Genomic DNA, 59,470 nt, shown 5'->3' on the forward strand with positions numbered 1-59,470 from the left:
GTAATGGTTGAAAATTGGTAGCCCGAAAAATAAATTAATCCAAAGTACATGCAAATGATAAAGCAAATAATTGATTGACAATTGTTTTATTTTAAATAATAAATGCATCTTTGCAATTATAGTATAAATATATATATGTAAAAATTCACATGCTTATCAAGTTAACAGAGTTGGCACACTAACACATATCACGGTATAAAAAGCTTCACTAAGTATATGTTCTAGCATTTAAGTTTCTTATTAAAGCTTCTTTTTTTATAACTTAGCATGATTACAAAACAAAGAATAAGCAACATTTAATATAAATTTACACCATTTTTTTCAGATATATTGGAAAAGTTGGTGCAATTTTTGAAAGATTAAATAATTCAACAATAATCCTCAGTGCATACATTATTATTTGATACAAAAAGCCATACAACATTTTTGATAATTAAAATATGAGGAAAAACTATCCAAAAAAAAGAAGAAAGTAAGCAGATATAAGGACACAATGCCATTATGTAAAATATAACATAAATAATTTAAACCATCAGAATCCTGATGAGGTGTAGACTCCAAATAATAATAAAATGCTTGTTAACTATCATCATAGGAATAGCAAATATTTTGTAGGTTGTTTCAAAACAATAGACAACTTTCGAGTTCATCCGTCACCTGAAAAAACTCGTCAATTATACGCGCCTTTATCGCAGTCATCTGTGCGTTTAGGGGCGTCGTCACTTCCTTACAAGGTTGAGCGAGTGGTTGGAAAATTATAATTCTATATTGTACGAATTATTCGGCAAATTGAATTCTAAAAATAGACAATCAACACTGCTGTCATTAGGGAATTGTCAGTAAGTACCTACAGAGCAACCATTATTTCTAGTTTATCCTGCACAAAAACGATCACTAAGACGCTTGATGAACGTAAATAGTGCAGGGATACAGGCGAGCCCCTCTATCTGGTAAATGACGTCATAAAGGCGTGCGTAATTGACGAGTTTTTGCCGGTGACGGATGAACTCGAAAGTGGTCTATTCATTCACATGAAACTGTCATTAGGGTTATTTCTTGGTTGTACAAAGAATCATCAACTATAAAATGAGCGGATAGATTCACATAAATTTAAAAAAAAAAAAAGAAGGTTGTATAATGATTGCAATAGCTGCCACTGCTCCTTTGAGCTAATGATAAGCCAACTGGCATATCACAGAGTAGTCCAAGTGGATATCCAAAAAAAACTACATAAACATACAATGTATAATAAAACCTTTAAAATCTTGCAGTCTACTAAAAATCATAAATGAAATAGCTGATTCCAAATTACGTTTTATATTAAATTCTAAAAACAAAACACTAAAAAGCTGAAACCAAACAATTTTATTAATGGCATGATTTAACTGATGAATTTTGTCCTTAAATTATCTACAACTATCAACCATTTACACTGACAGCGGTGTCAACATTTTAAAAAGCCTGAAATTTGGAAGATTTTTACAAGATGTTTACATCAATGGTCAGTGTTGTTAAAAAATGTTATTTACTTTAAATGTCCCCAATCTGAAATCATATATAATGTTAAGCCATTGTTACAGCTGTAAATCCATGTCTGCTTTATACAACAAGATGACTTGATGTAAAAGTGAAAGATGAAACTGGTCTACAGGCTGTAAAATTTCTCAAAGTTGTACTTTTGCACTATTCAAAGATGTCATAGTACAACATATTCATGCACACCATGCTTCAATGAAAATTAGAAAAATAATAACAAAGCTATTATGATTGCAGAAAAACAGTGTTAAGTACATTTTATGCTTAAAACATGTGGAAAAAATGTAACTACAACAAAGTTTCAGGTACATGTATAACTTGTAAGCTTTTTAAATATGCAATCCTTTTACGCAAAACTCCAAGTACAAATTGTCCAGCAGCCAATCTAAAGAAGCTATAAATTTTGTCTGACACATCAATTTTGATGATACACAATGATATGTTGGTAAATGAGTAAAAACATAACTATATGACTAAACAAAAACAGAGCTAAAATTTACAACAGCAAAATTCTTTTTTCTTTTACAGCTTTTACATTAATGCTAGCAAGACAGATCTTTGTTTGGCTTGCTTGCTTTGTTTGTATCAATGTTTGCTCAAGCATGGCAATAAAGATAGGCGGGGCTTCAGCTTGTATACATCATGTTTCCTTACCTGTAAATATACAATACAGGCAGGATTCTACTTCTACTTCGTCAAAATTATATCCCCAGTTAATTTTCACAATGATTTTTTTCTCGAAGATATGCATTTTCATTATCCAACTTAAAAAGCTGTCGTCAAATATTTTTAGTAAAAAAAAATAGCTATTCGAACACACCTTCTCTGATTTTGTGATTCATTAGATAGGTATTTCATTTGACCTATATACTTCATCTTTTAGTACTGTGATTTTTTTTATGTTATAAACTCAACCTGTAGCTTTGTTTTATAAAAATGATAGAATATGAAGCGAGATGATGTATCAAATACTCTTGCTTTGTACGTTTTCAAAACAAAATATTCATCTCAAACACACCCTAACATAAAAAGGTGCACTTGATTTTCTCTTTTCGATACAATTGTTACCCATTTTTTGAATTTTTTTCTTGAGTCACATAATTGAAGGGCACACATGGAAATAACTGAACTTATAGATTTATATCTTCTCCGTCCGTGGTAATTTTTTTGTTTAAATCGGAGTTTATGCAGGTCAATGTCATAAAAATATTAAGTTTAAATATGATGTATACAAACCGAAGCCCCACCTATCTTAATTGCCATGCTTGAGCAAACAATCATACAAACAAAGCAAGCAAACCAAAGAAAGATTTGTCTTGCTAGCATTAATGTAAAAGCTGTAAACAATATTTAATTGTTGCTTAAATCTCTGAGACTCACAACCATGAATGTTTATATATTGCAATGAGAGTTAGTAAATAAATGTTTAATAATATTCTGATAAATTGCACTATCACATTGGTCTAATTTTAAAAAAAATTACATAGGAGTGAAAAGGAATGTGTTTCTTCATAATTGTTGTTGGTTAAGGGGAGTGAATACCGTTTCAGGGGGAGATAACTGTTAGTATAATATTAAACATGCAATGTCCAGAACTGTTTTGTTCATTCTAATAGTGTGAAAAACAAAATCTTCTACAATAAATAAAAAGTAGAAAAATAAACAAAAGTAGAAAAATTCTTAATGAATTAGTTTTAAAAAGCAAGTGTTAATAATAATTTCTTTTTTGTTGGAATTTTGCAAAATTTTGCAGTATGGTTGGAATTTGCCTAGAGTAATTGCAATCTGATCACCTGCAAAACATAAGGTAACAATTAAGGAATCATATTTCATTGATGACTTAAATTTATTTTAAAATCTTTAATATTACAAATGAAACTGTAAAGACTTCCTTTTAACTATACATTTTCTACATGTCTATAATTCTTTAAAATATATTTCTTATCTTAGGATTTTAACCCTATGGTACTTTATGCGGTGTAGCCTATTTAAAATATCAAAATGCATGCATGTAATATTTAATCATTTCACCATTTCTTACTAACATATTTTTATTGAACATTAGGCCATAAATAAATTTAAATCTTTGCAAGAACGCAATGCTCAAGATAAAAATTTTTACACTGTTATGTCAAGTCAGATTTGATTAGAAATACATGTTTCGTTGTACATCAACATAATCCTAGGTTAAAAGTATACACATTATCATGAGTAACAAAAGGTCAAAAATAATTTTGTGTTGTTTTGAAGCATGAATGAATGTTTAAAGAGGTCACACATAGACAAAATAACTAAGAAAACTTCATTGTGCTGATACATCCTCAAAGTTAAATACTGTTAAAGATCCTCATTCAGTCAGTTTGTTCACTAAGCACATGCAATGAAGATGGTTAAAATCTCTTGATTAGATTGGTCCCGAGATTGACCTTCCAACTACTGCTTGCGCAGTTCAGTTCTCATAATAGGAGGCTTGATAGATTTTCACTTCTTCTTTTTCTGAAAAGTACATTAACACAACATTAATTAAGTTAGAATATATATATTTTAAAGATAATTTTAAAAGACTAAATAAGAGAAAATAACATTATCATTCTCAAAGAATGTTGTGCAAATTTTAGTGTGAATTTTACCTTCATAAAAAATTAACATGCATATATTCCCTCAGATATTAAAAATCAATCTCTCTTTCTACTTCTCTACTAATCTCTCTTTCTTTCAAACCCATTTGATTGATGATTTGAAGACTACTTTTCCATTTTTTCAAATAGTATCCTCATAATGAGAGCCAAAATTAAAAAAGCTTGTGTGGCAGTGATTGAAAATGTACATTACAGGGCCTTTTATAGCTGACTAAGCAGTATAGGCTTTGTCATTGTTGAAGACTGTGACCTGTAGTTGTTAACTTCTATGCTATTGTGTCTCTGATGGAAAGTCCTCTCATTCACTCGGCAATAAATACCACATCTTCTTATTTTCATTAATAGGACAGTACCTAGCTGCACAAACAAGCTAGTTTCTTAATAATCAAACACATTTTCATCTTGGTATTTTTATGTACATTAAACAGTGTAATAAGTAATGCATAACACAAAGCCTCTCATAATCTAATTATAAAATGATTTAAAACTTTAAATCTGTTTTGTACAATACCTTTTTCCCGCCTTTCTTTTTCTTCTTTTTTAATCCAGATCCTAATTTTATAATACTATTAAATGTATCTGTCTTCATTCTGTGTGTAGTTAATACTTTTACTCCTCCTAGTTTTGTCTCTGTTTAACAATATGAATGATTATATGTTTAAGTTATGATTATCGCAGATATTTGCAATGGGGAGAATAAAATTAACTTTATGTTTATGTGATTAATATGTAGGGCCTATGCAATATAAAAACTATTTCACATTTCTATTAAAAAATTACCGGAATGTCATTTCTAATCGTGATAAAAAAATGTCTTTCAATTTATAAAGCTATCCCTATTAATGATAACAAAATTTATAGAACAATACAAAATAAGGTATAATATGAATCATAGATATTCCTGCCCTGCAAAAAACAGTAAATGCCATACCGAAATTCAAATTGAATGTGACCTGTATTTTTTGTTTCAGAACAATGTGTTAAAATATAAAGAGTTGCTAATTTCTGTGTCATTTGGTCTCTTGTAAAGAGTTGTCTCATTGGAAATCATATCACATCTTCTTTTTTTTTACATTCATCAAATGCTTCTCAGGTAATTCATTACCATCTAGAAACCAGGAAAACAAATTTTTTAATGTTCTGACATGTAGCACTCGCCGAACCGCTTAAAAAACAAGAACTGGCTGAAAATAAAACCCTGGCTTAACCCTTAACTTAAACTGATGTCTGATACAGATTCCCCCAAAGTAAACAATTACTTATTAATTAAAGATTTTAGAAGTTAAAAAAAAATATTTTTTCTATAAGAACCTTCTTTTCTGTATTCTAATCCTTCTAGAATCTCTTTTCCTCCTAGATCTCCAATCAAGTTATCATCTAAATCTAACTCTTCAAAGCACTCTGAATGCATGAGTAATCTGAAAGTATAGGTTATTCATAATTCATCATTTCTGGACTATGGAGATGGATGATTTAAAAGCCAAAATAAATTTTATGACAATTCAAAAACTGTTTAACATCTGAATTTTTGTTGATATGAAAAAGTTCAATGATTAAAAGATTGTAAATTACTTTCCTTAAAACTCAGTGACTAGTTCTATATGTTCTTCACAATTAAAACCTTGGATTCATTCTGTATAATACAGTCATCATGTAAAAGTTATTCCAAGAATTGAGAAGTAATTTGCAATTATTAAACAATATAACTGCAAATCATTATTCCTAATATACAAACATTTTTTTGTGTTATACTTAAAAAAAATGAACTGTTTGAAAGATACGAAAAAATAATCTTGTTTTAAAAATCATGTTGAAAGCAATATTCAACACATGAAGCTAACTATATATACTTTTTCAATTCTCTAATGAATATCAATGGAGCAAACTCTTTTCCAAATGCAAGTCCATCTATTCCATTGTCATTGATGTGTAACTTGTATATCCAGGGGCCTACAGGGGGTGGTGGTGGTGGTTCTTTCTTTTTCTTCTTTTTGCCTGAAAATTAAACATGAGGTATCAAAAATTGTAAGGGTTCCGCGGAACCCAGTGTCTCGCCTACTTTTGCTGTTAATCGCAGGCTCAACAAAAAATGAGGAAAAAATCAATAAAAAAATTCCTCTTGATACTATCTTTTGATTGTAAGAAGCTTCTGTCCAAGTTTGGTAAAAATCTAGTATAGTTAATGAATCTAACTAATGTTTTGAAAACTTAAACTGCAGACTGTATGTAATATTAACTGAAAGAAAATCTAAGTCCATTTAAAAGTAAAATACAGAAAAAATGGAGTTATCTTTTTACAATATTTACTTCTGGATACTTTCTTATGATCATAAACAAGCTTCTGTCAAAATTTGGTTCAAACCCAGGATAGTTTAAGAAGGTTATTAAAATTCTAAAAACTTTAACCACAGAGTGAATGTAATATTTCCCCGCAGAAAAAAACTAAGTCCATTTTTAAGTAAACTACGGAAAAAATGGAATTTTTTTTTAACAAAATTTACTTCTGGATACTATCTTATGATCATAAACAAGCTTCTGTCCAAGTTTGGTAGAAATCCAGTATAGTTTAAGAAAGTTATTCAAATTTCAAAAACTTTAACCACAGAGTGAATATTTGTGGACGCCGCCGACGAAGCCGCCGACGCCGACGGAAAGTAGGATCGCTTAGTCTCGCTTTTTCGACTAAAGTCGAAGGCTCGACAAAAATACTACATTGACACCATTCTCTCAATTTTCACATAACATATCATACAGATATGTTAAAAAATAACAATGAAAGTTCCCAAAAATTTATACTCTTTTTCATTCAAATAATATTTTGATGATTCAGATCATAAGAAGTTATAAATTTAATACTATGTAAAATCCAACTACTATTATTTTGAGAATTTTTGAAGAAAAAAGATTTGAAATCTTGTGGACATAAAATTGAGAATGGAAATGGGGAATGTGTCAAAGCGACAACAACTTGGCCATAGAGCAGACAACAGCTGAACAAAGGTTTTATGTACAAACAACGTACAAAATAGTACAGCTGTAGCTCAAAAACTGTAGAAGGGGATAGCTGGACAAATCTCAAATTTGTTTTTGAGCAATTAGACTTTTCCCTGTTTGTAGGTAAAAACAAAAAAAGGATGTGCCTCCGGACATGAATGGTCCCACTCAAGCTTTGCAATTTTCCAAGTTAAAAAGGGACATAACTCTATACTAGTAAATTACTCACAACCAAAGTTCGAACTCTGTCTGACTGTTGTGGTTCTTAGCAATGTGTACGAGATTCATAAAATTTGCATGAGGCAAGCAAAAGTTAGAATGTGTAGAATGGGACAAACTGAAGGTCAGACAGTCAAGTGTAATTAACACTTGATTTCACAATTGCCTATGGCAGCCACAACTAAATATTTAAATCATAATGTGTACCTGTATGAATATGATTTTTGGTGAATCAAATCAGTCAAAAGAACTGGTTTAATCTTGTTTTATCTTGATATTCTTTTCCTTTAATAGTTTAACACGCCTAGTACTTGTGTAACCCATCTTAAACTAAGAAGTTAAACCAATTCGCATGAGCGCCAATGTATTGTATTGATTGTCACATGTATTAATCTGTATTATCTCCCTTACTCCATGTGTTATGGTTATACATGTATGATTGATGGGTTATTTCCCTTTACTGTTTACCGCCTCATCATCATTATTAAATGTGCCTTTCTAACGATCACATGTGTTATGTTTTCTCTGCTTACTGGCGTGGCGGCAGCGGTTTAAGAAACCCACATCTCAAATAACTCAACAATTTGAACATTATTCCACTCTAAAAGTAAAAGGTGAGCAGGAAAATTTGTCATTTATTCTGACTAACACGACAACATTTTCTATTGTTGGACTTAACTGATCTTTACAAAATGGCAGGCACACGTGCTCCAAAACAATGGTCACTCTCAAAACTTGAAACAATAACATCGTTTGAAGCATGGAGACAAAACTTACAATATACCTTGTCCCTTGATCAAAACTTCGCAGCGTTCCTTGTAGATGGATTTACATGGCTGAAGAAAACCAACGCCAATCCTTTACGTGGCATTGTTGACGATGGCGAGGCGGTTGCCGAAGCTAACCGACGAACAGCAGCCCAAAAGTGCACACATTTGGACCTTATGCTTGGGCAAATAGCAAATTACTGTCCGATTATTTCAAGAAACACTATAATTAAAAATTCGACATCCATTAATTCTATTTGGCAGTCAATTCGTCTACACTACGGATTTCAGTCTACTGGTGGACACTTTCTTGACTTTAATAGCATCTTTTTGGAACCAGACGAGCGTCCTGAGGACTTATTTCAGCGATTGGCTAGTTTTATAGAAGACAATATGCTTCGTGCTGGTGGCAATATTCATCACCACGGAGAAGTACCTGAAGCCGACGAAGAACTATCGCCTTCTTTGGAAAACCTGATTGTACTAACTTGGTTAAGACTTATTAATCGTGACTTGCCCAACCTAGTGAAGCAGCGATATGGAACTGAGTTACGGTCAAAAACATTAGCTTCTTTGAAACCTGAAATTTCACAGGCACTTGATAGTTTACTTGACGAAATTCATTCAGCCACCGATGCCAAGGTTTTACGGGCGTCAATAAAAGACAAACATTTTGACAGAAGTGCAAAAAAAACAGGTAGTATAAGAACTGGTCGTCAAATAAAGTGTTGTATTTTATGTAAGCAAGCAGGTCGTCCATCCCAACATTTTTTAAGTACTTGTAAATATTTACCTGATGAAGACAAACAATATATGTCCAGAGTAAGGCAATCTTATTGTACAGAAGTAGGTGATAGTGAGTCTGAGGACAATGTTGATAATGAACAAGTCTCATTTTTAAATGATAATGTAGGTCCTAGTAAGCTTAGAGTTGTATCTGCTTTAAGACGGGTGAGCACTAAACAGTCCCCTTACTTTAAGGCATTTTATAAACATTTCCCGCTTGAGCTAACACTAGATACGGGCCCTGAGGTGAGTATGATAAAAGCTTCTTCCGCGGATTACATCGGCGTAACAATCAAGAAGAGCAACCATTCCGCTTTACAAGCTGACGGTGTTACCCCGTTAAATATAGTTGGTGAATGTCATTTCACACTTTCGAGAGACGGAATCGAGTTACAGTTAGAGGCCCTAGTAGTGAACGACTTGGACGTTGATATACTCGCCGGTATTCCTTTCATGTCATCGAACGACATCGCGATTTTCCCTAGCAAACATAAAATCGTAATACGAGACAAGATAACTGTTATGTATGGTAGCCCAAACGAGGAACTTAACTCTAGTAATACTCGCGTACGTAGAACACAGGCCTTTCTTATCCGGGCTCCATCAGCAAGTTCAGTAGTTTGGCCAGGATGTTACGGCGAATACGACATCCCATCGGAAATAGAATCGGATTGCATTCTCGCGGTCGAGCCTCACACTGACGCTTCTCGTACTAAAGATTGGCCCAGTCCCCAAATTGCTCAGTCCGTCGCAGGCAAAATACGCATCGTGAATGACACGTCGGTACCGCAGTTCATACAACGAAATGAACATTTCTGTCGAGTACGACTTACGACTACCATAGACAACGCACCAGAGGCTCCGGACAATATCCGTGACATAAAAACAGCAAACTACATAGACTCCACACATACTTCCCAATTTTTCAAACAAGTCTCTGTAGACCCAGATAATTTACTTAGTCCAGATCTCCAAACCCAGTTTAATGAACTTCTTCGAAAGTTCAGTGAAGTTTTTAGTCCTAACTTTGAAGGTTATAATGGGGAAATAGGTCCTTTTGAAGCATCTGTTAATATGGGTCCTGTCCAGCCTCCCCAACGGAAAGGTAGAATGCCACAGTATTCAAAAAATAATTTGGTAGAACTCCAAAACAAATTTGACGAATTGGAATGTAAAGGAGTGTTCCGTAAACCCGAAGACGTCGGAATTTCAGTCGAGTATATTAACCCTTCATTTCTTGTCAAAAAAGCTTCCGGTGGTTTCCGACTTGTAACAGCATTTGCCGATGTTGGCAGATATAGTAAGCCGCAACCCTCTCTTATGCCTGACGTGGATTCCACACTCCGTACGATCGCACAGTGGAAATATATAATCAAGTCTGATCTTACGAGCGCATTTTACCAAATCCCACTGGCAAAAGATTCGATGAAGTATTGCGGAGTCGCGACCCCTTACCGTGGAGTTCGCGTATATACACGTTGTGCGATGGGAATGCCTGGTTCCGAAACGGCTCTTGAAGAACTAATGTGTCGTATAGTGGGGGATTTCTTACAAAAAGGTTGCGTAGCTAAGTTGGCAGATGACTTATTTTGTGGCGGTAATACCCCGGAGGAGCTTTTATACAATTGGGAGTGCGTTCTTCAGTCGCTACAAAAATCAGGAATTTGCCTATCACCTAGCAAAACTGTTATTTGCCCAAAATCCATAACAATCCTAGGTTGGATTTGGTCACAGGGTTCGATTTCCGCTAGCACACACAGAGTAGCAACACTAGCCTCGTGTCCCGTACCAGACACTGTGCGAGGTCTTCGATCATTTATCGGTGCGTACAAGATGCTAAGCCGCGTCATTCCGAATTGTTCCAACTTAATTGCCCCATTAGAAGAGAAAATAAGTGGTATGAAATCAGCTGACAAAATTATTTGGTCCGACACGCTAAGAGAACATTTCGAGTTTGCCCAAAAGTCTCTGAGCTCCCGTAAAGCCATCACGCTACCTAAATGCAGTGATCAACTGTGGATAGTCACAGACGGTTCCGTCACTAAACGCGGTATCGGAGCGACCCTTTACATAAATCGTGACGATAAAGTGTCCTTAGCAGGATTTTTCAGTGCTAAGTTGCGTAAACATCAAGTGTTGTGGCTACCGTGTGAAATCGAAGCGCTTTCCATTGCCGCTAGTGTCAAACATTTCAGTCCCTTTATTATCCAGTCAAAACTGCAAGCTAATGTGTTGACAGATAGTAAACCATGCGTACAGGGATTTGAAAAACTATGTCGCGGTGAATTTTCGGCCAGTCCGCGTGTCACATCGTTTCTTTCTGTTGTAAGCCGATATCAGGTCAGCGTCAACCATTTATCCGGTCGTGCAAATATTCCATCCGACTTTGCAAGCAGAAACGCTCCCGTTTGTACAGAGCCTAATTGTCAGGTTTGTTGCTTTATATCGCGTACCGAAGATTCTGTCGTTCGAGCCGTAAGCATTCAAGACGTTCTCAATGACGAATTTCGCTTACCTTTCACCACCAGGTCGGCCTGGATTAATATTCAATCAGAATGCCCTGATCTTAGACGCACTCACGCTCATTTAAAACAAGGCACTCGGCCCTCCAAAAAACTGACAAACATCAAAGACGTCAAACGTTACCTGAATGTTGCATCAATCGCCAAAGACGGTTTGTTAGTTGTTCGACGTTGTGATCCTCTTGCTCCACCCAACGAATTGATCATTGTTCCACGTAACGTTCTTGACGGACTCGTCACTGCTCTACATATTAAGTTGGACCATCCGTCAAAACACCAATTAAATCTCGTTTTAAAACGTCACTTTTACGCTTTGGACATGCCAAAGGCGGCCGAACAGGCTAGTGACTCCTGTCACACGTGCGCGTCTTTAAAACGGTTCCCTAAGAGCCTCGTCGAGCAGTCTTCAGAAGACCCACCGGACTTGGTTGGCATATCTTACGTGGCCGACGTTCTTAAGCGCAACCGTCAACTCATACTGGTCGTCAGAGAAACTGTAACGTCGTACACTAGTACATGCTTTATCAAAGACGAAAAACTTGGTAGCTTGCGAGATGGGCTCATACACTTATTGATACCTTTAAAGCCTTTAAACGGTCTAAGTGTTGTCGTTCGAGTTGACCCGGCCCCGGGTTTTCGCCCTTTATGTGACGATTCATACTTAAAGCAACTCAACATATCAATTGAAATTGGCCGTGTTAAAAATCGGAACAAAAATCCAGTTGCCGATAAAGCCATCGCTGAGCTCGAAGACGAGTTACTTCGTGAGGAACGCGATCATTCTCCTCTATCTGAAAATACACTAGTTATAGCTACTACGAGACTTAATTCTAGGCTTCGCCAGCGTGGATTGTCCTCCCGCGAACTATGGACTCAAAGAAGTCAGTTTACTCATGAACAGTTGCCAATTTCTGACATGAACCTTATTTGCGCACAACACGAGGCTCGAAATAAAAATCACGGATTTAGCGAAAAGTCTAAATGTAGTCGACCCGGTCGTCCGACCCCTGATATTAATATAGGGGATTTGGTTTACCTATATACCGACAGATCAAAGACCCAATCGCGAGATCGATACCTTGTTGTAGCCCGTGATGGCGAATGGTGTTTCATCAAAAAATTCTCAGGCAATCAACTCCGCGCCTCGTCCTACAAAGTAAAACTTTCGGAATGTTATAAAGTTTTAAACACTATTAGTGCCCAGCAAAATCCAAGATATTCTCAGAATGTCTACAATCAGGAGTCTGATTCAGATGGCCATGACGAAGATAGCCTTCCTGGGCCTATCCGTGACCTACCACCAGATCGCGCGGAGCCCCCGCCTATTCTTATTTGCGAAAATATCGACGACGTTGAAAGTCTGGACAACCGACTGCGCAACATGATAATAGTCTCGAACATGACTTGACACTTGGTAACTCGAGCACTGAACAAGATAAGCGCGTTCTCCGTAAGCGTTCCGAATTGAAAAAGCCAGCGTGGTTTAAAGATTTCATTTCCTTTTAAATGTAATGCTCACTCGTCACCTTGGGTAAATTGTTTAAGAGATACAACAAAATGTACGTCGTTTTTCAATTACTGCTTATTTTTATGTTTACAACAATGTATATGCAAAGTATTTTTTGCCTAACTACTTATATAGTAATATGTATTTGATGAAGATATAGAGACTTTAAAGGAGAAAAAAAAATGTCAGAATTATTTTGTTTCTTATTGATAGCTATGTGTTTAGTTTATGCATATTAATAACATTTATTTTCATTCATGTTCTTATAATAACAGAGATTATTAGTTGACAATTGTAAAGAGAGAGAGAGAGGGAGACTTTAAAGGAGAAAAGAAGTTGCGCCAATGTATTGTATTGATTGTCACATGTATTAATCTGTATTATCTCCCTTACTCCATGTGTTATGGTTATACATGTATGATTGATGTGTTATTTCCCTTTACTGTTTACCGCCTCATCATCATTATTAAATGTGCCTTTCTAACGATCACATGTGTTATGTTTTCTCTGCTTACTGGCGGAGGTTAAATTATTAACTTGGAAGTCAATTATATATCAGCTTTATTTTTTAGCTTATTCTGACAAATTCTGCCCAAACTGACTGCCTATAAAAAAATATTATTTTAGAAGTCTGCTTTTCATAATACAAAAAAAATCCGAGATTACATGTTTGTCTGAATCATATTTTAAATGCCATCTTTTCTAATGTGAATAACCTCACGGCCAATATACCTTGTATTAATCTTTTTCATCTTCATTCACACACTAAACAATGACTATAATGTATTACCTTTTTTCTTTTTCTTTTTTCCAGATCCTGGAACGGATTCTTTGTCTGAAGCTGACATCTCACCAGATCTGTAGCCCAATTCTTTTTCTGCAATATTTTATTATTTTCTGATTATGTTTTGATTAATCATTAAAAAAAAAATTTTGAATGAGTTGCAGTTTGTTTTTAAATGTCAAGTTGGCATTTGCAAAACAATATTCTAATTTATTATTTCAGATATTTTTTTAAAATCTGGATCAGCTACTGTGGATTCATTTATTTTCGTGGGTATCAATTTTCGTGGATAGATAAGAAAAGACGTTTCGTGGTATACGTAAATTCGTGGATCGCTGATTACAAAAGAAGAAAAAAATCAGATACTTAATTCGTGAACTTCTTTTTGATTTAGAAATTCATATAACCTCCTTGGTTTGATCAATACTCAGGATCAATAATAAAACAAACAAAAAAGAAGGAATTCATTGAAAAAGTTTTGAATTGTCAAATTCCTCGCTTGGTCATTTTAGGTTAAAGTGTTCATTGAAAACTTATATTACAACTTATAGTACAATAATGGACAAAGACAACTAATTATTTGTTTGTTTTACAATTTATAAATGTCAGGATTCTATAATTAAGGCAATCAAAACTTTATGATTGAAAGCTCATTTCCCTAATCACGATATAATAAACAGTCATATAAGTAAAAGGTGTGAAAATAAATGTTCCTGTCATAAACAATACTACCTACGGGCAATATCCCCGTACTTAATCCTATTGATTTTTAATCACTAGTAAACCAAACTATGGCACGGTAATCAACAACTTGCAATTATTTTCCATGAACAGTTTTATTCAATTTTAAAAAGTAAATTACAACTGATATTCGATAAATTTATTATTGATTTAATTAAAATACTTGTATCTTCTTTCAATAAGAAAACATGTGTTATGTTACAATGTTTATCGCTAGTCAACACTATACTAGAACTGCATAACATAACCGGAAATAAACATCCGACTCCATACACATTTATCAGGATTATTCTTCGTTGAATTCTTAAATTCGTGGTTCGCTGTGACCCACGAAACCCACGAAAATTGGTATACCACGAATAAAAATGAATCCACAGTAATTGGGATTCAATAAATTAAATTACACTTACATTGATACCATTAATTGACAGTATTGTGCATCAGATACATAAGTATGGGCAACGTTACAAATCCAAAAGGCAGAAAACTTCAAGAGGCATTTCAAAACTGCTGACCAAAAAACACTGAAAACCTATTTATGTAAAAAAAAATATTTTTTTAAAGAAATCAATTTCTTTAAATTTTATTATTTTAATTCCCTTTAAACCAAATCTTTACTCATAAAAAGCTTTTAGATAATTTATTCATGGGGTAATGCTAATGCATCAAGAATTTTATTTCTAATTTGGGCAAATCTGAATATAAATTATTTTCCAACCTTTAGCAGCCTTTTCAGCCTCTTCTTCCTCCTTTCTTTTTATCTCCTCTGCCCTCTTGATGGCCTCATATTCTGCTTGTTCCGTACATAATTTAATTATCTTCATAGCTCCATCACATTCGAGATTGTTTCCATTTAAATACAATTCACTACAATTTAAAAAAAAATAGATGTGTCAAAGCGACATGGATGGCCCGGTCCCAAAAAGTTGAAAAACCTGCAATTTCAATATAAACACATGTGGACACAAACATAATGGTAGTCTCATATATCAAACATCAGCTCAAAATCTGGAGGCGTATAGAAAAAAAATTGGTATAACAGCCCTATAACTGTGATTTTCAATAATTTATCAAAGTTCAAAGCCCTTAATTTCAGCCAAAACTAGTGGAGCGGAACGAAACTTAAAGTTGATCCTGTAACTCATCATGGTTAACTCACATACCAAAAATCAGTCCAATATCTGAAGGCGTTTAGAAAAAAATGGTTTGTTGAGGAATTTCGGAATTACGGAATTACAGAATTTCCGACAATAAGCACTGAACACCTATGACTTTCAGAAGAATGTTTCCTAAATGTTCAATTTGTTTAATTTAGTTTCTGGTAGAAAAAATCTAAATTCTATCTTAAACTACGGTATGTTCTTTTTCTTGAAAACCAGGTGAGACAATCTAGCTTCTCTAATACGTCATACAGAGGGTGTTGTGTAAATATAAATCTGGGTCTGTAGTTTTTGTTATGTTTATACTTTTGTTATAACTAATCAAAGAACCTACCGTACAGCTGTTTTGGATACAAGATCTCCTATATATTCTCCTGACTTAGGAGTGAGATCACAATAACACATACTCAAGGAAAGCAATGTAATATTCTGCTCTAATCCTTTACAGAAATCTCTACAACCTTCATCACCAAATCTACAAGAAAAGAAAAATATCCTTAGATCCCATTTCATTAATGTGATCAGTTTTTTTCCATCTATTCTGTGTATATATTTTTTTTCCACTTTTTTACTTTTTGCATTTTATGGTTTTTTTTATGTTTTGGAGTAACATTACATTTGCAGGTAAGATATCAAATTTTATAAAACTTGACATCAGTGAAAATTTGCAGATTTATACTCATTATTACATTGTTTTTATTCAAGTCTTCTTCAAATCCAGCTTTGAAAAGCCAGGTTATATTTCCCTTATACTTGTTCAAAGATATAAAAATAAATGATAATTTACATAGAAAATGGTTCTTAGTTCTAAGTATAATACATATGTATAATATGTTGTCTGATCTTTCTTTTATTTTCAATAAAACATAATTGTTTCTCAATTAACATTTACTTTTTTCTGTAAGAAAGGAATACATTTTGATCTTCATTATGAATTTTTCCTATTATCAAACTTACTCATTATAATCTAGAACAACATGTGTAAGTGTCGGACATATATTGAATGATCGAGAAAGTCTCTTAGCTGCATAAGGTTCTAACAAACAGTCTGATAATTCTATAACTCTCATGGGATAACATTGTCTCTCTATAAGTAAGGCCTAAAACATAAAACAAAATTATACAAAATATGCTAATAAGCTTAACTGAAATATGTGACTGTAAAAAAAAATTTGATTGATGTCTCTGCTAGGATTCACCATTGTAGGTTTTAAACAGAATTAGAAAAAGAGGCAGGAATCAATTTCATTGTGTTTAGTATTTTTTTTTTATCTATTCTGTGTATAGAATTATTTAAGCTTTTTGCATTTTATAATAGACTTGTTTGTGTTTTGAGTATTTTTACATTTAAATACATTTTAAAAAATGAATAAAAGTTGTCCTTCCAACTTTCAACTAAAAATATACAAATATTAAAAGATAACAATATCAGTTGTTAGTCTGAGGTTGTAAGATGCCTCACTTTGAATGGGATCTTAAGTAATAATATAAGGAATGTTACATATAAAGGAATAAGCATTGAATCATAAATAAATTTGTCTTTTATTTTATTTTTATTTTTTATCTTTTTTGAATGAGCAACTTTAACCATAATTAATCATGTATATTTGTTACTTTAATGTGTTAAATAACCCTTATTACACATGAGGCTCTCACACAGTTTAAAATGAATCAACATTTGAAATATCCATAGTTTGTCTCTTACCAGAGTGGCAGCATTTTCAATAGACATAGGATATTCCCATATATGTAAATCTCTGATATAAATGTATCTATCCTGTCTAATAGCAGCTAGTATAGGTTCTATCAATACTGGTAAAGCACCCTCAATTTCTGGTACTGCTCCTTCAAAGATGAACTAAAACAAAATCAATAGAGTATTGTCAGTTAGATAATTGATGAATTTTGATTTGCACTTGTTTTCAGTTAAAATAAATTAACAATCAATTGCAATACAATATTATTTTAAGGCAACAAAACTTTCAATATAAAAAAGAAATTAAACTGTTGGTTGTTTATATAGACATATCCAATTTTAAATTTAGGTATTACAAAAAGTTATTTAAAAAAATTGCATCCAATTAACATAATCTAGATATATTTCAAAGAAGTGCCCATTAATACAATGGATCACTTCCTATGAAGTCTGTGTTTTAAATTTGACATTTTTTCAAGAAAAGTAGAGTTCAAAGGCCTTGGCCTTTAGTGTAAACAGTATTTATTCAGAAACAGATAAATAAATGCGAACATAAATACAATACAATGGATAGGAAAACAAGTGACAAGTCACTTATACAAATTCCTCTCCTTTTAAATGGCAAAATCAATTACAATGGACAGAAAATGTACAATTATATAATATAATATCATGGAAAAAGAAATCAAATGTAATGGAAATTAAAATATAATGCAGATAGTATTTTTAATATTGGGTGACATGTTGTTGGGCCAACAAGAATAATTATGTGAATCTCTTAGTTTTCAATATATAGTCTTGGACAATAAGAAAGTTGTTTTTATTGTCTATATCGGTAATGTTCGGATCACCATAAAGTAACATATCTATGTTAAGTGTACCAACTAGGTTAACAAAAAGGGCTTCACGAGTTCGATGATAATTGGGACAGTTTAGAAGGAAGTGTTCTGAGGTTTCTATCTGTTTACATTTACAAAATGGGTCTGATTCCAAGTTTTTCTGATACAAGTGATCCCTAAGACTACTGCTCTCGGTACGGATTCGGGCAATAATATTGAAAGTGTTTGTTAAATTCTGTTTCATACCTTTTCTAAAACTGTTGTGTTTTCTTGACATGCCTTGAGAGCATTTTTGATTCCAGAGCACATCTGGGAATCAGTGAGAGCACAATTTCTTTCATAACATTTATAAAGTCTCAGTATAATGTCTTCTGCTCCAGCTACTGTCTTTTTCTTCTTTTTCCCTCCTTTCTTCTTTCCCTTTTTACCTTTCTTTGGCATCCTTAAAAACAATAATGAAATTGTTTAAGAAATACTAATACATGTATACACATGTAAGTTTACTGCTTTAAAAATATAGTTTGTATTTTCCAGGATAAGTTTTACTCAGTATTTTGAGTATTATACAGATACAGAAAACAAAAATTTTCAAGAAACAAATTTATAGAAATCTATTTTGTACAGATTTTGAACTAAAAGGGAGAGTAGCCACTATGTTAGACAAAGCAACAATTTTGTATATATGCTCTAGATCTGGAAATATTGAAAAGAGTATTTAACATCTCTTAAAAAAAACTAGAGGCACGTGTACTTCCACCAATTAAAGCCTTCAAAACTATAACCATAATCTTACACTCTTTGGAATTTTCATGATTTTAGAAGAAACAAAATAATTCATCCAAAAACTAAATCAAAAGGTGCATAACTTTAGAAGGTTTAGATTCTGGAAAAGTTTCAATAAATTCTATTAAGGGTTTTAGAAGGAGTTGCAGTGAGTGGATTAATAATGGGAATTCCAATAGATAAAACTATGAGAAAGTCCATTTTCTACTTAGAGAAATAATTGAGATTACAAACAAATACCTGTATAAGATATTATCAAATGGGTTTTCTATAAAGTAATAAATAAAAATCAAATAAAAACAAAATAGGAGTTGCTCAATGGTATAATGACTTTATTATGTGGTGATCACGAATTCAAAGATTCACAATTTTTTTTAAATCAATTATACATTTTTAGTAAAGGGTTAAAGAGAGATTTTGATCACAATGTAGACCTCATAATGACTTGTGGAGCTGTAACACTTGACACAGCAATACCACTGAAGCAAATTTCGAAACCTTCAAACTTCAACAAACACCTACAAATACAGCTTCTTTCCACGTACCATCAAAGACTGGAATACCCTACCAATAAGACTGTTAAATATAGATGATGCAGAGGCATTCAAGAACAGCCTCACATCTTATTTAACAGAGTAGTTACGCAACAAACATTTGATTTTAATTTCACATGTAAATATGTTTTTAATGAGCACCATATTATATGACCAAATAAGTACTTGTGTGATTGGTCTTAGACCCTTTGCATTTCAACCATATAGATGTAGACCTGATAATATTTTACACTTGTCTGAATGACTTGAACTATGAGGGGGATAGGACCTTTTAATATCAGGACTCCAGGATCGGGCGTTTCTAAGCTCAGGGTTTCGGGATTGATCCTTATGGGTTCAAGGAATTCCTTTTTTAAATGAGGGGTTTTAACAAAATTTTACATAATAGGGACCTTGGTATTTCATGTTTTTAAGCCCCGGGATTTCGGTATCAGGACCCTCTACTATTGACTTCACTTTTCCTTTGTAGCTATACCTGTATATAACTGGGCTTGTGTACCAACCTATAAATTGCTGTACTTGAATAGCGTTAACAATACCTAACCCTTACTATCCTTACTGTAAAAACTAATGATATTCTAGAAAAATTCTACCCCATAAGTATAAGGAATTGTAAAATAAAAGATGATAAAATGTATATTCTTTGTCAACTCAACCGAAATTCCTAAACAAGGTTAACAGTTTACAATTAAGTCTGTGTGAAACAAGTTCATTATATATTATGTAGATTTTTTCATGTTTTTATGCTATAAATAGACTTCAAATTTACTTGTGTTATCGATATTTTTTCTGCCAAAATTCTTTCTTTTTGTTGTGGTGTTGTCAACACACTTTAGCGGTTCCAACATTGAAAACTTTAAAAGTGGAGATAACTCTTGTCAACCACCCAGATTTTTTTTACATGTATATATGTTTCGACTTATTTAATAGATATGGACACTACTATTTAAAAAAATCATTGATATAATCATAAATGTATACTTATATGCTTTAACTATTTCGATAAATTATGTTTTACTAAATAACATTTATCAGTAAAAATCGATAGAATATGTTATAAAATTCACTGTTCTTTACTTGAAGTTTTTTCCCATAGGCTTACTATAGACAGAGACATATAATGTATTATATGTCTCTGCTATAGATAATAAAATGCAATTTAATTTAAATTGCAAATAATGTATCCTATTAATATCCTATCTTTTCAATTAATATGAGAAAGGCACTATCATAAATGTCAGCTTGCCTAGACTATGTCCTACATATACTGTAGTTTTGTCTAAGTTTTTTTTTATAAAAAAAAAGGAAAATAAATGACGAGAAAATAAAACATAAGAACATTGATCAACATTGAGGTCACCGATTGGGGCTTTACATGAAACCTGACAAATGAGACATATTTAGTCATATTCCCAAAGTTTAGAAAATTAAGGTCTCGGGACACAGCATAGAAAATAATACCGTGTATAATCAAGTTGAAACTTTGTTGAAACGTTTTGGTCTTCGGCTTTTTTTAACCCTAGATGTAGATCTAAAGGGCAATTATATCTATGATTCAACAATTGTTAAACATTCTGAGTTTGATTTTCTTGGAACTGAAAAGAAATGAGTTTCAACAACGAAACAAAAATTGTAAGTATAAAAAAGATTTGCAAGTTACGAAAAATCACAACATTCAGTAAAATAATGTCCTGTATGTCCTGTATGTTGTTGAAAAAATAGTTATGCCCATTTGGGGTTGTCCCAAAAAAAAAGTACTGCCTGGGACTGTTATGCTAAGTATTAAATTAATTTAATCTGATAATCCCAGTTCACGTCAACAAAAGATGAATGTTCAATATCAGCCAAAGGTTCCTCTCAAGACCAATGCAGTATACTAAGACTACTAAGACTATCCAAGTTGTTACAGGGTCTAAACCATGCACACATGTAGAATATGAAAGTCGTGTTGTCACGCAAGGTTGTAAGGTAAGTGCAGATGTTGCCTATTCCTATAGTATATTCAGGTTTCCTGTAAAATTCACTCTGTATTGAATGTTACAGTGAGAAAAAATGATGCCATTATTATATGTAGTAACTTCCATCTTTATTTCTGTACTACAGTCGGGAGAACAGGTTTCTGGACACAGCTGTCGCTATGCTTATGTGTGTGATGGTGGCTTGACATCGGACCACACTGATATTATCAAATTAAAAAAAGAAATTGAAGGTAAATTTGCGCATTTATTAATGACTTTAATTGGCGATTTTTTTCTTCAAACTATTGTTATTATCAGAGAACAGAACTTCGAGTGCCTCTTTTTTTGGAATTTATTCTTCAACTATTTTTTTGTGTAAAATTTTAGCAAACAAGATTTTCCCAAAATATATGCAGATATTAACTTTATTCAATCAAATTTCTAACAATCGGGTTTTTATCCGGTCTACAGACTTCTTTAGTATATATAATTGCTGATTTCTACTTACGACTGACGGTAACATTGAATATAAAGAGCAAACACAGTATTTTTATTCGAAACACTATAAAAGATTCAGAAAATGACATATGGTACTTGGTTATGACCGAGGCTAGCTTTATATAGTCTTTTCTCTTGATGAAATTGTATTCTACGGAAGCGTATTAGCGCCACACATTTTATTTTTTTTATTTTTCTTCCTATGTTTGCGTTATAACGCAAACCTTTGCGTTATAACGCAAACATTTGCGTTATAACGCAAACTTTTGCGATATAACGCAAACCTTTGCGTTATAACGCAAACCTTTGCGTTATAACGCAAACCTTTTGCGTTATAACGCAAACCTTTGCGATATAACGCAAATCTTTGCGATATAACGCAAACCTTTGCGATATAACGCAAACCTTTGCGTTAAAACGCAAACCTTTGCGATATAACGCAAACCTTTGCGTTATAACGCAAACATCTTTATTTCAATTATTCATTAAGTTTTGTATATATGTCCGTCTGTCATTCATTTCGGATGTGATTTACTAGTAGATAAAAAAAGAAACATACATACAAGGCCAAATCATTATAATAAATATGCATAGGAATAATGGAATAATTGAAGTGCAATTATACATAAATTAAGACTGATTTGTGCATCAGAAAAGTATATAATTTAACAAGAAAATAGATATAGTATATAGTCATATTAAAATTGAAAGATCAAAAATAATGTCATACAATTGTGAAACCTCCAAGTCAAATAGACAAAATGATCTTTCTGCTTTAAAATGAATTATTAATAAGGAAACATTTTTTTTAAATCTCAGAATATGATCAAGATTCTTTGATAGAAAGTCATTGAATTTTCATTTCAATATAATGAAGTATTTTTAAGATGCTTGGGTAGCAATTTGAATAGAGAGAACATAATTTTATTAATGAAACATCTTCATTCTATACATTTATTGCCACAGGGTAGCTTGTTTGAATGTAACCTACTTTACACAGTTCTCAAACGAGAGCTTACTTTGGAAGTATATTTATATTCGGTTATAGCTATATTAGCAGGGTTGATTTTTTTCTTAGGTATAACCTCAATTTACTCAATTTTCTTTGTAATATATATACTAGTAGTAACTTGGATATCGTTTTTGGGGACCTTATAGTTTGTTGTTTAGTGTGAGCCAATGCTCCGTGTTGAAGACCGTAATTCGGCCTATGATGGTTTACTTTTACGAATAGTGACTTAGATGGAGAGTTGTCTTATTGGCACTCATACCACATCTTCTTATATTATTATGCTCATTATTAGTCATTGATATGATCTAATTATTCAAGTAGTTTACTTTGCAATTACTACAAAGGTGATAAATTTTATTATATCCAGCCTCCTCCATTAATAACTACTGTTTCCTTTGAATCTTAAATAAGAAATAAGATAAAACAAATGTTTGCGTTATATCGCAAAGGTTTGCGTTATAACGCAAAGGTTTGCGTTATATCGCAAATGTTTGCGTTATATCGCAAAGGTTTGCGTTATAACGCAAAGGTTTGCGTTATAACGCAAAGGTTTGCGTTATATCGCAAAGGTTTGCGATATAACGCAAAGGTTTGTGTTATATCGCAAAGGTTTGCGTTATATCGCAAAGGTTTGCGTTATAACGCAAAGGTTTGCGTTACAACGCAAAGGTTTGCGTTATAACGCAAAAGGTTTGCGTTATAACGCAAAGGTTTGCGTTACAACGCAAAGGTTTGCGTTATATCGCAAAGGTTTGCGTTGTAACGCAAATGTTTGCGTTATAACGCAAAGGTTTGCGTTATAACGCAAACATAGGAAGAAAAATAAAAAAAAAAATGTGTGGCGCTAATACGCTTCCGTAGTATTCCCCTTCACTAGAAGTAAGATGTGTATTTTCCTCTTCAGATGTATTTTAAAACTCTAAAGACGAACAATGAAAAAAAATAGTTTTACAAAAGGTCACCGACGAGTTGCGTTTACAGCTATAGCTTGTTTTTGCGTTGTGTGATACAACAGTAAAAATATGCAAAAGTCCCATAACTCCCACAAGAATTGTTTAGGTGATATGACCGTATGTATGGTCAACTCAGTGGTGAAAACAATACTGACAACCAAGTATCTAAGGATTCTGTCAATCAGTGTCATCATCAATTCGGCATACTTAAAAAAAGAGGATAAATATGATGTATTACTAGCCATATAGTGCACTATGATAGGGGGTCTAATGTTTCGTTAACCGACCGTGCAAGGGCTGTATAGCCAGTCAATGTCGTTAAAAACTTCCATTTGTTTTGGTTGGTTTCGTTAATTGGACCTTTTGCAATTTCAGAACGTAGGTTTAATTGAAATTCTCGATTTCAACTTGTACTGCCGGATATCTTTTAAGGTGAAATCATTTAATTTTATTCAAGGTGGTAATTAAATTCTGTTTCACCTCATACATTTTTTGAACTAAAAATTAGCCCATTTTTTTTGTATTAATCTTTGGTTTATTTATTCTCATCGATTAATTTTTATTTGGAAAGTTGCGGATTTTTACCCGACCATTGAGCAAATGATATGAATTTTGATACATTTTACAGCACTGAAAGACAAGTCAAAACCAGTGGCGTTCTATGCATACCGAAGTAGTAATCTTGGCACTGGCTCAAACTTGAGGCACAGAGTCGTGGTTTATGATCGTGTGGATTTAAATATAGGGAACGCATACAACAAAAATAATGGAAAATTTACGGCTCCATCAGATGGACTTTATCTTTTCCACGTCTCAACTGGGGTATACTTTAAATCATATGCAGTCATGCAACTAGTGCTCAATGGCGTGGTTAAAGATATTGGATTTCCCGATTCAGCTACAACTGGTCATGCTTTATTGAGGAGTCATTCTACTACAGCCACACCTTTGTTGCTAAAGAGAGGAGATGTTGTCTATGCCCGAATCGGAGTACTTAATGGAGGAAACTACATAGAAAGTAACCAGTACATCCGAACTAGCTTCTCTGGAACAAAACTATAAGAAGTAAAGAGAAAATAAATAAATTAAGATACTAATAGTTGACACTCTTTATTTCTTTATACGAATGTGTATCATATACTGTAACTGATCTCTGACACAACACTTCACGAGTTTTAAAATTGAAAAGGTTTTTGTTTTGGCATATTTTTTTTTCTGATTTTCATGTTCTCGTAACAAAGAGGAATGTTCATGATGAGTTCCTCGTCAATCGTCGTTGGTTTTTCATCTTTGCTTGCCAAGGATTAGTCTGATACCATACTATATATTTGACACCGAATGAAAAGCCCTAAGCTAACGAAGATGTTGATTTTCTTGGTACCATTGTAACCAAGGATTCTAAGGATACAGTTGAATATAAAAATAAGATGTGGAATAGTTGCCGCCATGAAACCAAATTAAGCGCCAAGTAAGTTTTACTGGCGTTGCCATGAATTAATTTAATAGACTCCTAGTATTTGGTTTATACCTTGCCTTGAAGGCATAAAACTTTGCTCAGTGCTCGATGCACAAAAATCATGCTCGAAACATGAAATCCAGCAATTTGATTGGTTGATTTTCGAGTCTGAGAACAAAAGTCATGCTCGAAAGTTTTATGACCGTGAGGATATGCCACAATCTCATAACCCTTTTAAGCTTTCAGTTTCATTATCATCACAGATTGACCTTTCAACGAACTTAAACCAAATGACAGATATGTTGTTCTTTCTGCAGGACAACTTAAATCCTAGCTGGATTTTTTGTTGTGTATTTATTTTTTCATGTGTTTTGCTTTTAGACTACTGTCTCTTAAAGATTTTAATATATACACCAGAAAACTTTTTTCATTTTTTGGTGGTTTTTTTAGGGGGGGATGATTTTAACAGTTATTAACTTTTCAGTTCGTCTGAATGTTTCGGAATATGAAAGCTGTTTGTTACTCATTCTATTAGTTGATACTCATTCCATTAGTTGATACTCATTCCATTAGTTGATACTCATTTCATTAGTTGATATATTCAAACGATAGTTTTGTCAATCTTTTTGAATTTCTCATTTTGAAATTTACATTACAGTTCCGTATTTTCGTTATATCAGTTTTATCTTTTATCTTGAACTTGATGATTAGTTGTATCTTAATATCTTAATCGACCCTCAAGAGGTGAGTGACTGGAAAATAAAAATATGGCCCTATATTGACTTTTCCCTTCTAAAAGGATTCTCATTTTGACTTCGACGATCATATATACAAACAGCGACATCAAATTGCTTTTTGGGAGATTGACAACGATGCCTCGTGTATGGAGGGTTCAACGTTTACTGCAACTCAGTAACTTGAATTTCTTGTTGAATTGTTCTCGCGTGAATATGAATGAAATATTTGCCACTGCATTTAACATTAAGCAACAAACAGTCAATATATTTGAATGATACTTTTATAAGTGTTATATTTTATAACAGCCCATCAATTGTCTTTCAATTTTAACTGATTTTTATAGTTTTTATGTAACATTGCTATCCCATGTATAGGTTTGGGGAGAAGGGAGGGGAGGGGCTTTTGGTTCATGTCTGTCATAATTGTTTTTCGTAAACTGTTTTTTTGTAGATAAATAATATAATTTATAATTTATTATGTCCACTTAATTTGAACTTTGGTGGAAAGTTCTTTTATTGGCAATCACACCACTTCTTCTTTTAATAATATTTTATAGTGCGGTCAACTAATAATCAACGTATTATTATATAGGACATCGTTTTGGTCAAATTCTTCATGCTCGCTTAAGAATGGATTCAAGTTCTTTGAATTCTCACCTTTTCGTTCGTAATTTAGTAGACTCTCCAAATTGTCGTTGTGGTGATGTAGAAACAAATACTCACTTTCTGTTATCTTGTCCTATATACATTAATTTAAGACATGAACTATTAGATTCTATTTCAGTTCTTCCTGTCCAAGTAAACACAAAAACTTTGCTTTTTGGATCAACGGTACTCTCAGATGAGCAAAATAGTATTTTATTCAGTTTGGTGCAAAAATATATTATTAAAAGTAAACGTTTTAACCCTTGATGTTAATGCCTCATCGCTCAATAGGAACCCAAGCATTTCACACTGTATAAATTACAATTATTCACGTTTATTTATTATTATTTTTATTTTATTTTTCTCATGAATTTTTTTTTCTCTTCCTTTTCACCTTTTTCATATTCATATATTTATTACAGAGCATGCCAGTATTTATATTTATGTATTGTTCAATAAGTGTATTATGTCTGTAAAGGGAGACAGATTTGTAAAAGCAAATTGCTTGTTTCTGAATCCCTAATATTATTTCATTGTATAATATGTTTAATGTTGATTTATCTGAATAAATATTGTTTAAACTAACTAATAATCAACTTAAAGAGTCGACGAAAATAAATAATTCATCCCATATTGCAGCGTACTGACATAGATGTTTACGTAATAATGTTCATGTCGTGTAAAAAAACCAAAAAAAATAAAACAAAAAACAAGGTGACCTGTGATTATTAAGTACTTTCTTGTTAAACAACACCGCAAAATACACAAAAAATAATAAATCTTGGTCGATGGAACTTGGTGTAGGTTGACACGGACATGTGTATTTTAAGACCAAAGTTGATGATGTGCTTTTAATTTAGGACAGTCACCATAGGCTACAGTATATAAACATAGCATTTTAACAGTATCTGTATCAAACAAACAAAATGAAGGGCTTCATACTGATGTCAGTCGTTTGTTTATTATTTATGACAATAAGCACTAACAATGTGGCAGAAGGTAATCTTTGTTTTATTTATTTTGCTTTATTGAACAATGGAAATTTAAGTCCGCTGTCTTTTGAAATTCATATATCAAATACTAATGAAAGAGGTTTAACATCAGCCTAACAATGTTAGATTTTTTAATTTGCTTTCGCTTTTTTTTTTTTTAGCTCACCTGGCTCGAAGGGCCAAGTGAGCTTTTCTCATCACTTGGAGTCCGTCGTCCGGCGTCGTATTTTACAAAAATCTTCTACTCTGAAACTACAGAGCCAAATTTAACCAAACTTGGCTACAATCATCTTTGGGGTATTCAGTTCAAAAATGTTTCCGGTGACCCGGCCAGCCAACCAAGATGGCCACCATGGCTAAAAATAGAACATAGGGGTTTAATGTAGATTTTGACTTTGAAACCAAAGCATTTAGAGCATATCTGACATGGGGTTAAATTGTTTATCAAGTCAAGATCTAACTGCCCTGAAATTTTAAGATGTACCGAACAACCGGTTGTTGGGTACTGCCCCTGAATTGGTAATTTTAAGGAAATTTTGCGGGTTTTTGGTTTAATATTATCTCCAGTATTATTATAGATATAGATAAACTGTAAACAGCAATAAAGTACAGCAAGGTAAGACTGACAAATAAGTCATAATGAGCAAAATGGTCAATTGATTCCTTAAGGGTTTATTTCTCTTTATAGTCAATTTTACAATTTTTTCTTAAATTTTTGTAATCTTTTACAAAAATCTTCTCCTCTAGAACTACTGGACCAAGTTTAAACAAACTTTGCCAAAACATCATTGGGGTATCTAGTTTAAAAAAAGTGTCCGATGACAGGCCTATGAACCAAGATAGCCGCCATGGCTAAAAGTAAAATGTAACAATTTTCTTAAATTTGGTAAATTTTGGTAAATTTTTACAATTTTTTTTCTCTGTAACTACTGCGCAAAGTGCATTATAGAAAGATATATTGTTAACAGCAAGGGTGCTCAGTAAAGTAATATGGCGTCACAGGGGAGGGTCAATATCTACGAACACATCACCATCACCAAAACACAATTAATGTTGTCATGAATCCATCTGTGTCCTTTGTTTAATATGCACATATGCACATGCCAAGGTGAACGACACAGGCTCTTTAGAGCCTCTAGTTTGTTCTACAACCACCGGGATTCGAACTCATGCTAGCCTACTGAGATATCGAGGCACCAAATCGCCTTGCACTATTTCCGACGCGTTAAAGCTGAAGCTTAAGCTGTCAGACCACCAATTCAAAACTACTATAAATCAACCATTTATTTTTTATTATAAAATATTTTGATGTCAGCGTTAAAAACGTTTAAAATATAATTCAAATAGACGGAATACGAAAAAAATCCAAAAAAGATCGCGAGTGAGTCCCTGTGGTACATATATGAATTCATGATTTATTTTTTTTATTTTTATCATTTTGTGATGTATCATGTAATGTGTTATTCTGTTTTCATGTTTGCCTTCAACCCAATAGGTGTATTTTAGTGCATTATTTTCAATTAACTAAAAGTAATCCCTGAATTTCTTTAAATCATCAAAAGTACTCTACTTGGTCCAAGATTACTCTGACGTCGCACGGCTGTTTTTGCCAGCCAAAATGGGGAGCTGGGGGCTGGGGCCCCGGAACTTGTCAGGGAAAACAGACGTTGGATGTCAGAGTAATCTTAGACTAATGTTGTTGTAAAAAACCTTCCAACCAAAAAATCTACAAAGTACAGCTGCCAGTAGAATATGACATCTAACATGAACACAGTAATAAACTGTTCAAAAGCAGGGTAAGCATATGCAAGCAAAGTTATGCACGGCTGTTTCTAAAATACATCAGTGCAAGAAAAAATCCGAGAACTGTTTTTTTTTCAATGGTCCTCTTCAGAATATTAGTATGTTTAATTATATATTACTTGTTGAAACCATGGAATACCGGTATTACATCTATGTTTAAACATACAGTATTCACCATCAAGATAAAGCATATACATTTGCAATTCATTTGATAAAAGGTGGTAAGCATTCGTCAACATAACAGCATATCTTTCACAAAAAAATCAACCTTCTCACCATTTGCATATCAAAGAAAAATTCTCATAATTTGTATTTAAACGACATATTTTCTTTCAGGTCGTCCACCGCCATGCTGTGCTTGCGTCCGAGCACCGTGTAATTGTCCACCATGCAGTCCCTGGCCAACATACAGACCACCTCGACGATATCCTAAATGGAAAGGATAGACTCTTATTTGAACAAATCTTTACATGATTTAATTGTTTGAGTTGACAATAGAATTAGAAGGCATTACATCATTGTACGAAAGTAATCAAAATAAAATTGTGTTATTTTAACTAGTTTCAATTTTGTGACTGTGGATTGAGTGATCAGTTTAAACATGGGTCCCTTTTCAAAAGTCTTCCAACTGTTACCCTGATTTCATAAGATAATCTTTTATTTTTGTTACATTTAGAACGGCTTGCCATACATATGCATCCATTTGATTCTAGGCATTTTATAGCTTGTGGTTCGATGTGAGTCAATGCTCCATGTTGAAGACCGTGCTTAGACCTATATTGGTTTACTTTTACATATTGTAACTTGGATGGAGAGTTGTCTCCTTGGCATTCATGCCACATCTCATATTTATCAGAGTGTAGTTTTTCTCTTCATGTTCAATCGTATGATTTATTTACATGTTTTAATTACTTTTTACGAATCTTTAAACTAGATTTCAGCAACTGCGAGTACTCTTAGATCGGTACTTTGTGTCTGTAAATTTGTGGTTTTGAGTCTTTTGAAACTGAATTTCATAGCTTGTTCGAATGTTGCGCTGTTACATCGCTGTACTAAGTTTAGAGTCAGAGAATTTACCGCTTGCTTACATTTTGTACTCCGCCACATCCTATATGCGCCTATCCCATGACCATAGCGGCCTGTAATTTGATGGTAATTGTTGGCCGCTGTCTTTAAAAAAATCGTTTATTGTTTTACATTTCTTCGTTTTGGTATTTTGTTGATACCTTGTTGACAATCTTACCACATCTGCTAAATTTTAGATTTAACATTTTTTGAAATTCCCGTTCGGACCACTGGTACAGTGGAAACTTCTCAGACGGCATTAATTGTCCAAATAAGTCTTAGTTTCAAAATTTTAACCGAGGTTCCTGCTAGTTAATAGATAAGGCCTCATTACAAAATACTATTGGTAGAATCAATGAAAACAACAATAAAAATATGATCCATAGAAACCGTTAAACAGAATTAGTATTAAAGTTTTGCAAAGCGAGAAATGTATCCAAGGAACTAAATGATTTGAGTAGATCGTTCTCATTTCAGTATAAAGATGCTTACAAATTTCACGTGGGACAACTGATGTAATTCTCTTACGATAAAATTTAGTTAACAAAACTTTGCATCCGTGCTTGACTTTCAAGCTCAATGTGAAACCTAAAGGTAGTAAAGGTTTTATATACGGAGATTGCTAACAGAAAGATAACTAAATAACAGAAAAATAAAACATGAGAAGCCATATTACAATGTATTTTTTTGTTAATATAAAGGAACTTAATGAACTTTGCTCATTGTTGAAGGCCGTACGGTGACCTATAGTTGTTAATGTCTGTCATTTTGGTCTCTTGTAGACAGTTGTCTCATTGGCAATCATACCACATCTTCTTTTTTACATTTAATACAACTTTAAACAAGTTGGTAGTTAAGTTGCTACATAACCAGATTAAACACACAATTTTCTTGAATGTACCAAGTCTGCAAAATGATAAGTATTTTCCAATCGTTCCGTTAGTTTTTATAGTCGATCATTTTCATGGACACCTCTTTTTTAAAATTGCCTTGGGATGTGTTTTTTTTATATCAATTATATCTTCTTTTTTTGGTATATTGGTGTTTGTAACTTATTATTTTGATTAACCCCTAGAGTTGACAGCTAGGAAATAGAAATCTGGCTTCCCACTAACCTAGGCTTGCCAGATGCTAACAGGGGTCGTTTGACTGTGGGGTTTGTGTAAATACGAAGCCACCGTCAGAATGCGTCATGGGAGTTGATGTCGTTCTCTAGTGTAGGATTTATTCAATATTCGTGCATGTGGAAGAACACTTGTTACCACTGATAGAGGCTGACTTTCGAACTCAGTCAAGCGTACTTGCTTATTCCTTGCCCTTTATAGTGACCAAACTCTTAAAATTATCTAATAACTGGATCTATTGTTGTATTGTTCTCTCCTTGAAAAACATTTGTCACTGGATATTGAGCAAACAATCAATATGTTTGTATTGTACCATACCTTTGCCATTGTCCTAATCTAATACCTTCGTCACTCATCAGCGTATAGCTAAGACGTACGCCGGGCGTAGAAAATAATCATGTACGCTGCCAATACACTAGTAATTGTGGATGCATTCAATCTGTCAATCATATATCTGTATCGTGTGCAAAACGAGTTTTAAGCGTGTATTGGGCGTACGAAAAGCGTACCTTAGCGTTTATCGGGCGTTCAAGTATAACTTTTGTTGGCCTATGTCTGGCGTTTGTCTAACGTAGATGGAATGCACGCTACGAAGAACAAAAAGTCTCTTCAACGTATTTTATACGTGTCCCGGTCGTACCTGGGACGACAATCCGTGCTTTCGGCGTGTCTGGGACGTTTTATGATGGAAAAAAGTAAAAACACAAAAATACTGAACTCCGAGGAAAATTCAAAAAGGAAAATCAAAAATCAAAAGTCCAAACACATCAAACGAATCGATAACAACTGTCATATTCCTGACTTGGTACAGGCATTTTCTAATGTAGAAAATGGTGGATTGAACCTGGTTTTATAGCTAGCTAAACCTCTCACTTGTATGACAGTCGCATCAAATTCCATTACATTGTCAACGATGTATGAACAAAACAAACATACTCAAAAAGTAAAAATGTCAAAAATATGGGTACAGCAGTCAATATTGTGTTATCATCTTAATATCACTATAAACTGGGACGTTTTATGATGGAGTGTTTGTTACAAACACACCTGCATACGTTTTGGTTAAAGTCGAACGATCTTGAAGCGTATACAACGTGCCCTAAACTCATCTGTAGTGTTTTCTACGCGCTTGAAGAGTATGTATTACGTGCGTATAGCGTACATGTATACGCTAGACAAACGCTTAAGCCTTAAGCTTGATGAAAATGTTTATGCTGCATAAAAATTTCATGGATTTATAGCGTTCATCTTTGCAATTCGACGTACTTCAAACGTATGCAACTCAGTATAACTCAGAAGTATAAGTGTAACTCGAGCTTTAACTAGAACTTCTACTGGAAAAAATATTCGAATAAAAAAAAACTAACTTTAACTAAAAATATAACCGAAATTGAACTTATGGAGCGCTGTGTAATTACGGAAATGTTAGCCAATTTCAAATTTCAAACGATGTCATTGAGGGCTTTTTTTTCTAAAGTGCCGAGTTTTGTGCTTTTTAAACACGGCATTTCAGGTTTTATATTCCCGGTGCAATGGACATGTTAGTGAAGTTATTCTGTTTTTAGTCTAAATAAACTCATCATAAATACCAGGACTAAATTTTGTATATACAAAAGACTCATCAGTGACGCTCGAATCTAAAAAAGTTAAAAAGGCTAAATAAAGTACGACGTTGAAGAGCATAGAGGACCAAATTTCATAAAAGTTTTGCCAAATCCAGCTAAGATAATCTAAATGGAACGTTTTACTTTTCAGATACCCTCAATCTTCCGAAGTAGTTATCAAAGGTACCAGGATTATAATTTGGTACGCCAGACGCGCGTTTCGTCTACATAAGACTCATCAGTGACGCTCAAATCAAAATTTTTATAAAGCCAAACAAGTAAAAAGTTGAAGAGCATTGAGGATCCAAAATTCCAAAAAGTTGTACCAAATACGGCTACGGTAATCTATGCCTGGGATAAGAAAATCCTCAGTGTTTTTAGAAGATTCTAAATCTTCAAAATCTAAAAGGTTGAATCCAATAATTCCAAGCATTGCAAGAAATGCTGCTTCGCTATCAACGTCGTTCTATAACGTCAAGAGAAAAAGTTATAACTCCCGCCAAAAATTTATAATAAGATCATTTCCGTTGTAGCGGATTTAAAACATCGGTGACCCCCCTTTTTTATTTATGCTTTTAAAATCTCCCCTGAAGCTGCAACTAATGCAGAAGTTTGAAGGAAAAAACATTAGTATTTTTTTTTTATTTCAAGAAAAATCTATAAGAAATGGCAATTGAAAATGGCGGGAAATGTAAAAAGCCTTAAAAAATAAGGAAACTGATAAAAATAAATGTGTATAAGACAAAGGTTACAATTGATTGTTTTATTTAAACCAGTTAAACATCGTTTTTCAATAATTTTGCAATCTTTTAGCATTTTTAATCGCTATTTCTATATTTCGGTATAACGCAATTCTTTACTTTTTTATGACGTCATATCTCGAAAACAACATCGGTGACCCCAATTTTTTTTTCGCCTAAAATATTTTGATAAGTATGATCTGTCGACAGGCAAAATTTCAATAAATTATTATTAGTAGTATAAATAGTGTGATTTCCCTTTAAAAGCGTTCCTTTGGCATGCAACTATAAACGTATACCTACTTTGTCAATTTTCTCTGTTCGTCTGGTGAACACCGGTCTATGCGCCAATGTGTGACGCCGGCATTACAGTTTCAATATATAAATGGGTTTTCCACATATGAAATTCAAAAATTCAAAATTGCAAGTGAAAATAAGACTTAAAATTTCGAAGATAATTTATAACATAGAAAATAACAATTCATCCCATATTTTAACATACTGGTAGAAATGTTTCCCGAACAAGGTGAGCCGTGTTTATTAAGTGCTTCAATGTTTTTAACAACACCACAAAAACAAGAAAATAATACATTTTGATTGATTGTTCTTGGTGTATGTACGTAATCAAACAGGATAGTCATCAAAGACTAAAGCATAAATACATAGCATACTAGTATCACCATTGTGTGTACAAAACAACAAACAAGACGAATAGCTTCGTTCTAATGTCAGTAGTATATGTTTATTATGTTTGACAATAAGCATAATCATGTTGACCTAGGGTAATCTTTGTTAAACATTTCCATCAACATTTATTCGTCCTTGAATCATATTATGCCTATCGAATATATCATGATCGAACTATGGTTAATGCAAAGTCAGTTTGCCCTCTTTCAATTATTATTTCCGACGTCAGCATACCACTGGATCTCGTTAAATACGTTAGTTCTTGGTATAAAATTTGTTACGCTCTCATTTTTAAGTTTCTAGATCAAAGGTCGTAATTATAAAACACTAAATGAAATACATTAACAGTGTAGCTACCAACAGGATATGATCACTAACTTGAATAAAACGACGCCAACGCCAAACTACCGGTATTTAGATTTCATATGAACATTGAATAAAATACCTCATAACCGTTTTTCCTATTCAGGTCGTCTATATGACCAGCAGCCATATTGTGCTTGTGTCCGAGCACAGTGTGATTGCCCATGCACTCCCCCAATATCGTTGGATAGACTTATCTCCAAGAAATCGTCACTGAAATATTTTGCTAATTAAATAGATATAGGAAGATGTGGTGTGAGTGCCAATGAGACAACTCTCCATCCAAGTAACAATTTAAAAAGTAAACCATTATAGGTTAAAGTAAGGCCTTCAACACGGAGCCTTGGCTCACACCGAACAACAAGCTATAAAGGGCCCCAAAATTGCTAGTGTAAAACCATTCAAACGGGAACACCAACGGTTTAATTACATTAGAGAAGGGATGACAACATTATCATAACAAAACATAGAAATAATCAAATGTGATTAGGTATTAAATTCATGAGAATGAAATTGTTTTATTTTGATTAAAGTAGTTTTTCGCTTATTGTTTTACATTGCATCTTACTGGTATCATATGGATAATTGCATCATTGCCAATCATACAACATCTTCATAATTTTATATCAGTTTTTAAATCTGCCTCCTCTCAAGTCTCAGTCACTATCAAGCCAGGGTACAGTTCTTGCACCTCTATTGTTTCTGACCTACGTAAATGACATTTATAACAGAACACCAACGTCATATGAACCATAACTATTTTTAGACGACAGCCTTCCCTTTCAAACAACACACAAGCAGTCCGTGACCTTTTTTTCAAAAAGACTTAACATGAGAATAAAAGGTAAATTAACATTAACGCCAAAAAAATGCATTTATATAGTAATTAGAATAACACATACAGGAACAAAGAAATTATAGATACATAATACAAACGTGCATACGTCATTAGACACTGTTCATTCAAGCAAATACTTAGGCGTAACCATCAGCAACAAACTACATGTATCCGGAGATAGACAACATTGACAACAGTAGGCAAAGGAAATAAAACATTGGGATTTATCCAAAGAAATCTGAAAGACTGTACTAAACCAGTAAAAGCAGCAGCATAGACCTTTAGTGGAATATGCCTGTTTAGTTTGGGACCCATCAAACCAAAGGCTAAAATAAAAAAGATCAAATAATTAAAACAAGTTAAAAAAAAGATCAGCAAGATGTGTCCATAACAACTACTCAGACAGAACACCTGGATGTGTGACACACATGGTTACTCTACAGTGGGAAAGCCTGGAAGAACGTAGGAAACCCAACAGACTATGTATGCTATTCAAAATCCAGCATGGGCTTATTGATATAGATAGACAACAATATATGATCTCCAACGACAACCGGACCAGAGGTATATATGACGCTTTTACCCAAGAAAGAATAAAAACTGAGACCTATGGATAGTCATTCTTCCCAAAGATGATCAGGGATTTGAATCAGCTCCCATCTCAATCAACCTTGGCCTACACGAAAGGGAGATTCAGAGTTGCTCCGAAAGCAGGCACTGAAAGGATATAAACATAATTGCCTGTATAGTTTTAATTGTAAATTGGCGAATGTTTTAAATGTAAATAATTTGTGTTGCCCGATATTGCGTAAAGTTCTCACAGAACTATACACGTTCAATATGAATTCAGTTCCCTACTTGGAAAAAAATTAAGAAGAACACATATCTTTCTATGAAACAATGGGTCTACTGAACCCATAACCGTCCAAAGCAGATACCATCTCTCATATTGCAGAAATGCACCAAATATGTACTTCTCCTAGCTGTCCAAAATCAAAGATGTGGAACATATTTTATCATAACTATTTGGTTATCTGACAATGCAATTAGTTTCTCCTCCATGACAGTCCAGATAATAAAACTAAATATTCAATTAACACCACTGCTAATGTTTTGTGTTCGGATCAGTGTGCAACACAGTTTAATATAGAACCCTATGGGAAAACCCAAAACTGTTTTTGTTAGAAAACTCTGTCAAACACCTAAACATACTAATCACACTTATCTGTGTCCACACTTATATCTTTTAAAAAAAAAGGTATTGGCGATAATTATAGATTATCGTTGATTATCTCAACGAGATTGATTTTCTCGCTTGAGCTGGTACAGCGAAAGTGAGAAAAACAATCGAGTTGAGATGACCAATGATAATCTGTTTATCGCTATTTTACCTATGACGACGTTGTCAATTTCGATGTCAATTTCGTTAGCAACGTCACGTGACCTCCTTAGTTTCTAGCGATAATTTTTCCATCTCAAGCGAGAAGCATGATATGAAAATTATCACAAAAAAGGATCAAAGGAAAAATGCACAAAATAGCGATAATTTTACATAGCCTCAGCAATTGTATCGGTGATCATAATTTGTTGACCATTCGATTATACTGTTCTTGGAATCTATTTGGTTTGTTATATAACTATATTTCCATGTTGTAATTGAAGATAGACCAATGGGTAGCCTTCATTTCAATAAATTAATTTTAAATAATTACTCAATACGTAATTCGAATTAAAAGATAACATTAGCTGATCAGTCCTCTCTAAAACATAGATATACGGAGTCTCCTCATATAAATAGTAAGCAAATCTCAAGTTTATTTTTTTAAATATTTGTTCACAAAGAAATAATTCAATTCAACTTATCAAAACAATGTATAATAATGACAAAAATCATGTGTAATATTGTCAGCCTTATGATATCCTTTTTCGACTGTGTATACTTCATCTTGCATTAAGAGTATTCAGCAAAGATGATGATCGGGGTCCACTTCTGCTAAAAAATTGTTTCTTTTGGCCTATTGGAAATGATCCACACTTAGGTCTACAGTTACAAGGTTCCGTTACACAAATACAACATGCTAAAAAATAATAAAAATGTTGTTTATATTAATGCATTATATTTATTTGTAACTCAGCACATAAGGCTAAAGTGCTCTTAAAATGTATATGTATTAATAAACGTATTAATAAAATTGAGAATGGAAATGGGGAATGTGTCAAAGAGACAACAACCCGACCAAATAAAAAAACAACAGCAGAAGGTCACCAACAGGTCTTCAATGTAGCGAGAAATTCCCGCAATGAATGAATTACAAAATGTTCTATTGTTACATTGTTTATGAAGTACATGCATATGGAGAACAAGATAACGTAGCTACTTTGGTACATCACATACACATTTCTTTTCCAGGCGTTATACATGAAATATTTTCCACTGGACATTAAGCAAGCATCAATCAAATCATATTGCTTTAAATGAAGGAGGTATGGAGTATATGTCGATGAGACATCGCAAATTGCAAAACTGAGATAAAACAAAGGTCAACGTTCAATCCTCAACAATAGAAAGGTCAATATAACAGGTCGGGCACACACTCGCATATAAATTAATGGAATAGATAAGCCATCAAAACCAAGTTTCTAAATATCAGTATCAAACATATAGAAATATGATAAAAGACATATTAGAACTCTAAAGTGGTTACTGGCTTGGATACGCACATTGAGTTGGACGTGGTAAGTTAAAACTATTATTTTTTTTAATATATCTTAAACCCTCTCTTCCTCTAGGTATACCAGTTGGCTCTATTATAATGAGTGTTTTATTGCGTTCTTTAAAATGCCCAGTGAAAAATATTTCATGAATGTTTAAAAAGCAAACATTTAATTATTCTATCATTTAAGTTTTTTTTTTAAAGATTGTCGTCCTGGATGGGGGTTTGTGGGGGCGGGGTAAAAAAGTGTACTCTTACTGGAAAGAGACGGCATGTTGACCAAGGGGGGAAATTTAACTTGCAACAAGCCACATACAGAGCCCTCAACGAATATTGCAAGAGTCTATTACACATGCAGCTAGAATCATGGTGGCACTCTCTTGGAACGGTTTTAACGTTACATCCATTTCAATCGTATTCGACATGCGTTATGCAAGTTGGTACAGCAAAGTGGGTCGTCCTGGATTGAGAACATGTAAATAGTACTACCACTTTAGTAAGAGAGAGACTGGTGTATAGGATTAGAAATTTGAACATGCAACAAGGTGAAGCCACCTACGGATCCATCAAAGGATGTTGCAAGGGTTTCTTAATTAGCTTGCATGATCTCTCTTGGAAATCGAATTTAACGTATAACCATTTCCACCGTATTCGATACATTGATTCCATACCTACCTGGACGCCCCTTGTGTTTTGGTCGTATCAATCAGAAAAAAACCTGTCCTACTTATATACACACTCGAAGAGAAGGGCAATGAAAAAAATAAGACTCACCCTCTGTGTACGTTATGAATAACGAACATACGAACGCTAATAATAAGATAGATCTCGTCATGTTCGCTTTTTGTTGGAAATTATTGTATATCATTTGATTTTATCTTTTTATATAGATCAGCACTCCTATTGTTTTTGAAAAAAAAAAACGTGCGTAGCATATAACGTAATTACAGGGGCAAGTTATGATTATTTACATCTATAGTCATTAATAAAATTTATGTATCATTCGATGTTATACGAATACATTAAAATATGTTTCATTCAAATCTTTGTAAACGGCCTTATCTTGTCTTAATCGGACATTCTAATGCAACAACGTTTGTAACGTTCATTTTGATTGGATAACGTCACTTTTTTACATGGCATCAATTGACAATTGATGCTATGGGACGTACGCGCAAGGGCAGACGGCATATGACAGATTTTAATTACATGTTTTAACGTTGTTTTCTGTCAATTTCATTAGAATGGAGATAACAATATTGTATTTTAAGCTCCGACGGCATCAATTGGGGATTTGATGGTCGCAAATACCCGTTTACTGTCTCCGCTAACGCGTCGCCAGTAAACTTAATTTGCGACCATCAAATCCCCAATTGATGCCGTCGGAGCTTAAAATACAATACAGTTATCTCCTAAATATACGTCTTTGTCCGACACTTATATTTGTTGTTTTCTACATTCTAATTGCATATGAAGAAATATCAAATTAAGATACTTAAATTAATTCTTTTCTCATCAGAATATATCAATGGTTCAGTTTTTGGTTGGTTCGATAGAGTCAGGTATCACTGTAGCTGGAAATGTAAACAACAACAACAACAACAAATCCATCAATTATAGGTATATGAAATGATCTATTTGTCTCTTCGTTGATTGTCATGTCATCAAACTAAGGATGCGTTATTACGTTATTCATAACAATATTTATCAAAACCTATCACCATGATATCAATCAAATTTCGAATGAGGAAAAAAATGAGTTCAAGTCTTTTGACCTTTCATATTCTACTCTGTACATTTGTTTCATTCTAGGTAGACGTGTCGCGTACTGGAATGCATTTATTCATTTTGTGTCGAGGCAGATTTATAAAAATCATCCGGCCAGATAGGATGACAAGCGTGACAAACAAAAGTCAAAACACACCCATTATAAACATAAAAAAAGGACGATCCAGTTAAAATTTTGGAGGATTTGCTTTGGATCGGTTATTTTTTGAAAACCAAGAGGACAGATTTTTTTTTCTGCACTGTTGAAGCAAGATTATTTATTTTCATTAAAACAAGGGACTGATTATTTATTTTCACAACTATATTAATAATTTTTGAAAACATACAATTTTTAAATTCATTGTAAAATGAAATAATACATGTAAAGGCAAGTCATTATGTACCACCAGAATTAATCATCATCCTCTGCGGGAAAATCATCTTAATTCATAACTGCATGTACGGTGTATATTTGTATTGCATAAATACACGGTATTAAATTTTGGCTGTAACTAGCCGCTTTTAAAAGTATTTCCAATCATTTTTATGCCGAGCGCAGCGAGGCTAACAAAATTAACGAAGGGTTTGGGGTCCGCTTTAGGCCCCAAGAAGCTATATAGAACAAATTATGCAAAGTCATGCTTTCTGGACCTTTCCCAGACCCTTTCTTAATCTGAAAACGCATGTTTTATTTTAATATTTTTTTGCGAATATTTTTGTCTCAAAGCAAAATGTCACAGTATAGATTCAGTGTAGGACTAGTTTTTATGGACAGCATCAAAAGACAATTTATAGGGCCTATGTAGGATAAAGCAAAAATATAATTCACTTATTTAACTATGTTGCTGCTGTTTTCCTTGGTTTTTTTGTGTTTTTTTTTGTGTGTATCGGCTTGCATAATTTTAATCTTAAAATTTGATACCTGTAAATTATGGTTTTTTTAATTAAAAAGAGGGGGCTGAATATTATTGGATAACTATGTCATTGGACAAGTTTTTATAACACATTCCAATTACAAATTGATGTAGCTCAGTGGCGGATCCAGGAATTTTCATAAGTGGGGGCCCACTGACTGACCTAAGAGGGGGCCCGCTCCAGTCACGCTTCAGTGATTCCCTATATAAGCAACCAATTTTTTTCCCAAAAAGGGGGGGGCCGGGCCCCCTGGACCCCCCCCCTAAATCCGCCTCTGTAGCTCCTACCTGGGATACAATTTAAAGTAGTTTTAAGTTGTAAAAATAAGCTAAAAATCTTTGATACAAAAATAAAACTCATGACCAAGTTTAAAAGAAAATTACTAAATTACAAAAGAAATGCAACACTAAGAGAATGCAGCAGGGCAATCAATGAACAAAAGACAAACCCGGGAACAAATAAAACAAGAAACGACTACAGTAGACAAATAACACTGAAAACTAACTAGAGGCTCTAAAGAGCCTGTGTCGCTCACCTTGGTCTATGTGAATATTAAACAAAGGAAGCAGATGGATTCATGAAAAAATTGTGTCTTGGTGATGGTGATGTGTTTGTGCATCTTACTTTACTGAACATTCTTGCTGCTTACAATTATCTCTATCTATGATGAACTTGGCCCAGTAGTTTCTGTGGAAAATGTTACCGGTAGTAAAAATTTACAAATTTTATGAAAATTGTTTAAAATTGACTATAAAGGACAATAACTCCTTAGGGGGTCAATTGACCATTTTGGTCATGTTGACTTATTTGTAAATCTTACTTTGCTGAACATTATTGCTGTGTATAGTTTATCTCTATCTATAATAATATTCAAGATAATAACCAAAAACAGCAAAATTCCCTTAAAATTACCAATTCAGGGGCAGCAACCCAACAAGATATTCTCTGATTCATCTGAAAATTTCAGGGCAGATAGATCTTGACCTGATAAACACTTAAACACCATGTCAGATTTGCTCTAAATGCTTTGGTTTTTGAGTTTTAAGCCAAAAACTGCGTTTTACCCCTATGTTCTATTTTTAGCCATGGCGGCCATCTTGGTTGGTTTGGCGGGTCATGCCACACAGTTTTTAAACTACACACCCCAAAGATGATTGTGGCCAAGTTTGGATTAATTTGGCCCAGCAGTTTCAGAGGAGAAGATTTTTGTACAAGATATATCAAATTTACAAAAAAATGGTTAAAATTTACTTTAAAGGGCAATTACTCCTAAAGGGGTCAACTGGCCATTTTGGTCATGTTGCTTATTTGTAAATCTTACTTTGCTGAATATTATTGCTGTTTACAGTTTATCTCTATCTATAATAATATTCAAGATAATAACCAAAAACAGCAAAATTTCCCTAAAATTACCAATTCAGGGGCAGCAACCCAACAACGGATTGTCCGATTCATCTAAAAATTTCAGGGCAGATAGATCTTGACCTGATAAACAATTTTACCCATATCAGATTTGCTCTAAATGCTTTGGTTTTTGAGTTATAAGCCAAAAACTGCATTTTACCCCTATGTTCTATTTTTAGCCATGGCGGCCATCTTGGTTGGTTTGGCGGGTCACACCGCACATTTTTTAAACTAGATTCCCCAATGATGATTGTGGCCAAGTTTGGTTAAATTTGGCCCAGTAGTTTCAGAGGAGAAGATTTTTTTAAAAGCTAACGACGACGACGACGGACGACGGACGCCAAGTGATGAGAAAAGCTCACTTGGCCCTTCGGGCCAGGTGAGCTAAAAATAAATAAGAATCATGGACCCCGAAAAACACAGGGAAGAACAGAATCCTGGGAAAAAATCAATAAAAATATTCCTCTCGGAACTATTTTTTGATTGTATAAAGAAGCTTCTGTTCAAGTTTGGTAAAATCCAGGATAGTTTATGAATCTAACAAATGCTTAAAAACTATTAGAAAAATACAGATAAACAGGTACAAAATTTTAACAAAATTTACTTCTAGATACTAGCTTTTGATCACAGACACTGTCTTAGAAAAAAATAAATCCTATATACCTTAAGGTATATATATAAGAAAATTCTGTGTAAGTTTGGTACAAATCCAGAATAGTATGAGAAAGTTATTAAAATTTTATAGACTTTAACCTCAGAATGAATGTATTGTTTCCTGGCAGAAAAACTAAGTCCATTTATAAATAAAATCTTGGAACAGTATCAACTATTAGTCCAGTCAAACTAAGTTTTAACCTCAAACTAATTGCAACAGAAAATGTTTTAGTTATAATCTATAGCATTATGCCCTTTATATACACAGAAAAAAGTCCCATAAAATCTAACTTGAGGAAAACTCAAAATCAACATTTTTAATTTCCTATGGAAATTAACATTGGAAGGGGAGATAACTCTTACACAAATGAGTCTTTTTTGGTTAGTTTTTGGTTGTTTTTCTTGAAATTTAGGTAAAGTATGATACTTTGATGGGGTTGTAAGTTTGTATTTGACTAAATTATATAATCTTCTACTCATGAAATGTACAAAACCGAAATGTTATGGGTAGTTTTATTTTTTTGGTGCATTTTTCATTAAAGAAATTGCAAATTTGAAGCTTTGTGACCATTTAAAAAAAAATAATGTGAAAATTTGCTATTGTTTATACCTGCATATTATATTTTTTCAGCAACTTACCTATCTTAAGAAACTTTAAACCACAAAAAGAAGAATACATGCTTAATTATTTTGATTAAATTTTCGATTCTTTACCTTGACATGTTGAAAAATTCAATAAATGGTGAACTAATGAATTACGAAAACGAGATTATAGCTTGATTAAAGATATGAAAACACCTATAGAGTTGTTTGTTATACTCTAAAGACCGCTAAAAAATCAAGAATAAATACATTCTGATGAACAGAAGCGGTAACAATATAATTTTGTATCAATTTTAATTGATATTTCTGTCTTTTTTGTAAGAGTTATCTCCCTTTTCAATGCAAATCTCCATAGGAATTTTAAATGGTGATTTTTTTAGTCTTCCTCAAGTTAGATTTTATGGGACTTTTTTCTGTGTATATTTGGGGTATAATGCTAAAGATTACAACTTCAAAATCTTCTGTTGCAATTACTTTCGGGATAGGGTAAAATTTATGCTAGATTGACTGGACTATATTTGAATAATTCTGCACATAGAATACGGATCTTATGCGTCCGTGAAATATTCTGTAAATTATGTAGTTCATTTTTAGGTTAAAGGTTACATTTGCAAAGTGAAAATGAAAGTAGCAAACAAGGAAATAAAACTGGAAAAATTCCCGTTTAATTTAGGTAACGAATCAAACGGGTTCATTTTATGAAGTATTATGTGGGACTAAGTAAGTAATTTTTTGTATATAAGAGTCGACAATATATCATGTACTATGTCTATGTAAACAATAACAAAGTATTATTAAATTATTAAAGAAAATACCCTCATAGCAGAGCTATATTAATTGTATCAGTTTTGAAAGTGTACCAACATATGGTGGGCTAAAAAGGATAGGATCCTTCCATGTGAGCCCCACAACGATCTTACAGGTATCTTACATATATACTGTTTGAGTTATGAGATATTTATCAGTGACCAAATATATTTTTATTAAAGTTCTGATTTTATTGCACTTTAGTGTTTTCATTGTGATTAAATATCATTGATGTCAAATTAAATTTCCCTTGATTTTCATGTTATCCTTTTTCAGATGTGAAACAGCCAATGGAACAATGTTGGATGATACTAATAATCACAAGCTTTATGCATAGCACTCTATCATTTTGTCCAAATGGTCAGTATTAAGATTTGTACTCTATATGTATGATATGTATGAAATATTTGCCACTGAACATTTAGCAAATCACAATCAATCAATCATGAACTAAACATGCATGAAATATAACTAACAATCTATCAGTAAAAGACCATAATTAAAGAAATATTTAAATATTATGAAATAAAAAACAACTGTATCAATTGATAGAAAAGATCCTGCAGCTAGCCTTTGTTTAACAGAAAATAACTATATTCTACTTGTAGCATATATATTTGTTTTAGGATTTATGTGTTTCAAAGTGAAATGTTGAAACTGCAAACTTTCCTTATTTTGAAATCTTCCACTTTATATTTGGATATAAGTAACAGCATTATCCAATAACATATATATATTTTCCACACAATATTTTAGACTCATATATGTTTATTAGCATCAAACATCATTAAGGTTAATACATATATGTGTGAAATATACTTTTTTGGTAACATATGTTTATTATCTTGATGGTGAGAGCCAACTTTCCTTATTAGAGAGGTGTAATGCCATTGAGTCAATGAGTGTTGAGTGGGTTTACCAGCACATGCTATGAAAAATGAGATATTTACTTTAAGGTCAAATGTATTGAACACCAGCATTGACTACCTTAACGACTGAATTCTTGTTGATGTCTCTTTTCAAGGAGATATTATAGTTTTAAACTAACTTAACACAACAAAAACTGGCATTGTGAATAAATGTAATATGTATGTCAAACAAAAAAGGAATTTATAGTATAAGTTTGTATCTGCCAATAATTTTGTCATATATATATATGTGATTCAGGTCAAAGTAAAAGTTAAACAAAGATGAGCTAATTCATCAATTCATTTTATATCTCTGTTTCAGCTACAAACATCTGCAAGTTAGAATATATTAGAGTAAACAAATACAAAGACCTTTATTGTCCTACCTCAGGAGCTACTGATCTGATCAAATGGCATTACAGGGAATATAATGATGGGAACTGGACTTCTTTTCCATTTAAATTCTGCCATAATGTTCCAGAATTTACTAAGTGTAAAGTAAGAGATGGTGTGTTACAACTGAACCATGCTTCTGGGGAATATGAAGGATTTTATAAATGTACTTCAAATAATACTGAACACTGCTTTGAATTGAAATTATATCGTAAGTATGACTAAACATGCTAGAACAAGTGTTTGGTGACAACCACTCACACAAGTAATCAATTGATGATAATGTCATTCTTTTTTTCAAAATTCCAATAGGGAACATACTTTAAATAATTGTATATAAAATAAACCAATTTTTCAAGAAGTTTCGGCCATTGGCCTTCTTCAGTTCTTTATTTTTCCTCTCAACTACATGGCTGACATCATACAATATCAAAATCATCATCCCTTCTAAAATCTAACATTCTGTTTACCAATTTTGTCCATTATATGATAATATGGCAAACATTATTGTCAAGTAAAATTCAGATAAACTTATAAATATACCCGGGGTTGAATGAAATGACAATCCTTTTATTTCTATACCTCACACATACATAATGGGGTTACATTATGTTGACTTATTTTTGACTTGTGTGTCCATCAGTCTGTTATACATCTTTGTTTCCAAATGCTAAATTAAAACCTTACATTGGATAATAATCTTACATGGATCGACATTTGGTTACGTATGTTGATAGTTTTGTTTCCCTATACATTGTATATCTATGGCAAGCCGTTTTACTATTTATTTGAATTTCAAGATATCTCCTATAATATATAAGATATCTTATATAATATATAAGATATCTCCTTTAATATATATAATATATCTTATATAATTTCATTTTTATAAGATATCTCATATATTATATATATATATAAGATATCTTTAATGTTATATGAAATATCTTAAATGTTATATAAGATATCTCATAAAGTTTATATGGTATCTTATATACTTTAAGATATCTTCTTAAGTTTATAAGATATCTTATTAAGTATATGAGATATCTAATAAACAACTTTTATATTAGATATCTTATAAAATTTATAAGATATCTTATATAGTTTATAAGATATCTTATATAGTTTATAAGATATCTTATATAGTTTATAAGATATCTCATATATAGTTTATAAGTTATCTTATATAGTTTATGAGATATCTTATAAAGATAATTATATAAGATATCTGATAAATTATATGAGATATCTTATAAACTATATAAGATATCTAGTGTTGAGATTACAAAGTCTCTAAAAATTGACAAAAATTTATGCAGGATATTGCCAAATCCAATAGTTTTTAGTCACGTATAAAGAAAATAGTCATGTCTGTATTGATTTAGAGGTTTCTACAATTAAGTCAAGGTTATGGTTATAAAATCAGACTAAAATTTGTGAAAAAATGGTTTCCAGAGTCATTTATCAATTTATTTATTCAATTGCAAACTAAATGGTTTATGGTTACAAGTAATTAGAGTGTGATGCCTATTGTGTTAAGGTCATAACATCTAAGGTCAAGGTCAGTGAAACAAAATAGACAATTGTTCATGAAAGTTCTGTTTAAATGCTTATTCATGCACTTCATATTGTATTGCAACCTTACTTGGATATATGATCATATATCATGATAGAAAGATCCCATTGTATTTTAATTCTCTTCATTAAAGGTCAAGGTTAAAGTAACTATAAAGATTTCTGTTCGACAATATTACCTGCTGAAATCATAACAACAAAGAATCATACCTCAAAGTAAACAGAAAAAAAACTATACCATCTGGTTGCTGTAAGCTCTTTGATTCCTCTTTCCCCAATGTATGTAGGTGTGTGGTATATAACATATATGAACTTGCTAACATGTGGGAGGTTATGAATTATTTAACAATGTTAATTTGCTAACCCAGAGAGCCGTGGTGTAGTGGTTAGTGCATGGGATTACTAACACAAAGTTCCTGGTTTGATTCCTCTCTGGGATGTAAATTCATGGACTGAATTTTAGGCTCTCCCTTGACACCATTTGCGAGTATGGTCTTGGGGAAACGATGATAGTACCTCGGAAGGGGATGATAAAAGGCCAACCCGTTAAGAGAAAGCCATATCTCTAGCATGTTAAAGACACCCTTGTAGATTTCGAAAAAGAGCAGGCTAATGCTGCTGTAAGGCAGCACTCGCAGCTGCAAAGTAGAAAGGGATTAATATAAGTTGCAAAACTCGTTTTCAAATCCACTATTAATGAATATGTTTAAACTAATGTTAATTTAATATGAAATTTTTGGCACCCCATTATATTTTGCTGAATTTTCATTGCTTTTTTTTCTTTTAAGGTTGTGGCAAAAGAAGAGAACCACTAATATATGAACCGCCTAAAGAAATAACAGTACACAAGAATGAGAGACGTATGATAAGCTGTGGAGCAGACTTTGGTTGTGACGAGGGCATTAAGGGAACTATTTCCTGGGAACACAAAGGGCAGATAATTAACGAATCAAATCATCTATACCAAACTTGCTTTAGGTTTGTAACTTTGTATTATTGTATTATCATTGCTTGATTGTTTGTCATTGAACTGTAAGATAAAATCCTTGCTTGATTGTTTGTCATTGAAATGTAAGATAATAAATCATTGCTTTATTATCTTACTTTTTCAACACTCAATCATCTATACCAAACTTGCTTTAGGTTTGTAACTTTGTATTATTGTATTATCCTTGCTTGATTGTTTCAGTTTGTCATTGAAAAGTAAGATAATATAAAATCATTGTCAGTTGATATTGGCTTTAAACTAGCTATCAGTAACTGTGAGTTCTCTCAGAGTTAGATATGTATTTAGTGTCTTTTTTGTAGGGATATATATAAAACTCTGCTACATCCAATTTAGGTTTTTTTTGTTGCTTGTTTTTCTGCTTTGTTAATATGATGAATAAAGCCTTTTTTAACCAATTTTTATCATTTGTGCTTATAACATAAAATTGAGAACGGAAATGGGGAATGTGTAAAAGAGACAACAAGCTGACCATAGAAAAAAAACCCAGCAGAAGGTCACCAACAGGTCTTCAGTGTAGTGAGAAATTCCTGCACCCTGGGACTATACAATACAATATACAATACAATATTTTTTTATTTTCCAAATTAAAGGGCCCATTAAGAGCATAACATTAATTACAACATGACATAAACATTACAGAGTGATTAAAGAAACATAAAATAATAATTCAAATGCATGAAGAAAGGATCAGTGGTCAAGGGCAGATAATTTTGATATATTTTAGAGTATTTTACTAATTTTCTGATTTTCTTAGTTGCAAGCCTTTATCAAGGTATGCACATAAAATAGATAAAAATCTGCTATCTTCATTAATCATGATCCATGAAAAAAGATCATTTCTATTTAAACTATCTAAACTGGGGTATTTTTTTATATAATCAGTGATATCTCTTCTGAGGTTATTGTAAATAGGGCATTCCAGAAGAAAGTGCATTTCATTTTCAATACAATTTGAATTACAATATAAACATATCCTCTCATGTCGAGGTAATATTTCATATTTACCACATACATTGGTAATTCGTTCATGTCTGCCAGTTTCTATTCTTAAACATAGTGCAACAGTACAACATAAAACAGGCTATTATTTGAACTTGGAAATATTTTTAATTATGGAATTTTCTTGATTTCTTGTTATTGAAATTTTTAATAAATTACATGTTTATTCTGTACTGAAATATTCTGTGCTGCGCACAACGGTTTCTATTTACTACAAAGAAAATAATATATTTTTAATAGAATGTACTGTGCTACGCACAACACTATCTTACCAAAATATGTTATTAACCACTCAAAAGATTATAATACCAAATAAACATGGAATTTATTAAAGATTTTAAACACAAGAAATTATGCAAATTCCATATTAAATTAAAAATAATTCCAAGTTCAAATAAAATCATGTTTTATGTTGTACTGTTGCACTATTGTCCCAGGTTAGATGCAGGGTTGGGCGCTCGCATACATGTTTAACCATTTTGCATTCTGTATGTGCCTGTCCCAAGCAGACTATGTGTATGGGTTTTGCTCATTTTTGAAGGCTGTTTGGTGACCTATAGTTTATATATAAACTTTTATGTCATTTGGTCTCTGATGGAGAGTTGTGTCATTGGCAATTATATCTTATCTTCTAATTTTTATTTTCATCAACATTGCATTGCTAATTTAATGCTTTATGATCCTACATTTTACAGGGAAAATGTAACAAATATAGAATCTGAACTGACAATCCATCATGTGACAGAAGATGACATACATTATCTATTTGTATGTGTAGTAAAAGATAATCAAGGCACAAATGTCAGACGGTTCAATGTTACGCTAATTGATATTGGTAAATAGTTAAATTTTAGATAATGTCAGTAGTGATGGTTATAGATTATTGAACATTTTCATTTAGCAAATAGTTTATAAACATACATGAAAATTAGAGTATCAGTATATACAAAATTGTTGGCCCTTCAAAAATAACCCTCATAAGTTATTTTAAAAATGTAAATAAAAAAGCTAACTTTAGTCTATTACAATAATTGAAATTAGGGATGTGCCAGCTGGTTACTTATAGAAAATATATGATCATATATATCTTAAAAGTACTCAATGGACAGGTGCTAGTGATTATTGAGTGTCCAATTTCAAAATATTGAATGAAACAAACTTTGCATATAATTATGAGTTTTTAGAATTAGAAACATTAGATTAGAGTTATTTAAACATAACATAAAGAAACCAGAGGCTTTCAAAATGACAGCACAGCAGGTTTTTCATCTATTAGTAACAATGTTAAAGTATTCAAGTGTCATTTCTCCTGAACAAAATAAGCAGTACTATAATTTTGAAATTCAAACTTTTCTCAATACATATCGGAGCTAATTATAAATTTGTTATAGTTTCTGGAGAATTGAACAGTTTAATTAGATTTTATTGACTTCTGAAGAGAAACTGAACTACTAATAGTCAAGTCAGTGTCAATGAGAATTTTATTTTTATATTTCAGATCCAAAATTTACAACACGTTATGTGACATATATTATACTGGCAGTTATTGGTTGTGTTTTAGTGGCAGCATTTATCGTAATAGCTCTATTTTGTGCAGGAAAAGCTTTTTGCATTTTAACTCATTGTTCTTGCTTTAGCAGATTGAGTTGTACAGGTAAATATGTTAAGAAAATATTTCATTGTAAATATATAATTTCAATAAAGATTCTTGTTATAATTCAGTAACACTAGGAAAAGAGTGAAAACGTAATTTCATTTTAAAGGATTAAGTCAGCTTTTCACATCACTCGTAGTTCAACATCTGTCATTGTCCATTATTTTTTAAAAATAATCTGGCATGGGACAAATTTCTGAAAGAGACAAGCAAAAAAAAAACCAATTAATAGTCTAATAGTCAAGTGATTAGTCAAAAAATATTGCTAAAAGTAGGTTAGGCACCCCCACTGCCCCTATATACATGTGTAAAAGTCATTTTAAACATAGAATAAAAACTGCTTTTAATTAAAAAGTGGTGAAAGGCAAAATAAATTCTGAAATGTACAAAAATTAAGTTAACGATTAGCTGCCGAAGACTCACTGTAGCTCATAGGTCCTTATGATATATTTTGACTATTTGCGGCCTATTCGGTTTCGCAGCTAGTTAAAGATTTGACCACCCCTCAGGAAAAAGGTTTTTAGAAGGTGAGTATATATATATATCTAAACAGTTGACAAAACTATATTCAATATTAAACTGACAATACTAAATGAAAGTCATTTTCTTTCTAACAGGTTCTTACAGTTATGATGTATTGATTCTTTATGATGATGGAGATGAACTTAGAGCTAAGAAAGTTAAAGATGCACTTAAAAGCAATGGCTATAATATTGCCACTATGGATATTATTAAATATGGATCTGGTAAAATCTTATTAAATTATAAAAATACTTATTTGAAGAAAAGAATATCAGAAATATAGACAGTCATACAAAATTCAGAGATAACAAACACTTATATCGCATTGAAAATTTATATTCTGTTTACAATTTGTGACTATTTCAGAAAAAAGGTCTCACATATGTCAAACTGGTGAATAACACCACTCTGTCATCTTTCCCTATAAAAGACTTATCCAGTGGAAAATACACTTCCGACTGTTTATATATATACTTAAAGAAAAACGTAACTCTTCTTACACAATATATACTCAAATATAGCTAAATATGGTCTGTAACAATCTCCATTATAGTTGACATGTTGGATATAGAAAATCTGTTGGATATTAATGAGGGCTTTCATTACAGATAGATGGGGTTTTATGCCTAATTTATGGGCATTATAATTTCTAGTCTGTGCATCCATTCATCACTACATTTTTAACTGATATTCACAGTTTATTATTAAAGCACAATGTAAGTGTGATACTTGTACACATTTTTGGCTGGTAGTTTGGAGATCTTTGAAAAGATGTTTAAAAAATATTTAAAAGAATTAATTAAACTTATAATTTGTGATCCTTGTTCCCATGATAGAATCTTGAGATCACATATTAAAGTCATAAGACATTTTAAATCAAAAAAAATTATGCATATGTTTTTTAAAACTAGATAGATGGTTTTCATCATACAACTATCAACATATACTTTTTTCTGAGGAAAATTCTTTAATTTGTCCACATTTAAAAGAAGTTAACTTATTTTTAATTGCTTCCTTCGAGGAAGCAATTCGCCAACATAATTTCTGTATGCATAGTGACCTGAGCATAACCCTCCTCGTAAAAATCTGGTGATCGCAATACGCATGGATCTGTCATTAAAATAAACAATTATCTATTTGTAAATGTTAAACACGTGCTCAATACCCATGTTTTTTGTTATTTGTTTACTATAAGGTGACAATCGGTAAACTTAGGCTTCAAAACACAGCATTTAATGAACAGCCATATTTGTTAAATCATACCAGACAGAGAGAAAAAAATTGACGATTAAACGATATATTTGCATAATAATAAATGATAAATTCATGCACAGAGGACTAAGTTTATGATATATACATACTTTGGTTCATGAACTGGATAATTTTAAACATTATTTTTCCATACTCACCTGTTTCATATGATTAACATTTTACAAAAGGTAATTTTTGTTACTAGCCAAAGATGAACAGATAATGGCAAATGATAATATTATATATGTGCATGACAAAACACCTCTAGATATAACAAAAAGTATCAGAATTATTGAACATGTGATGCTTTTTTTTTCAGTTGTAACTAAAGAAGTTAAGGACATAATGAAGAAGTGTGCCAGTTTACTTGTAATTTACCCAGGATGTAAAATTTCTGATGCCTTTGACCATCAGTTAACTTTTGGGAAACAAACTATAAAACCATATCTCTTATCAGTATTGGTAAATACTAAACGTAGAGACGACTGCACAAAAGATGATAATTTTAAATTACTGGGACTAAAATGTTTAGTCTTTGATGACAATTTTTATAGCCGTATATCTTGGAGATTACCAAAGTTAAAGAAGTCAAAGAAAAGCAAGAAATATACTGAAACATTAATATCATAATTATTTTACAAACAATATTTTCCACAGAGATTCTATTGTTGCGAATACAATGAAATTTTTTTTGCCCGGCCATTTGTTTGGACATGTGCAAATGTTTAGTATCAACAGCAGTATCATGTGGCATGGAATGGGTCCAAGATGAGGTTTCAGATTGCAAATGTGTGTACATATGCAATTGACTTTTGAGAATTAAAAATTAGAACTGTATTTTGAGATGTTCTAAAGAAAATTAGATAGAATCTGATTGCTTTAAAAACAAATTTCTATCAAACAGACCCTAGAAAATAGCATGTGCATGTAAACTGAGAGGAATAAAGCTTGAAATCAAACTGAAATTGCTGATTTACTCCATTACCTTTACCTGTATCAATGGAGGTAAAACGATTCACAGGACAAAAACTAAATCAAATATACTTGGATGTACTATTTCTAAGTCACAGTTTACTACAACAGAGATATATATGAACATGCACTGATATGCCTGGACTGGGAATAGTATACCATGGTTGGGGTAACCCTCCCCCTTTTTATTTCATTCTTTTATTTATTTCCTTAATAATAAAATAATGTTATATTTTTGTTATCATAAACTTTTCTTTGGGGACAATTTATTTCCTTGTGTTCAAAATAGCTGAACATTTTAAATACAAATTGTGGAAAATCATTGATGACTTCATCTGAACCAAATACAAGGAAAGTTAAATTGAGGATCTTCTTCTTGAATTATAGATGTCCATAAACAGTGGCGGATCCAGAGGGGGGGTTCCGGGGGTGCGCACCCCCCCTTTATTTTGGCCGATCAATGCATTTGAATCGGGACATATGTTTTGCACCCCCCCTTTACCCTGGGCTAGCACCCCCCCTTTCGAAAATTCCTGCATCCGCCACTGCATAAATGCCATAAATCAGTAGACAGACTCCTTACCTTGCAGAAAATTCATAGGTAGATTATTAAGAATAGAGGTATTCCACCCTCCCCCTCTCATTTGTTTGACTTACAGGGAACAAATATGCATGTTCCACAGCCAGAAGAATAATCAACCATATTTGGTACTTTAGGAATTCATTCCTATGATATATTACTGTTTTTGTATTATTTTTGTCAAGCCTGTGACTTTTGTCGCAGACAGCTCGACTTAGGGATAGTGATCTGGCGGCAGCTACAGCGGTGGCCTTAGCTCACTTTAAAAGCTTTATATTTTAGAAGGTGGAAGACCTGGATGCTTCATACTTTATATATAGATACCTCATGTTACAAAGTTTCCGTCTGTCACATGACAATTGTCCTAGACCTCATTTTTAGCTCACCTGTCCCTTCGCTTATGCCATCACTTGGCGTCCGTCGTCGTCTGTCGTCCGTCGTCCGTCGTCGTCCGTCGTCGTCGTCGTAAATATTTCAAGAATCTTCTCCTCTGAAACTACTGGGCCAAATACTTTCAAACTTTAACTGAATGTTCCTTAGGGTATCTAATTTATAAATTGTATCCGAAGTTTTGATCTATCAACAAACATGGTCGCCATTGCTAAAAATAGAACATAGGGGTCAAATGCAGTTTTTGGCTTATAACTCAAAAACCAAAGCATTTAGAGCAAATCTGACATGGGGTCATATTGTTTATCAGGTGAAGATCTATCTGCCCTGTAATTTTCAGATGAATCAGACAACCCGTTGTTGGGTTGCTGCCCCTGAATTGGTAATTTTAAGGAAATTTTGCTGTTTTTGGTTATTTTCTTGAATATTATTATAGATAGAGATAAACTGTAAACAGGAATAATGTTCAGCAAAGTAAGATTTACAAATAAGTCAACATGACGGAAATGGTCAGTTGACCCCTTTAGGAGTTATTGCCCTTTATAGTCAATTTTTAACCATTTTTTGTAAATCTTAGTTATCTTTTACAAAAATCTTCTCCTCTGAAACTACTGGGCAAAATATTTCCAAACTTTAACTGAATGTTCCTTAGGGTATCTAGTTTGGAAATTGTATCCGAAGTTATGATCTATCAACAAACATGGTCGCCATTGCTAAAAATAGAACATAGGGGTCAAATGCAGTTTTTGGCTTATAACTCAAAAACCAAAGCATTTAGAGCAAATCTGACCCGGGATTATATTGTTTATCAGGTCAAGATCTATCTGTCCTGAAATTTTCAGATGAATCAGACAACCTGTTGTTGGGTTGCTGCCCCTGAATTGATAATTTTAAGGAAATTTTGCTGTTTTTGGTTATTATCTTGAATATTATTATAGATAGAGATAAACTGTAGACAGCAATAATGTTCAGCAAAGTAAGATTTACAAATAAGTCAACATGACGGAAATGGTCAGTTGACCCCTTTATGAGTTATTGCCCTTTATAGTCAATTTTTAACCATTTTTCGTAAATCTTAGAAATCTTTTACAAAATTCTTCTCCTCTGAAACTACTGGGCCAAATACTTCCAAACTTAAACTGAATGTTCCTTAGGGTATCTAGTTTGTAAATTGTATCCGAAGTTATGATCTATCAACAAACATGGTCGCCATTGCTAAAAATAGAACATAGGGGTCAAATGCAGTTTTTGTCTTATAACTCAAAAAACAAAGCATTTAGAGCAAATCTGACATGGGTAATATTGTTTATCAGGTCAAGATCTATCTGCCCTGAAATTTTCAGATGAATCAGACAACCTGTTGTTGGGTTGCTGCCCCTGAATTGATAATTTTAAGGAAATTTTGCTGTTTTTGTTTATTATCTTGAATATAGTTATAGATAGAAATAAACTGTAAACAGCAATAATGTTCAGCAAAGTAAGATCTTCAATTAAGTCAATTTGACCAAAATTGTCAATTGACCCCTTAAGGAGTTATTGCCCTTTAAAGACTTTTTTCACAATTTGTTCATCATGTTGACTTACTTTAAAAAATCTTCTCCTTTGAAACTGCTGTATCAATTTCAGCCAAACTTAGGCTAAATGAGTTTCAGAGTATCTAGTATAAATTTTATATTTTATTTCCTTGTATGTCAAGAAACATAGCTACTATGGCTAAAATAGAACATAGGAGAAAATGATTATTTTTTTTGGCTTTTGAAGAAAATAGGACGATCCAAAAAACATTTAAATAAATTGAAAAGCCAAAATAATCATTGATGAGAGATTTAACCAAAAGAATTAAGGTGAGCGATTAAGGCTCTTGAGAGCCTCTTGTTATTATTCAGTGACTACTTGAAAAAAGAGTTTCGATTTTTTGTAATGTTAATTTCTCTCTTATTATAAGTAATAGGATAACTATGTTTGGTATTTGTGTACATTGCAAGGTCCTCATGGCCGTCAGATAGTTTTTACTTGACCTCAACCTCCGATGATTTCATGGATCAGTGAACAAGGTTAAGTTTTGGAGGTCAAGTCCATATTTCAGATCTATAAGAAATAGGTCTAATATATTTGGTGAATGAAATGATTGTAAGGTGTACATGTCCAACTGACAAGTGTCATACGACCTTGACCTCATTTTCATGGTTCAGTGGTCAAAGATCATGTTTTTTTGTTTGTTTTTTTTTTCTTTATCCCTATACTATATGCTATAGGTCAACTATGTTTGGTGTATGGAAATATTTGATGATGTACATGTCAGTCTGGCATGTTTTATTTGACCGTGACCTCATTTTCACGGTTGATTGGTCACTTTTAAGTTTTTGTGTTTTTCTTAAACTAGAAACAGAAGGTCAACTTTATTTGTTGTGTGGGACCATTGTTAGCAGAATATGTCTGTCTGGTAGGTATCAACTGACCTTGACCACATTTTGATGGTTCATTAGTCAAAGTAAATTTTACATTGTAAGTTTGTTTCTTTGATACTATAAGCAATAGGTCAACTATATTTAGTGTATTAATTAAATGACTGTAAGGTGTACATGTATTTCTCGTTTGGTTTATCTGACCTTGACCTCATTTTTCTTTGATCATGTCAAGTTTGTGTGATAGTTGTAGTAAAGCTTTTATATTTAGGACTATTAGCACAATATCAATGGTTAGCAAAGGAGGTCTCGGAGACATTTCAGTGTGTGCACTCTTGTTATCTGCTCTTTGTATGCACTTCATTATTCTCTATGTTTTAATTTTGTGGTCCATTTTCTCTAATTTTCATATTTTATGTCCATTATTCTCTATTCTGTTAACACTCATCTACACCCTCAAGTTTGGTTGGCATTTGTTGTCCGACATCATTTTATTCTGTTAAATTATTGAAAAATCTCTGAAACCTAAGGGTTAATTGAAATCACGCTTGGTCGCAATTATACTTTTCCAAACAATCAATAGAACAAACATGGCAATCATTTCAAAAAAGATATATACCTGCAGAAACCGAACACATGGTAGTTTTTTTGGTTGAGACTTATCTAATTTTCAGTTTATAGTTCTGTCAGAAGTAGTAACATATAAAATGAATCTTATGACGAATTTCATGTTCCAAACATAGGTGCCTGGGGACGGGAGTCCCCATAGTGACTAGTCCCTTTCCCCTTATTATCATAAATCCTAGATTTTTCAATACCTATCACTTACATGTACATGATGTACCAATAAACCATATTTTGACTCTAAATATGCATGTTTACTAACAACGTGAAACTCGACTATAGAGCACCTATGTTTCCAAACAATCAACAGAACAAACATGACAATCATTTAAAAAAGATATACCTGCAGAAATATAGTTGTGTAAGAATTGTAGCATATAAAATGAATATTATGACAATGAGCTTACGTTTGTCTTGCTTAGAAAATATATAATTGAACAGATTATAGACGTTGAGCTGTGGACAGATGATTTGGAAAAATTTCTTTTTATAAACAGCTTAGTCATGATTTTGTTATACCAAAAAAAATAACGGTGAGGAATTACCAAAATATAGAACAGTATAACCAAAAAAACATTATATGTCTCTGGTATACCAAATCCCAACAAACACCAACAACAACTTATTTGAAGTAAAAACAAAGAAAAAACATAACTACCAATGTAGCCTAACTTGATATGTGCAGAAATAAAATATCACCTATGATAATTTGCATTATATGTTTAGGGTATATATATCCCCTTTCCTTACGTCGTAACTACAATCCCCTTCCCTTTCATGAATGTGACCTACCGAATTAGACTATTTACACGATTTGTAATAACAAGAGCAACACGGCGGGTGCCACATGTGGAGCAGGATCCACTTACCCTTCTGGAGCACCTGAGATCACCCCTAGTTTTTGGTGGTGTTCGTGTTTCTTATTCTTTAGATTTCTATATGTCATGTTTGCTATTGTTTGTCTTTTTTTCATTTTAAACCATTGCGTTGTCACTTTATTTTCGATTCATGAGTTTGACTATCCCTCTGGTATCTTTCGTCTCTCCTTTCACAGAAAATGTGTTATATATGCTTGGTCCACTGTCCATTTCACTGCCTGTTTTTATTCGTGCAGATCATGACAATTCGCATCTTTTGAAGATCCATTGGTGGTCTTCGGTTGATATCTGCTTTTCGGGCGGGTTGTTCTCTCTTGAACATAATCCCCATTCCCATTCTCAATGTTCATCTTTGCTGGCCAAGGGTAACAATCCAACACCATCCTTAAACAATTTTATTAAACAATTTGATAAAAATCGTGTTTTTATGATCCTAGCCAA

General features: G+C 32.7%; 3 protein-coding genes and 2 long non-coding RNA genes across 7 annotated transcripts; 3 read left to right on the forward strand and 2 right to left on the reverse strand.

Moving 5' to 3' along the window:
- Positions 1 to 2,876: 2,876 nt before the first annotated feature.
- On the reverse strand, positions 2,877 to 20,546 carry LOC134712232 (uncharacterized). Its single transcript, XM_063573579.1, has 11 exons — positions 20,297 to 20,546; positions 18,437 to 18,632; positions 17,361 to 17,513; positions 16,613 to 16,755; positions 15,990 to 16,130; positions 15,214 to 15,362; positions 13,761 to 13,847; positions 6,026 to 6,170; positions 5,487 to 5,593; positions 4,687 to 4,805; positions 2,877 to 4,032 (listed from the first exon to the last, which is right to left on the reverse strand). The coding sequence occupies exons 2-11, from the start codon at positions 18,629 to 18,631 to the stop codon at positions 4,018 to 4,020; spliced, it is 1,254 nt and encodes a 417-aa protein (XP_063429649.1). The 5' UTR covers position 18,632; positions 20,297 to 20,546; the 3' UTR covers positions 2,877 to 4,017.
- A 1,027-nt stretch (positions 20,547 to 21,573) lies between these two features.
- LOC134712233 (complement C1q-like protein 4) lies at positions 21,574 to 25,049 on the forward strand. The gene is made up of 2 exons (XM_063573580.1): positions 21,574 to 21,736; positions 24,577 to 25,049. The coding sequence occupies exons 1-2, from the start codon at positions 21,580 to 21,582 to the stop codon at positions 25,008 to 25,010; spliced, it is 591 nt and encodes a 196-aa protein (XP_063429650.1). The 5' UTR covers positions 21,574 to 21,579; the 3' UTR covers positions 25,011 to 25,049.
- A 2,478-nt stretch (positions 25,050 to 27,527) lies between these two features.
- On the forward strand, positions 27,528 to 30,138 carry LOC134712234 (uncharacterized). The gene is made up of 2 exons (XR_010106268.1): positions 27,528 to 27,785; positions 29,918 to 30,138. It is a non-coding gene; the product is annotated as an uncharacterized LOC134712234 (long non-coding RNA).
- Positions 30,139 to 37,793: 7,655 nt separating this feature from the next.
- On the reverse strand, positions 37,794 to 39,564 carry LOC134712235 (uncharacterized). Its single transcript, XR_010106269.1, has 2 exons — positions 39,491 to 39,564; positions 37,794 to 38,080 (listed from the first exon to the last, which is right to left on the reverse strand). It is a non-coding gene; the product is annotated as an uncharacterized LOC134712235 (long non-coding RNA).
- Positions 39,565 to 44,659: 5,095 nt separating this feature from the next.
- Positions 44,660 to 54,388, forward strand: LOC134712231 (uncharacterized). Of its 3 annotated transcripts, none has more exons than XM_063573576.1 (8): positions 44,660 to 44,779; positions 45,143 to 45,226; positions 46,097 to 46,378; positions 48,534 to 48,723; positions 50,449 to 50,588; positions 51,252 to 51,407; positions 52,025 to 52,153; positions 53,500 to 54,388. In XM_063573576.1, the coding sequence occupies exons 1-8, from the start codon at positions 44,758 to 44,760 to the stop codon at positions 53,808 to 53,810; spliced, it is 1,314 nt and encodes a 437-aa protein (XP_063429646.1). In that variant the 5' UTR covers positions 44,660 to 44,757; the 3' UTR covers positions 53,811 to 54,388. The 3 variants fall into 3 exon arrangements, with proteins under 3 accessions (XP_063429646.1, XP_063429648.1, XP_063429647.1); XM_063573578.1 differs by lacking the exon at positions 53,500 to 54,388 and adding an exon at positions 52,538 to 52,607; XM_063573577.1 differs by having other exon boundaries at positions 44,700 to 44,783.
- The last annotated feature ends 5,082 nt before the right edge of the window (positions 54,389 to 59,470 follow it).

This window comes from Mytilus trossulus, chromosome 3, assembly GCF_036588685.1.
Source record: "Mytilus trossulus isolate FHL-02 chromosome 3, PNRI_Mtr1.1.1.hap1, whole genome shotgun sequence".
In the NCBI taxonomy this organism is placed as follows: Eukaryota; Metazoa; Mollusca; class Bivalvia; order Mytilida; family Mytilidae; genus Mytilus; species Mytilus trossulus.

Bases quoted from the DNA above. Each gene is read 5' to 3' on its own strand.
- LOC134712231 (XM_063573576.1), top strand. From the start codon at position 44,758: ATGAAGTATTATGTGGGACTAA. The intron at 48,724-50,448 runs GTTTGTAACTTT...TACATTTTACAG, and splicing joins CTATACCAAACTTGCTTTAG to GGAAAATGTAACAAATATAG. The intron at 50,589-51,251 runs GTAAATAGTTAA...TTTATATTTCAG, and splicing joins TGTTACGCTAATTGATATTG to ATCCAAAATTTACAACACGT.
- LOC134712233 (XM_063573580.1), top strand. From the start codon at position 21,580: ATGATGCCATTATTATATGTAGTAACTTCCATCTTTATTTCTGTACTA. The intron at 21,737-24,576 runs GTAAATTTGCGC...TACATTTTACAG, and splicing joins ATTAAAAAAAGAAATTGAAG to CACTGAAAGACAAGTCAAAA.
- LOC134712232 (XM_063573579.1), bottom strand. From the start codon at position 18,631: ATGCCAAAGAAAGGTAAAAAGGGAAAGAAGAAAGGAGGGAAAAAGAAG. The intron at 17,514-18,436 runs GTATGAAACAGA...ATTTTGTTTTAG, and splicing joins ACACAACAGTTTTAGAAAAG to TTCATCTTTGAAGGAGCAGT. The intron at 15,363-15,989 runs GTAGGTTCTTTG...TTTAAATTGTAG, and splicing joins GTATCCAAAACAGCTGTACG to TGAATTGTATTTAAATGGAA.